Source organism: Aegilops tauschii, chromosome 3 (assembly GCF_002575655.3).
Source record: "Aegilops tauschii subsp. strangulata cultivar AL8/78 chromosome 3, Aet v6.0, whole genome shotgun sequence".
NCBI lineage: Eukaryota > Viridiplantae > Streptophyta > Magnoliopsida > Poales > Poaceae > Aegilops > Aegilops tauschii.
This window is the reverse complement of record NC_053037.3, coordinates 39930790-40002878: the sequence shown is the minus strand read 5'-3', so window position 1 is coordinate 40002878 and position 72089 is coordinate 39930790. Positions and strand designations below refer to the sequence as shown.

General features: G+C 45.5%; 2 protein-coding genes across 7 annotated transcripts; one reads left to right on the top strand and one right to left on the bottom strand.

Annotated features, from left to right (window-relative positions):
* The first annotated feature begins 20706 nt into the window (after positions 1-20706).
* Positions 20707-26122, top strand: LOC109778899 (uncharacterized). 2 transcript variants are annotated; one of them, XR_012204130.1, is made up of 5 exons: positions 20707-21976; positions 22070-22282; positions 22480-22764; positions 24865-24924; positions 25916-26122. XR_012204130.1 is itself a non-coding variant. In XM_020337488.4 (3 exons), exons 1-3 carry the CDS (start codon positions 20795-20797, stop codon positions 22708-22710), a joined length of 1626 nt encoding a protein of 541 aa, XP_020193077.2. In that variant the 5' UTR covers positions 20707-20794; the 3' UTR covers positions 22711-23094. The 2 variants fall into 2 exon arrangements, 1 of the variants encoding a protein (XP_020193077.2); XM_020337488.4 differs by lacking the exons at positions 24865-24924; positions 25916-26122 and having other exon boundaries at positions 22480-23094.
* An 8460-nt stretch (positions 26123-34582) lies between these two features.
* LOC109787118 (short-chain dehydrogenase TIC 32 B, chloroplastic) lies at positions 34583-39023 on the bottom strand. Of its 5 annotated transcripts, none has more exons than XM_020345679.4 (9): positions 38642-39023; positions 38424-38566; positions 36294-36522; positions 36054-36133; positions 35803-35956; positions 35646-35724; positions 35257-35341; positions 35103-35149; positions 34583-35010 (listed from the first exon to the last, which is right to left on the bottom strand). In XM_020345679.4, the coding sequence occupies exons 2-9, from the start codon at positions 38539-38541 to the stop codon at positions 34843-34845; spliced, it is 960 nt and encodes a 319-aa protein (XP_020201268.1). In that variant the 5' UTR covers positions 38542-38566; positions 38642-39023; the 3' UTR covers positions 34583-34842. The 5 variants fall into 5 exon arrangements, with proteins under 5 accessions (XP_020201268.1, XP_073366054.1, XP_020201265.1 ...); XM_073509953.1 differs by having other exon boundaries at positions 38652-38901; XM_020345676.4 differs by having other exon boundaries at positions 35646-35956; positions 38642-38922.
* Between the last annotated feature and the right edge of the window lie 33066 nt (positions 39024-72089).

Genomic DNA, 72089 nt, shown 5'->3' with positions numbered 1-72089 from the left:
GACAAGATATTGAAGAAGTTCAATATGGATCAGTCCAAGAAGGGGTTCTTGCCTGTATTGCAAGGTGTGCAATTGAGCACGGCTCAATGCCCGACCACGGCAGAAGATAGAGAAAAGATGAGTGTCATCCCCTATGCCTCGGCCATAGGGTCTATTATGTATGCCATGCTGTGTACCAGACCTAATGTAAACCTTGCCGTAAGTTTGGTAGGAAGGTACCGAAGTAATCCCGGCATGGAACACTGGACAGCAGTCAAGAATATCCTGAAGTACCTGAAGAGGACTAAGGATATGTTTCTCGTTTATGGAGGTGACGAAGAGCTCGTCGTAAAGGGTTACGTCGACGCTAGCTTCGACACAGATCTGGATGACTCGAAGTCACAAATCGGATACGTGTATATTTTGAATGGAGGGGTAGTAAGCTGGTGCAGTTGCAAGCAAAGCGTCGTGGCAGTATCTACATGTGAAGCGGAGTACATGGCAGCCTCAGAGGCAGCGCAAGAAGCAATCTGGATGAAGGAGTTCATTACCGACCTAGGGGTGATTCCCAATGCGTCGGGCCCGATGACTCTCTTCTGTGACAACACTGGAGCTATTGCCCTTGCCAAGGAGCCCAGGTTTCACAAGAAGACCAGGCATATCAAGCGTCGCTTCAACTCCATTCGTGAAAGTGTTCAAAATGGAGACATAGATATTTGTAAAGTACATACGGACCTGAATGTAGCAGATCCGTTGACTAAACCTCTCCCTAGAGCAAAACATGATCAGCACCAGAACTCTATGGGTGTTCGATTCATCACAATGTAACTAGATTATTGACTCTAGTACAAGTGGGAAACTGTTGGAAATATGCCCTAGAGGCAATAATAAATGGTTATTATTATATTTCCTTGTTCATGATAATTGTCTATTGTTCATGCTATAATTGTGTTATCCGGAAATCGTAATACATGTGTGAATACATAGACCACAACGTGTCCCTAGTAAGCCTCTAGTTGACTAGCTCGTTGATCAACAGATAGTCATGGTTTCCTGACTATGGACATTGGATGTCATTGATAACGGGATCACATCATTAGGAGAATGATGTGATGGACAAGACCCAATCCTAAGCATAGCACTAAAGATCGTGTAGTTCGTTTGCTAGAGCTTTTCCAATGTCGAGTATCATTTCCTTAGACCATGAGATCGTGCAACTCCCGGATACCGTAGGAGTGCTTTGGGTGTACCAAACGTCACAACGTAACTGGGTGACTATAAAGGTGCACTACGGGTATCTCCGAAAGTATCTATTGAGTTGGCACGGATCGAGACTGGGATTTGTCACTCCGTATGACGGAGAGGTATCTCTGGGCCCACTCAGTAATGCATCATCATAATGAGCTCAGTGTGACTAAGGAGTTAGCCATGGGATCATGCATTACGGTACGAGTAAAGTGACTTGCCGGTAACGAGATTGAACAAGGTATTGGGATACCGACGATCGAATCTCGGGCAAGTAACGTACCGATTGACAAAGGGAATTGTATACGGGATTGATTGAATCCTCGACATCGTGGTTCATCTGATGAGATCATCTTGGAACATGTGGGAGCCAACATGGGTATCCAGATCCCACTGTTGGTTATTGACCGGAGAGGCGTCTCGGTCATGTCTGCATGTCTCCCGAACCCGTAGGGTCTACACACTTAAGGTTCGGTGACGCTAGGGTTGTAGAGATATTAGTATGCGGAAACCCGAAAGTTTTTCGGAGTCCCGTATGAGATCCCGGACGTCACGAGGAGTTCCGGAATGGTCCGGAGGTGAAGAATTATATATAGGAAGTCCAGTTTCGGCCACCGGGAAAGTTTCGGGGGTTATCGGTATTGTACCGGGACCACCGGAAGGGTCCCGGGGGTCCACCGGGTGGGGCCACCTGTCCCGGAGGGCCCCATGGGCTGAAGTGGGAAGGGAACCAGCCCTTAGTGGGCTGGGGCGCCCCCCCTTGGGCCTCCCCCTGCGCCTAGGGTTGGAAACCCTAGGGGTGGGGGCGCCCCACTTGCCTTGGGGGGCAAGCCACCCCCTTTGGCCGCCGCCCCCCTCAGATGGGATCTCCAGGGTGGCCGGCGCCCCCCCCCCCCCACCCCCAGGACCCCTATAAATAGTGGGGGGGAGGGAGGGCAGTAGCACCACAGCCCCTGGCGCCTCCCTCCCCCCTGCAACACCTCTCCCTCCCGCTTGTGCTTGGCGAAGCCCTGCCGGGATCCCCGCTACTTCCACCACCACGCCGTCGTGCTGCTGGATCTCCATCAACCTCTCCTTCCCCCTTGCTGGATCAAGAAGGAGGAGACGTTGCTGCTCCGTACGTGTGTTGAACGCGGAGGTGCCGTCCGTTCGGCACTCGGTCATCGGTGATTTGGATCATGGCGAGTACGACTCCATCAACCCCGTTCACTTGAACGCTTCCGCTCGCGATCTACAAGGGTATGTAGATGCAGTCCTTTAATTTCCCCTCGTTGCTAGTATACTCCATAGATGGATCTTGGTGATGCGTAGGAAATTTTAAAATTCTACTACGATCCCCAACACATACGAGGGAGAGTTCTTTCAAGAAGCAGACACTGACGAAGACGAAGATGATGTAAAGGAAGATGATGGCATGCATCACGAACATGATACTATGGAACATGGGGCCATGGATGACGTGGAAGTAGATAATGTAGAGGACGAATACGAGGATGTTTCTGACCCTCGAGATTTGTCATTACTTATGCGATGGCACATGGGGCTAGATGAGGATGAGGGCCCCCCCTGAAGACTTCGAGGATGAATGTATGAACGGGCGTGATAGCGATGATGAATGACCCTTATTTCTAACAACTCCATGTAATCGTGTGAGAACTCTATGTATGTGTGTCACAACTCTATGTATTCGTGTGTGTAACAACTCTATGTATTCGTGTGTGCAACAAATCTATGTATTCGTGTGTGCAACAACTCTATGTATTTGTGTGTGTAACAACTATATGTATTATTGTGACAATTCCATTTATTCTTCATATGTGATATATTTATTGTATTTACATCAAGTTGTATCATCTGTACTAACTAGTTTGTTCTTCTTCGTATCAGGTGATTGAAACATGACAGGTAGCAAGAAGATTCCAAAGGAAAGTTTGAAAAAAGTGAATGATCTGTACAATGATCAACCTGCTCGACCGGTGAAAGCGGTGGCCGCTCCTTCATCGGTTGCCACAACCGCCAAGAAGGCCAAAGGATTGCCGGGTCTAGACACCCGTCTGGCAAAACGTGCGAAACAAGGTCGAGTACCACGCGGGGGAGGAGTAGGAGGCGGACGAGGAGGGGGAGTAGGTGAGGCAGGAGGAGGAGGCGGACGAGGAGGCGGACGAGGAGGGGGAGTAGGTGATGCAGGAGGAGGAGGCAGACGAGGAGGCGGGCGAGGAGGGGGAGTAGGTGAGGCGGGAGGAGGAGGCGGACGAGGAGGGGGAGTAGGTGAGGCAGGAGGAGGAGGTGGACGAGGAGGCGGACCAGGAGGGGGAGTAGGTGAGGCGGGAGGAGGAGGCGGACGAGGAGGCGGACGAGGAGGGGGAGTAGGTGAGGCAGGAGGAGGAGGCGGACGAGGAGGGGGTATGTGAGGCAGGAGGAGGAGTACGTAAAGCAGCCCGGAGTAGAGCACCTCTTTCTTCTCCTCGACCCTATGATGCAGTGCTTCACCGTGCTCAGGAGGAGGAAACAGAGGATGGGGATGAGGCATGTGAGGAGGAGGACAACGAGGATTTTGCGGAGGAGGTGGTGGAGGATGAGGAGGAGGAGGTGGTGGAGGACGACACCGCCGAGAGGAGGCTGGTTGTTCGTCAGGTTTCTGAGGGTGGGGATGGACCCTCACGGGTGACAGAGCACCACGAGGTGAGTGGTTTGCAACCGAGGGGTTCGACTATCAGCACTACTTCCAGAGGGAAAGTGTGGCTGCGTGGTCCTTCAAAGCTTCCAAGACGTCCATATGTGCATAGAGACGTGTTGATTAAACCAATGGGAGAGAAGTAAGTGGTTATCTCGACTCATCCCATATAAATTGTACCTTTTGTCATTTCCTCGCATATAATATGACTTCACTCTTCGAAATGCAGAAGCTTAGTAAAAGGTGGTGAGAGGAGTCTGCCACGGTCGCCGAGTGGCATCATTGGGGGTCTTTGTAGGTTAAATTATCCTGGACTGGTCACTTTGCCGAACGGTATCATTGAGCCAGCTTGGTCATGGGATCACTACAAACTTGCACCGGATTTCTTGGATATGTGTCAGAGGGTTCATGATAACAGAGCCATGTGAGTGGTCAACGATTTCTAGGTAAGTCCTTTCAAACACCTAAATGTCAATACCAAAAGGTTTAAATTTGCCATAGTCATGATTTAACCCTTCTCACATGTATGCATGTTTCTAGGATTTCTATACATGCGTTGAGGGTCAGAAGGATCGTGCAAATGTGGTGGTTGAGAATATTGCCAAGAAACTAGTCCATGACATGCACTATGAGGAGCGCGTCCGGTTAGTGGTCAAGTATCACGCGGACTATCTCAACCATAGGATTTCCAAACAGGAGGCTCGAGAGACGCATCTTTCACGGGACAATTACTTCAAGGCAAGTGACAATGGATGCTTGCTATTCCCTACCTTATTGCAAAATTAGAATCCTTACTATGATGTATTTGTTTAATTTACAGGTGATTCCTCGGTGGTGCGCTGACAAACGTCCGTGGTGGGAGAAGATCGTCGAACGGTGGACAGATCCAGGGTGGCAGGATGAACACAAAGTAATACCTGAACGGCATAAGTTGATGGGGGGTCGAGGACACCGTCAAGGCAACCTCCCCATCCCATGTGTCGTCTCAAAACATGTAGGCAACCACATCCTTTTCTTTTCAGCATGTTCTCTTTCATTTGTGAGCATTCCCTTGATTGTTTGGATCGCTTTCTTTTGCAGAAAGAAGACACTGGCAAGGATATCACTTACTTCAAGGCATGGACCATCAGACGTACCAAATACGACAAGGACAAGGACCCTCTCCACCCGGAGAGGGACTGGATCAGCTCTAAAGCCCGGTCAGATGGAGAGAACTACACCAAAAAATTGAAGGAGACGTACGGGCCTGACGCTGATCCTCACGTGCTACCGTTTGACCCTCTTGTGGCCATTGCCACGGCAGGCGGTAGACCGAATGGCCGGATGGCGGTTCACCTTGATTCTGTCATAACCTCCTCCCTTCCGAGAGTCAACACGCTCCGTGCTATGAGTACTGGCTCTACTCCTACCGTAGAGCGTCACGTACCACATTCCGTGAGCACTATTGAGGATATTCAGGTCAGTGCTTCTTCATTGATCCTTCATGGTCCTGCATATTTGCATTTCAACATGAATGACATTTGCATTGCCATATTGTAGACTCGACTGATTGACACCGAGAAAGAACGAGATGAAAATCGGGCCAAGCTGAAGGCACAAGATGATCTAGTGAAGTCTTTACAACATATGGTGGCCAATCTTTATTCCATGCAAGGCCAACCAGTGCCAGAGATGCCACCGACGTGAGAGTGGAACATTGTGAGTTTCATTCAAACTATTTCTATCACCATTTTCGGCATTACCATATGCATTCATCTCACTATTGGGTCAATCCATCACAGCTCAACCCATCACAAGGGTCGAACAATGTTCCGGTAGTTCCACCTCAAGTTGGTGGAGTTGGGGCAGCAAAGGGAATGATGCCTTCTAATGTTGATGTTATCACTCCGGTTGATGGAGTTGGGGCCGCAAACGGAATGATGCCTTCTAATGTTGATGTTATCACTCCGATCTCCAAAATCGCGTGAACTTCATGTTATATTATGTTTGAAATTGTTCCTTGTATGTTGAGAACTCTTGCACCTTGAGCCTTATAAACTTGTGGTCTATTGCTTTTATGCACTATTGCTTTTATGTGGAATGTTTTTCAGAATCAATCATTGCTTCTTTTGTTCAATGATGCCTATATGTGACATGTTCTATGTGTGATGAACTATATGCTGATGTATATGTTTCGCTGCAGGAAAGAAACAGAAACAGGGAAAAAAGGCTCCTGGGCACACCATTGCCGAGGGCGGCTCTCGGCAATGACTGTGAAACTGGACCAGAATGCACCCTTTACCGAGAGGCCTCTCGGTAAACGTATACCAAACAGTATACCCTGACACCTTTACCGAGAGGCCTCTCGGTAAAGGATAATAACCTGTAGCCCTCCTGGCAACTTTACCGAGAGGCCTCTCGGTTAAAGAAAAAGGATTGCCGACGGTGGCTCTCGGCAAAGTATTTTCACGGCTTTTAGGAGAAGTGACTGCTACCTCTTGAGCACTGCGTTGGTTTTCCCTTGAAGAGGAAAGGGTGATGCAGCAAAGTAGCGTAAGTATTTCCCTCAGTTTTTTAGAACCAAGGTATCAATCTAGTAGGAGGCCACGCACGAGTCCCTCGCACCTACACAAATAAATAAATCCTCGCAACCAACGCGATAAGGGGTTGTCAATCCCTACACGGTCACTTACGAGAGTGAGATCTGATAGATATGATAAGATAATATTTTTGGTATTTTTATGATAAAGATGCAAAGTAAAGAAAGTAAAATAGAAACGACGCTAGAAATAACTTGTTGACGGGAAATTAATATGATGGAAAATAGACCCGGGGGCCATAGGTTTCACTAGTGGCTTCTCTCACACTACTAGGAAAAGGGCTATAGCTGATATGGACATTAATGGCGCACCATGTATGTGGTGCGCCACTGCTATATAGCAGTGGCGCACTAGATACAGGTGCGCCATTATTGACATATTACTAATGGCGCACCTACTGTGTGGTGCGCCATTAGTAGTTTTGAAAAAAAAATATTAGCAGTGGCGCACCAGGGGATAGTGCGCCATTACTAGTTGACATAGTAATGGCCCACCACACCCACCGTGCGCCATTAGTAGTTTTGAAAAAAAATAAAAAAATTGTTAGTAGTGGCGCACCATGGGATAGTTCGCCATTACTTTGAAAAAAATAAAAAAAAATTTAGTAGTGGCGCACCATGGGATAGTTCGCCATTACTAGTTAAAACTAGTAATGGCGCACTATCCCATGGTTTACCAGTACTAACAATTTTTTTATTATTTTTTTCAAAACTACTAATGGACTAGTAATGGCAAACTATCCCATGGTGCGCCACTACTAACAAATTTTTTTAAATTTTTTTTCAAAACTACTAATGGCGCATCACACACCAGGTGCGCCATTAGTAACCCTGGTGCTAAATGCACCCCCCTCCCTTGGACCGCCTTTTCAGTTTTTAAAAAATAAAAGAAAATGATGGAAATGTCAAAAAAATAAAAGAAAATAAGTTTCCCATGTGATATGTGGTCTAGTTGTTGGGAAAATTTACAAATATGAATTTCGACTTTATATGCAAAATCTCTCTGGAATTTAGTAAAATGGGCATAACTTTTGCATACGAACTCGGATTAAAAAGTTTTTTATATTGCACTACTAACGAATTGGACCGGGAGAACCTCGTTCAACATTTTCAAAATCCCCAAAAACCTAACAGAACGAAAGATACGGGGCTTTTAAGATCTAGAGGGGGGAAATGAAAAAAAATTCAAACTTACTAGTGGCGCACCATTTGCTAGGTGCGCCACTAGTAACAGAAAAAAATTCAAAAAACTTTTTTTTGGAATTTTTTTCAAAATATGATACGTAATATGACCGGGAAGTTTGAAATATTTTTTCAAAATTTCATCACACTCATGAATGAACAAAGTCCTAGACATCAATAAGGTTTAATAGGATTGATATGATAGATATATCAACAAGTGCCTGTGAAGTGAGCTGGTGCTGGGGTTGGGTAGAACTGCAAAGTTAAGCGTGCTCGGGCTGGAGTAGTGTGAGGATGGGTGACCTTTCGGGAAGTTTGACCACGGAGTTTGATTTGACTTGAGATTAAGCATATTAACCTGAGATTAAGCCATAGTGACCTGAGATTAAGGAAAAAAACAAAATTTGAATTAAAAAAACGATTGAAAAAAATTCTGAATTTTTTTTGGAAAAAAAAATGTTAGTAATGACGCACTTCTATGTGGTGCGCCATTACTAAGTCAGATAGTAATGGCGCACGAGATAGGCATAGTAATGGCGCACTATAGGTGCGCCATTACTATCTGGGATACTAATGACTTGAGATTAAGCATATTAACCTGAGATTAAGCCATAGTGACCTGAGATTAAGGGAAAAAACAAAATTTGAATTAAAAAAAACGATTGAAAAAAATTCTGAATTTTTTTTGGAAAAAAAAATGTTAGTAATGACGCACTTCTATGTGGTGCGCCATTACTAAGTCAGATAGTAATGGCGCACGAGATAAGCATAGTAATGCGCCATTACTATCTGGGATACTAATGGCGCACCAGAGGTGCGCCATTACTATTTTGTTACTAATGGCGTGATAATAGTGGCGCACCTGTAGTGCGCCATTAATGGCAAAAACAGGTGCGCCACTAATTAGCCTTTTCCTAGTACTGTCAACAGCATAAGTATTACGGTGGGTGAACAAATTACTGTTGAGCAATTGACAGAATTGAGCATAGTTATGAGAATATCTAGGTATGATCATGTGTATAGGCATCACGTCCGAGACAAGTAGACCGACTCCTGCCTGCATCTACTACTATTACTCCACACATCGACCGCTATACAGCATGCATCTAGAGTATTAAGTTCATAAGAACAGAGTAACGCTTTAAGCAAGATGACATGATATAGAGGGATAAACTCATGCAATATGATATAAACCCCATCTTGTTATTCTCGATGGCAACAATACAATACGTGCGTTGCTGCCCCTACTATCACTGGGAAAGGACACCGCAAGATTGAACCCAAAGCTAAGCACTTCTCCCATTGCAAGAAAGATCAATCTAGTAGGTCAAACCAAACTGATAATTCGAAGAGACTTGCAAAGATAACCAATCATACATAAAAGAATTCCGAGAAGATTCAAATATTGTTCATAGATAAACTTGATCATAAACCCACAATTCATCGGTCTCAACAAACACACCGCAAAAGAAGATTGCATCGAATAGATCTCCACGAGAGAGGGGGAGAACATTGTATTGAGATCCAAAAAAAGAGAAGAAGCCATCTAGCTAATAACTATGGACCTGAAGGTCTGAGGTAAACTACTCACACATCATCGGAGAGGCTATGGTGTTGATGTAGAAGCCCTCCGTGATCGATGCCCCTTCCGGCGGAGCTCCGGAACAGGCCCCAAGATGGGATCTCACGGGTACAGAAGGTTGCGGCGGTGGAATTAGGTTTTTGGCTCCGTATCTGGTAGTTTGGGGGTACGTAGGTATATATAGGAGGAAGGAGTATGTCGGTGGAGCAACAGGGGGCCCACGAGGTTAGAGGGCGCGCCCCCCTACCTCGTGCCCTCCTGGATGATGTCTTGACGTAGGGTCCAAGTCCTCTGGATCACGTTCGTTCCGAAAATCACGTTCCCGAAGGTTTCATTCCGTTTGGACTCCGTTTGATATTCTTTTTCTGCGAAACTCTAAAATCGGCAAAAACAGCAATTCTGGGCTGGCCTCCGGCTAATAGGTTAGTCCCAAAAATAATATAAAAGTGTATAATAAAGCCCAATAATGTCCAAAACAGAATATAATATAGCATGGACCAATCAAAAATTATAGATACGTTGGAGACGTATCAAGCATCCCCAAGCTTAATTCCTGCTCGTCCTCGAGTAGGTAAATGATAAAAAACAGAATTATTGATGTGGAATGCTACTTGGCATAATTTCAATGTAATTCTTCTTAATTGTGGTATGAATATTCATATCCGAAAGATTCAAGAAAAAACTTTAATATTGGCATAAAAATAATAATACTTCAAGCATACTAACTAAGCAATTATGTCTTCTCAAAATAACATGGCCAAAGAAAGTTATCTCTACAAAATCATATAGTCTAGCTATGCTCCATCTTCACCACACAAAATATTTAAATCATGCACAACTCTGATGACAAGCCAAGCAATTGTTTCATACTTTTAACGTTCTCAAACTTTTTCAATCTTCACGCAATACATGAGCGTGAGCCATGGACATAGCACTATATGTGGAATAGAATGGTGGTTGTGGAGAAGACAAAAAAGGAGAAGATAGTCTCACATCAACTAGGCATATCAACGGGCTATGGAGATGCCCATCAATAGATATTAATGTGAGTGAGTAGGGATTGCCATGCAACGGATGCACTAGAGCTATAGGTATATGAAAGCTCAACAAAAGAAACTAAGTGGGTGTGCATCCAACTCGCTTGCTCACGAAGACCTAGGGCATTTTGAGGAAGCCCATCATTGGAATATACAAGCCAAGTTCTATAATGAAAAATTCCCACTAGTATATGAAAGTGATATCATAGGAGACTCTCTATCATGAAGATCATGGTGCTACTTTGAAGCACAAGTGTGGTAAAAGGATAGTAACATTGTCCCTTCTCTCTTTTTCTCTCATTTTTTTATTTTTTTATTTAGGCCTTTTCTTCTCTCTCTTTTATGGCCTCTTTTTTTTCGTCCGGAGTCTCATCCCGACTTGTGGGGGAATCATAGTCTCCATCATCCTTTCCTCACTTGGGACAATGCTCTAAAAATGATGATCATCACACTTTTATTTACTTACAATTCAATACTTAGAACAAAATGACTATATGTGAATGCCTCCGGCGGTGTACCGGGATATGCAATGAATCAAGAGTGACATGTATGAAAGAATTATGAACGGTGGCTTTGCCACAAATACAATGTCAACTACATGATCATGCAAAGCAATATGACAATGATGGAGCGTGTCATAGTAAATGGAACGGTGGTAAGTTGCATGGCAATATATCTCGGAATGGCTATGGAAATGCCATGATAGGTAGGTATGGTGGCTGTTTTGAGGATGGTATATGGTGGGTATATGATATCGGCGAAAAGTGCACGGTATTAGAGAGGCTAGCAATGGTGGAAGGAAGAAAAGTGCGTATAATCCATAGACTCAACATTAGTCATAAAGAACTCATATACTTATTGCAAAAATCTACAAGTTATCAAAGCAAAGTATTACGCGCATGCTCCTTGGGGGATAGATTGGTAGGGAAAGACCATCGCTCGTCCCCGACCGCCACTCATAAGGAAGACAATCAATAAATAAATTATGCTCCGACTTGATCACATAACGGTTCACCATACGTGCATGCTACGGGAATCACAAACTTTAACACAAGTATTCCTCAAATTCACAACTACTCAACTAGCATGACTCTAATATCATCATCTCCATATCTCAAAACAATTATCAAGCATCAAACTTCTCATAGTATTCAACACACTCATAAGAATTTTTCTTTTTTCTTTACTAATCTTGAATGCCTATTATTGTTAAAGCAAACTACCATGCTTTTTGTTAGGAATCTCAAAATAATCTAAGTGAAGAATGAGAGAACAATAGTTTCTATAAAACAAATCCACCACCATGCTCTAAAAGATATAAGTGAAGCACTAGAGCAAAAACTATATAACTCAAAAGATATAAGTGAAGCACATAGAGTATTCTAATAATTTCCGAATCATGTGTGTCTCTCTCAAAAGGTGTGTACAGCAAGGATAATTGTGGTAAACTAAAAATCAAAGACTCAAATCATACAAGACGCTCCAAACAAAACACATATCATGTGGTGAATAAAAATATAGCTCCAAGTAAAGTTACCGATGGAAGTAGACGAAAGAGGGGATGCCTTCCGGGGCATCCCCAAGATTTGGCTTTTGGGTGTCCTTAGATTATCTTGGGGTGCCATGGGCATCCCCAATCTTAGGCTCTTTCCACTCCTTGTTCCATAATCCATCAAATCTTTCACCCAAAACTTGAAAACTTCACAACACAAAACTCAGCAGAAAATCTCGTGAGCTCCGTTAGCGAAAGAAAACAAAAGACCACTTCAAGGTACCGTAATGAACTCATTCTTTATTTATATTTGTGTTAAAACTACTGTATTCCAACTTCTCTATGGTTTATAAACTATTTTACTAGCCATAGATTCATCAAAATAAGCAAACAACACACGAAAAACAGAATCTGTCAAAAACAGAACAGCCTGTATTAATCTGTAACTAACGCAAATTTCTGGAACTCCAAAAACTTCAGCCAAAATAGGACGACCTAGACAATTTGTTTATTGATCAGAAGCAATTGGAATCAATATTTTATCACGTTCTGGTGATTTTTAACAATTATTTTCGTGAACAGAAAGTTTCTGGAATTTTCTGCAAGATCAAATAACTATCATCCAAGAAGATCCTATAGGTTTAACTTGGCACAAACACTAATTAAAACATAAAAGGACATCTAACCAGAGGCTAGATCAAATATTTATTCCTAAACAGAAGCAAAAAGCTGAAAAAACTAAAAATGAAATTGGGTTGCCTCCCAACAAGCGCTATCGTTTAACGCCCCTAGCTAGGCATAAAAGCAAGGATAGATCTAGGTATTGCCATCTTTGGTAGGGAATCCATAAGTGGCTCTAATGATAGATTCATATGGTAATTTTATTTTCTTTCTAGGGAAGTGTTCCATGCCTTTCCTTAACGGAAATTGGAATATAATATTCTCTTCCTACATATCAATAATTGCACCAATCGTTCTAAGGAAAGGTCTACCAAGAATAATAGGACATGAAAGATTGCAATCTATATCAAGAACGATAAAATCTACGGGCACATAGTTCCTATTTGCAACAATAAGAACATCATTAATTCTTCCCATAGGTTTCTTAATAGTGGAATCCGCAAGGTGCAAGTTTAGAGAGCAATCATCAAAATCACGGAAACCTAGCAAATCGCACAAAGTCTTTGGAATCGTGGAAACACTAGCACCCAAATCACACAAAGCATAGCATTCATGATCTTTAATTTTAATATTAATAGTAGGTTCCCATTCATCATAAAGTTTTCTAGGGATAGAAACTTCCAACTCAAGTTTTTCTTCATAAGATTGCATCAAAGCATCAACGATATGTTTGGTAAAGGCTTTATTCTGACTATAAGCATGAGGAGAATTTAGCACGGATTGCAACAAGGAAAGACAATCTATCAAAGAGCAATTATCATAATTAAATTCCTTGAAATCCAAAATAGTAGGTTCATTAATATCTAATGTTTTGATCTCTTCAATCCCACTTTTATCAATTTTAGCATCAAGATCTAAAAACTCTGAATTTCTGGAACGCCTTCTAGGTAAAGGTGGATCATATTCAGTCCCATAATTATCAAGATTCATATTGAAAAACAAAAATTTAATAGGGGACACATCAATAACTTTTAGATCTTCATCTTTATTTTCAAAGAAATTTGAAGAACACGCTTTCACAAAGCAATCTTTCTTAGCACGCATCCTAGTGGTTCTTTCTTTGCACTCATCAATGGAAATTATCATGGCTTTGAGAGACTCATTGATATCATGCTTAGGTGGAATAGATCTAAGTTTTAAAGAACCAACATCAAGGGAAATTCTATCAACGTTCCTAGCCAATTCATCAACTTTAAGCAATTTTTCTTCAAGCAAAGCATTGAAATTCTTTTGCGAAATCATAAATTCCTTAACACTAGTCTCAAATTCAGAAGGTATCTTATTAAAGTTTCCATAAGAATTGTTGTAGGAATTACCATAATTATTAGAGGAATTACTAGGATAAGGCCTAGGATTAAAGTTTCCTCTATACGCGTTGTTACCAAAATTATTCTACCAACAAAATTCACATCCATAGATTCATTATTATTCTCAATCAAAGTAGACAAAGGCATATCATTAGGAACAGAAGAAACACTCTTAGTAGCAAATAATTTCATAAGTTCATCCATCTTTCCACTCAAAACATTAATTTCTTCTATCGCATGCACTTTTTTATTAGTAGATCTTTCAGTGTGCCATTGAGAATAATTAACCATAATATTATCTAGGAGTTTAGTAGCTTCTCCTAAAGTGATTTCCATAAAAGTGCCTCCCGCGGCCGAATCTAAAAGATTTCTAGAAGCAAAATTCAATCCGGCATAAAAAATTTGTATAATCATCCACAAATTCAAACCATGCGTAGGGCAATTACGTATCATTAATTTCATCCTCTCCCAAGCTTGTGCAACATGTTCATGATCAAGTTGCTTAAAATTCATAATATCATTTCTAAGAGAGATGATCTTAGCGGGAGGAAAATATTTAGAGATAAAAGCATCTTTGCACTTATTCCAAGAATCAATACTATTTTTAGGCAAAGACGAAAACCAAGCTTTAGCACGATCTCTAAGCGAAAAAGTAAATAGCTTCAATTTAACAATATCATTGTCTACATCTTTCTTCTTTTGCATATCACACAAATCAACGAAGCTATTTAGATGGGTAGCGGCATCTTCACTAGGAAGGCCGGCGAATTGATCTTTCATGACAAGATTCAACAAAGCAGCATTGATTTCACAAGATTCAGTATCGGTAAGAGGAGCAATCGGAGTGCTAAGGAAATCATTATTGTTGGTATTGGTAAAGTCACATAATTTGGTATTATCTTGAGCCATCGTGACAAGCAAGCAATCCAACACACGAGCAAACAAGAAGCAAGCGAAAAAGAAGCGAACGAAAAAGAGAGGGCGAATAAAACGGCAAGGGTGAAGTGGGGGGAGAGGAAAACGAGAGGCAAATGGCAAATAATATAATGCGGGAGATAAGGGTTTGTGATGGGTACTTGGTATGTTGACTTTTGCGTAGACTCCCCGGCAACGGCGCCAGAAATCCTTCTTGCTACCTCTTGAGCACTGCGTTGGTTTTCCCTAGAAGAGGAAAGGGTGATGCAGCAAAGTAGCGTAAGTATTTCCCTCAGTTTTTGAGAACCAAGGTATCAATCCAGTAGGAGGCCACGCACGTGAAGGAAATATGCCCTAGAGGCAATAATAAAGTATTATATATTTCCTTATATCATGATAAATGTTTATTATTCATGCTAGAATGGTATTAACCGGAAACATAATACATGTGTGAATACATAGACAAACAGAGTGTCACTAGTATGCCTCTACTCGACTAGCTCGTTAATCAAAGATGGTTATGTTTCCTAGCCATAGACATGAGTTGTCATTTGATTAACGAGATCACCTCATTAGGAGAATGACGTGATTGACTTGACCCATTCCGTTAGCTTAGCACCCGATCGTTTAGTATGTTGCTATTGCTTTCTTCATGACTTATACATGTTCCTATGACTATGAGATTATGCAACTCCCGTTTACCAGAGGAACACTTTGTGTGCTACCAAACGTCACAACGTAAATGGGTGATTATAAAGGTGCTCTACAGGTGTCTCCAAAGGTACTTGTTGGGTTGGCGTATTTCGAGATTAGGAATTGTCACTCCAATTGTCGGAGAGGTATCTCTGGGCCCACTCGGTAATGCACATCACTATAAGCCTTGCAAGCATTGTGACTAATGAGTTAGTTGCGGGATGATGTGTTACGGAACGAGTAAAGAGACTTGCCGGTAACGAGATTGAACTAGGTATCGAGATACCGACGATCAAATCTCGGGCAAGTAACATACCGGTGACAAAGGGAACAACGTATGTTGTTATGCGGTCTGACCGATAAAGATCTACGTAGAATATGTGGGAGCCAATATGGGCATCCAGGTCCCGCTATTGGTTATTGACCGGAGACGTGTCTCGGTCATGTCTACATAGTTCTCGAACCCGTAGGGTCCGCACGCTTAACGTTATGATGACAGTTTTATTGAGTTTTGATGTACCGAAGGAGTTCGGAGTCCCGGATGAGATCGGGGATATGACGAGGAGTCTCGAAATGGTCGAGACGTAAAGATCGATATATTGGACGACTATATTCGAACTTCGGAAAGGTTCCGAGTGATTCGGGTATTTTTCGGAGTACCGGAGAGTTACGGGAATTCGTATTGGACCTTAATGGGCCATACGGGAAAGGAGAGAAAGGCCTCAAAAGGTGGCCGCACCCCTCCCCATGGTCTGGTCCGAATTGGACTAGGGAAGGGGGGCGCACCCTTCCTTCTTTCTCCTTCCCCCTTCCCTTCTCCTACTCCCGGTGGGAGTAGGACTCCCCCCTATGGCGCGCCTCTCCCCTTGGCCGGCTGCCTCCCCCTTGCTCCTTTATATACGGGGGCAGGGGGCACCCCATAGACACAACAATTGATCCTTGAGATCTCTTAGCCGTGTGCGGTGCCCCCCTCCACCATATTACACCTCGATAATACTGTTGCGGAGCTTAGGCGAAGCCCTGCGTTGGTGAAACATCATCATCGTCACCACGCCGTCGTGCTGACGAAACTCTCCCTCAACACTCGGCTGGATCGGAGTTCGAGGGACGTCATCGAGCTGAACGTGTGTAGAACTCCGAGGTGCCGTACGTTCGGTACTTGATCGGTCGGATCGTGAAGACGTACCACTACATCAACCGCGTTGTGATAATGCTTCCGCTGTCGGTCTACGAGGGTACGTGGACAACACTCTCCCCTCTCGTTGCTATGCATCACCATGATCTTGCGTCTGCGTAGGAAATTTTTTGAAATTACTACGTTCCCCAACAGCACGAGTCCCTCGCACCTACACAAACAAATAAATCCTCGCAACCAACGCGATAAGGGGTTGTCAATCCCTACACGGTCACTTACGAGAGTGAGATCTGATAGATATGATAAGATAATATTTTTGGTATTTTTATGATAAAGATGCAAAGTAAAGAAAGTAAAGTAGAAACGGCGCTGGAAATAACTTGTTGACGGGAAATTAATATGATGGAAAATAGACCCGGTGGCCATAGGTTTCACTAGTGGCTTCTCTCAAGAGCATACATATTACGATGGGTGAACAAATTACTGTTGAGCAATTGACAGAATTGAGCATAGTTATGAGAATATCTAGGTATGATCATGTGTATAGGCATCACGTCCGAGACAAGTAGACCGACTCCTGCCTGCATCTACTACTATTACTCCACACATCGACTGCTATCCAGCATGCATCTAGAGTATTAAGTTCATAAGAACAGAGTAACGCTTTAAGCAAGATGACATGATGTAGAGGGATAAACTCATGCAATATGATATAAACCCCATCTTGTTATTCTCGATGGCAACAATACAATATGTGCGTTGCTACCCCTACTGTCACTGGGAAAGGACACCGCAAGATTGAACCCAAAGCTAAGCACTTCTCCCATTGCAAGAAAGATCAATCTAGTAGGCCAAACCAAACTGATAATTCGAAGAGACTTGCAAAGATAACCAATCATACATAAAAGAATTCAGAGAAGATTCAAATATTGTTCATAGATAAACTTGATCATAAACCCACAATTCATCGGTCTCAACAAACACACCGCAAAAGAAGATTACATCGAATAGATCTCCACGAGAGAGGGGGAGAACATTGTATTGAGATCCAAAAAGAGAGAAGAAGCCATCTACCTAATAACTATGGACCTGAAGGTCTGAGGTAAACTACTCACACATCATCGAAGAGGCTATGGTGTTGATGTAGAAGCCCTTCGTGATCGATGCCCCCTCCGGCGGAGCTCTGGAACAGGCCCCAAGATGGGATCTCACGGGTACAGAAGGTTGCGGCGGTGGAATTAGGTTTTTGGCTCCGTATCTGGTAGGTTGGGGGTACGTAGGTATATATAGGAGGAAGGAGTACGTCGGTGGAGCAACAGGGGGCCCACGAGGGTGGAGGGCGCGCCCAGGGGGTAGGCGCGCCCCCTACCTCGTGCCCTCCTGGTTGATGTCTCGACGTAGGGTCCAAGTCCTCTGGATCACGTTCGTTCCGAAAATCACGTTCCCGAAGGTTTCATTCCGTTTGGACTCCGTTTGATATTCTTTTTCTGCGAAACTCTGAAATAGGCAAAAAACAGCAATTCTGGGTTGGGCCTCCGGTTAATAGGTTACTCCCAAAAATAATATAGAAGTGTATAATAAAGCCCAATAATGTCCAAAACAGAATATAATATAGCGTGGAACAATCAAAAATTATAGATACGTTGGAGACGTATCAGTGACGTGGCCCTCCCCTATTGGCTCAGTTTGCCGAGAGCCACACTCGGCAAAGATAGAGTAAGGATGGCCCTCGGCCTATTTCTCCTGGCCCCACGTGTCGAAAGCTGACACGTGTCAGCCTGCTACTGGCTCCCTTTGCCGAGAGCGACACTCGGCAAAGTTGGCACTCGGCCTGTTCGCCTGGTCCCACATGTCAGGAGCTGACACGTGTCAGCCACCTACTGGGTGGCTTTGCTGAGAGTGGCTCTCGGCAAAGTTGGCACTCGACCTGTTCGCTTGGTCCCACATGTCAGGAGCTGACACGTGTCAGCCACCTATTGTGTGGCTTTGCCGAGAGTGGCTCTCGGCAAAGTTGGCACTCGGCTTGTTCGCCTGGTCCCACATGTTAGGAGCTGACACGTGTCAGCCACCTATTGGCTGGCTTTGCCGAGAGTGGCTCTCGGCAAAGTTGGCACTCGGCCTGTTCGCCTGATCCCACATGTCAGGAGCTGACACATGTCAGCCACCTACTGGGTGGCTCTGCCGAGAGTGGCTCTCGGCAAAGTTGGCACTCGGCCTGTTCGCCTGGTCCCACATGTCAGGAGCTGACATGTGTCAGCCACCTACTGGGTGGCTTTCCCGAGTGTGGCTCTCGGCAAAGTTGGCCCTCGGCCTGTTCGCCTGGTCCCACGTGTCAGGAACCGCCGTCACCGTCTGCTATCCGTTAGCTACTTTATTTTGCCGAGTGGTACTGTTTGGCTCTCGGCACAGTCTTTGCCGAGTGCCCGTGTTCTGGCTCTCGGCAAACTCCTGTTTGCCGAAGAGGTGTACGCCGGGTGGCTTTTGCCGAGGGTGACACTCGGCAAAGGCTTTGCCGGCGGATTTCGGCCCTTTGCCGAGTTTCCGTGGCACTCGGCGTAGCGCAGAATTCCAGTAGTGGGATGGGGCGGAGCGGTGACAGGTGGTCAATCTGACCGCTCGTGAGGTCGGGGATGCTGCTCGGTGATAAAGTGGCCGAGCCACTGATACGATGCATGAGCAGTTGGCGCGTGCACGCAGCCCACGCCCTAGCGAGGCGAAGGCACATAGCACAACGCAGCCGGTGAACGTATCACGTGTGTGGCGGCGTCAGGGCCGACGAACCGATGCAGCTGAGCGGGGTGGAGGTGTGGTTGGTGCAGAATCCTGATCGGATGAAGATGATGTCGGGCGGAGCAGAACAACAGACGGAAGGATGCGTGGACGACGGCCGTCAGGCCGGCTAGTCGGTGAAGAGGCTGGGTAGTCGCATCGGTGTCGAACTAGAGGCGCACGAGGAGAACGAGCAGCGGTGGATGACGCATACCGATCTTAGACTGGAAAATAAAAAAGAAACGCCGATCAAGATGACCGGCATAAGGGAAAAATCTGGATCAAAGGATCAGGAAAAAACTCTCTAGGACATCCGATCAACACGATCTGCGGACAAACCCTAGGTACGGGCGGCACGGCCCTAGTGGCGATCATGGAGATTGACCATCTTGGGGGCGGCGTGGTGCGGAAGCGGCGGCAACTAGGTTTTTGGATCGGAGTTAGGCTCATACCATGTACTCCCTCCATCCTTGAAAGAGTGTACTTCCTACTTTGTTGAAATGTCAAAAAAAAATATGTTTGACTGTATTTATACGATAATAGACCAACATTTATGCCATCAAATTAGTAGCATTAGATTCATGGTAAAATATATTTTTGTTATATATCTATTCAGTTTCACAAGCATTGGCATATTTTTGCAAAAACTCGGTCAAATTTTGAGATAGTTTGACCCTTTAACAAAGTTGGAAGTACACCCTTTCAAGAACAAGGGAGTACTCTTTATATCGGTGCATTAGGCATCTTAGGTGGTGCACCGCGATCAAGACGAAGAGAGAAATGAGAAACTTGATGTTTATTAGGTAATTAATACCACTGCTTGTAAAGAATTGACCATTATTATTGTGCGTGGTACTCTCAATTCATTGAAGGCACAAATACGTCCCACATCTCCTATTGGTCTTTTTCTTTTTCTGTGGCAAGAAATAGGAAACGAGGTGGATAGTTAATACATCACGCCTAAGTGTTCTATGATGATTTGGTTTTCATAATGTATCTAATGCACCGGTACGAGGGAGTAGAAGAATAAAGGAGTTGATGAAATCGGTATTCATTGCTTGAGCCTCGTGGTATATATAGGAGTACATTATCATGTTAGAGTACAAGATAAACTAAAACGAATCCAAGTCTATCGTATGTTTTCTAAATAATCAAGATACTCAACAAATGGATTAGTCGATTTTGGAAGAACACAATGGGGGCAGCCCGAGGTCATAGACGGCGCCTAAAATGCTATCAGTTCTGATGTTTGTGTACACGCACGCTCAGGTCCACGGCTCCACGCATGAACGTCCACGGCTCCAAGTGTCTCACCCGCAACAAGAAAAAGCAATAGACCACAGAGTACTCCCGCCACGCGTCGCTGCCTGGCCTGGGCTGGGCACCGCCCAACACCACCAAAGGCAAAGCGGGCACACGAACACAGAGCACTCGAGTATGGTGGACTAGCCCCCTCTCCTCCTCCTCAATCAGAGCGGCGGCGCACCCAGCCCCTTCCCCTCCACCTTGCTCACAAGCTCCTCCAATGGCCGCGAACCAGACACCCAGAGCTCCCACCCACGCTGATCCACTGCAGGCGCCATCCACAGGCTCGGAATCAATCCACAACGAGAGCAGTGAGGCGCGCCTCCGCCGGATCCACGCCAACCTACGCCTGCTTGACCCGCCCGTGGCCCCGTCCGCCCGCGCCCTCGGCCTCCTCGACTTCGTCCGCCTCGACCTGTCCTCCTCCGGCGCCCCGCGCCCTGACCTAGTCGCCGAGCTCATCGCCAACTACGAGCCAGAGTACTCGAAGCCCGGATGGAGCTCCGTCCGTGGCCAAAAAATCGAGGACTCCCTTGATTCATTCGCCCAGGCGCTCTGCCTCCCAGGAAGACCTAGACGGTCTGGTCCTGCTAACACCGTCGTGGCCTCCGCTGCCAAAGAGTTCATGAATATTTACATTCTGGCGCCAATAAAGGCTTCCACTGACAGGAAGCGCAGGCTGCCTATTGTGTTAGATTGCAACTCGAGCTGTGTGCAGTATCGTCGGGCGCATCGTGTTTACTGGACGGGGCTACTCTGGGACCGAGTGGACGATGAAATGGAACACCTGATTAAGAAGAGCACCAACAGGGCATGCTACTACGGTGCATACCTGCAGAGGCTAATCTGGGTGCAGAGGCCAGATCTCTTCCAGCTGCCACCGCAACCATTCGTGGCAGATGCGCCATCTGAGCCAGTGCCATTGGAGTCCCATAAGGAACGAGGAATCAATCGATCAACAATCAATGACAATCAGAATCGTGGCTCTGAAGCGATGTCTGAGAATATTGAAGCAAGGTCTGAGAAGGTGAAGGTTGATGCGGCTTTAGAGAAGATCAATGCGGCATCCAAGGTGATGATAGATACGGCGTTAGAGAAGATCGATGCAGCATCCAAGGTGATGATAGATGCGGCGTTGGAGAAGATAGATGCAGCATCCAAGGTGGTGATAGATGCGGCGTTGGAGAAGATAGATGCAGCATCCAAGGTGGTGATAGATGCGGCGTTGGAGAAGATCGATGCGGCGTCCAAGATGATTGAAGCCACATCCAAGCAGCATGACGCTAGAGCTGGCGAGCAAGATGCTAACATGCAGGAGATGCAGTCACTCGTCCAGATGCTGGTTACCAAGGAACGACAAAGCAATGTCGAGTTGCAACGTGCTCGGAAAATTCTCATAGATGTAAGTGAGCACCTGACACCTTTTTCTTCCGCAGTGATATCATCATATCTATCACTAATTCTTCTTGTCTACAATACTCCTATATTTTGGCAGGAACTGCAGAAGTTTACAAATGTGCAGGCACATATAGGGATCAAAAGGATGGGTGAGCTGGATCTGAAAGTATTTGCCAATGCTTGCAGCAAAAATGCAACACAAGAAGATGCACAAATTAACTCTGCTATTCTTTGTTCAAAATGGGAAGCTGAAATCGCAAACCCAGGCTGGCATCCTTTTAGGATAGTTATGGTTGATGGTAAAGAGACGGTATGTAGACAGTACAACCTCTACTATTGTTCCCTGTAGCTCTGTTTAGCCTATACTCATCATATTATTGGAGACTAATAGCATTCTATAACATTCTAATTAGATCTGCTTTTGCAAACATTATCTTCCTTTTGTGAACTTGCAAATATTTATACGATTCCATCTGATGGCGCATACCTTCTTTCCTTTGGTTTTAGGAAATTCTTTGGGAGGAGGATGACAAGCTTCGCCGCTTAAAAGAGGAGCATGGTGAGGAAATCTACAGCTTAGTGACCAAGGCGCTGCTTGAGATGAACGAGTACAACCCCAGCGGACGCTATGCCGCACCGGAGCTGTGGAACTGTAAGGATGACAGGAAAGCAACGCTGGAGGAAGCCATCCAGTTCCTCCTGAGACAGCTGCAGTCACATAAGAGGAAGCGCCGGTGAGGCTCTGCAATACTGATGTGCAGGAGGCCCTCCTACTTTTGCTTCCGTAAAATTGTACGTGCGCGCTGAACTTGACTCTAATGTAGTCGTAGTGCTGGTGGATTAGTTGGAGGCTTTGTAGTGGTCCACCAGTCTTGACGATCATGCAAACTAGATTAGCCATGATCGCCTTTTGATCGCAACCTACATAGCTTAGCTAGATGATGCTCCTGTTGGATATATCATGTATGGAGCCTTTGGCATGATGGATGCTAGCACTAATCTCAGAATGTAGATTGTACGTAGCCCTGGCCTGGATGCTAGTACTAATCTCAGAATGTCCAATTAGGTTTCCTACTATTGTCTGAGTTTCTATGGCAAGAAACCTTACTGTGTTACAGCGAATTTGGGGGTTATAACTCCATCATGGAATGTCCAATATTTGGTATTGGAAACTGCATGAGTGGAGTAGTTCAAACTTGACAATCCGACTGCCACTTGTTCTGTTCTGCTCCTGCTAAATCCTGTTCACCCAGAGCTACAGGGTCCACCGTCGCGGCCATGTCTGTGGCCATGGCTGCTCTCGCGCCCGAGCTCGCCTATGTCTGGGGTGTCGCACCAGGGGCGCCGCACACCAAGGCATGCCCCGGCAGCACATTCACTGGAGGCAGCATCCGGCTGCCGCTCAGCAGGCCACCGTGGGATGTCGTCTGCCTATTTGGCCTGACCATCCCCGACGTGCCTGTAACATCCCAAATTTTCAATTTGGTATGTTATACATAGATCATCTTTGCATATCATGTTTTATTGCATTTTGACAAATCCTCGATAAATCCTAAGCAACTCAAGGACCCTCGGAGAGAGTTGGGGATTTTTCTCGAATTTTCATATTTGATTTTCATCAAATAATAAGACGAGGATTTTGGTTTTAATTATTTTCTCTCCGGAAATATATTTCATTCAAAAAAATAAACGAGAGGAGAAAATATGACTTCTCCAAAATAATTGAAATACTGGAGGAAAAATGTTAAAATCATTTATTGGAATTTATTTGGATTTTATTTGCAATTTTTATTGCATTAAAAATATTGCATGTTTTCAAAATATTTATTTTGTGTTAAAAAAATGTTCACCCTATTCTAGATTTTCTAACTAGACGGGGAAAATTTATTTTATATTTTTCTGTGAATTATTTTCTGCGGAACGTATTAAAAAAAACAGCGCGCGCCCGCTGGGCCGAGCCCAGCCGAGCGCCAGGCCGCCGGCCCACCCCGTCGCCCTCTCCTTCCTCCGCACGGGAGAGCGCCGCCGCCGTGTCCTCCATGGACACGGGACCGAGCCGCCGCCGGAGCTTGCCCCCTCCTCCAAGCTTGCTCCCCCCTCTTTATAAACCCCCGCACCCCCCTCTCTCTCTCCTCTCATCTCGCTCGCCGCCGCCGCCCGCCTTGCCCGCCGTCGCCGCCGCACTCGGAGCCGCCGCCGCCCGCCTTGCCCGCCGTCGCCGCCGCACTCGGAGCCGCCGCCGCCGCCGTTGGCCGCCGCCGGAGCCGCCCTTGCACCCCCCCGAGCCCGCACCCCGCGCCCCTCGCCCGGAGCCCCGCCGGAACCCCCGCCCCGACGAGGTACTGCCTCGCTGCCCGTTCGTCGTTGACGGTTTTTGTTAAAAAAAACCCTTCGTTTAAAAAAAAACCCTAGATCGGTTTTTATTCGGTTTTATTATTTTGCGAGCGTTTACCGAACCGTTCGTTTTAACGAACGCGTTCGTCGGTTTTTCTCTGTTAATGAACGTCCGTTCTTTAACCGTTCGTCCGTTTTTCTTTTTCGTCGGATTTTTCTGCGATTATCTCGGATTCGATTTCTGATCGAATCTTCGATTCTGTTTAACTTCTCGCTCGTTTATCGGAATCAGGCGATTCAAGCGCCTAGAGTTTCGTCTCGAAATTCTCTTTCCGTTTAACCTACTCAAACATGTTTTTGCTACAGTAAAATTTGACCTAGATCCAGATTAGTAAACGAAGCTTCTTTCTTTCGCCGTTTTGACTTTCGTTGCTTCGTTCGAGTTGATTCTTTTTGCAAACCGAAGTTCTTAAGTTGAACTTTCTGGTTGGATCTTTCATTCGAGTTTTACCTGTGCATTAGATGAGTACTGATTGTATGCTTGTTTGTTTGCGATAGAATACCCGGAGTGTGCTGCTTGTTACTTCGACTCGTTAGGTTTTGCGGATCATCAGCAAGGCAAGTAACACTTTGATCATACTTTTCATACCCAGTTTTATTGCATTAGATCTATTCCTCAAACAATTGCATGATTAGGATCTAATTAAATTGTGGGATTCTGGGAAGTAGTTGAGGTAGTACCTATTACCTGTTTTCTATTCAAACCCTTGGGAGTTACTTCTATGTTGCTATTATTACTGTCATGCTATGCTCGTAGACGTGGATGGGTTTGAGAGATATTCATGACAGATGTGAGATGTTTATTAATGGTTCAACTTAAGGTGGCAACTAAAACTCACATCTGGGTGGATTGAGGCACCTGGAGAACCCAGTGTTGTCTGATTTTATAAGGTCCGCCACCCAGGCTCAAAGGGATCATAAGAATATTGATGCTAGAAACTTCCGTGTGCAGCCACAAGCTATTATGGGCTCTAGCATAGTTGAGTAGGTTACAAGATCTCTTGAAGAGGTGGGCTAGCAGATGTAGGGGAAAGTAGGTGTACCGGTCCATCCAGAGTAAAGAGTGATTGTTTCTGAAAGACTGTGTCTCGGTCATCCGTTTCTCAAACATCAAGCAGTGCGAGAATCAAGCGGAGGCGATCGAGTCTTGTGGGGGAAAGTGCACAAACCTCTGCAGAGTGTACAAACTAATCATGGTTAGCCGTGTCGCCGGTTATGGACAACTTGAGTATCTAGTACCTGGATTATCATTTGAATCTCATCACTATGTTACTTTTAATTAATATTGTTGGGTTAATGATGACACCTAATTGGGATTGAGTTGGAGGTACCTTCTCAATGTTTCACAACCACCATGATAGTTAAATAAAATTTATTCCTTTGAAGTAGGATAAAATTGGCTTTTCGCAAAACTGTAACCGTAGAGCTTTCCACCAGCCATATATGCATGTAGTATAGCATTATTATTGTTCATTACTCTCTATGTGTTACTTTGCCAGCATATCCTATGTGCTGACCCGTTTTCGGGCTGCAACGTTTCATGTTGCAGACTTTTCAGACGACGAGTAAGGTGCCTTAGGTCGTGGTCTTATACTCAGTGATGCCGCTGGAGTTGATGGACTCACTTATCTTCCAAGTCTTCCGCTGTTATCGTTATTAGATGGCCTTAAGCCATGTTTATCAAACTTAATCTCTTTGGAGATATTCGATGTAATAAGTGTGTGATTGCTACTCTGTTATAAATCCTCCATTTGTACTGTGCGTGTCAGCATTACTGATCCAGGGATGACACTGGTGCACAGCAGTACAGACCATTTGAGGTCTGGTCGCTACAAAGTTGGTATCAGAGCACACGTTGACTGTAGGACACGACCACTAAGCTTAAGCCCTAGAAAGCTTCTCTCTTCTCATTTCTGACCCCTCTCATTTTTCTACTCTTTTAGGAATGGCGAATGCAAGGAGCAAGTTCATGCAACCAGATGAAGACACGCCGTTTGGACGACACTTGCAGGAAGTCACCAAGTACTTGAACATAGGAATACCAAGCATCACCGGAACCTACAACGCCACATTACCTGAAGAGGAGAGCTGGAAGATTCAAGTTATCATTCCAGGAAGGATGTTTAGTGCCATAAGATTGGTTTTCGAAGCACCAACTTGGAATTTAGGGAAGAGCATGGCCGCACACATCGCCATGGGACGCATTGGAGAAGTCTATCACCAGGAGATTAAGGATACAATTTACCAAATTTGTGGACGCCGAGACGCGCAATGGGAGATGATCAGAACCAAGAAGGATGGATCAATTGCAGCTTTCATCCAGGAGCAGAACCAACATATTCGTCGCCAGGAGAACCAGATGTGCACGGACAAGGAAGAACTGAAGAAGGTATTAACTAAGATCAAGGAGCTCCAAGAAGAACTCAAGGCTACACGCGAAGATTATTTGGAGGAAATCAACGCACTAGTAGGGAAGAATGACGACCTGGAGAAGAAGATTGGAGTATTCATGGGAAATCCAGTGCCAAAAGCAGAAGTCGACGAATGCACTTGTCCGGATAACTACATTATCATCGACGACACCGACTCGGAACCAAGTGAAGACGACTGGGTTGATGAAGCTGGAGCAGACATCATGGAGTCTTCAACGGATCAGAATTTCTAGTAGACCACCATATCCGTAGTAGTTTTCCCCCATTTAATAGTATAGTTCATGCACTTTGTAACGCTAGTTAGATCGATTGTTTTGCCTTGTTTGAATTGATTGAGTGATATTGATTGTATTTGTCTCATGAGCATATGGGTAGTGTTTTCCCTCTAGACCTCATTCTCTTCTTAACTCTCATCTTTTCTAAACCTATCAGATGCCTCCGAGACGCGACACCGGATTTGTTTTCCCGCCAGAGATCACCCAGTTGATTCAGCAACAGAATGCCCTGATGCAAGTGTTAGTGCAGAACCAAGGCAACAACAACAACAATCCACCGCCACCACCACCTGTTGATCACTTAGCCCGTTTCTTAAGGCTAAACCCGCCGGTGTTTTCCAGTAGCACCGAGCCGATTGTTGCAGATGATTGGCTCCGCAAAGTTGGAAGGGAGTTGACCACTGCAGGATGCACAGATGCGGAAAGAGTGCGTTTTGCCGCACATCAGCTTGATGGACCCGCAGCATCATGGTGGGAGAATTATACAGCCACGCACCCTATTGACACTGTCACATGGGACCAGTTTCAGCAAGCTTTTCGTACAGCTCATGTTTCAGCAGGAGCTATGGCTAGGAAGAAGCCTGAGTTTCGCAACCTACGCCAAGGAGGACGCACCGTAGGCCAGTATGTGGAGGATTTCAGTAAGCTAGCACGTTATGCACCAGATGACGTTGCTACAGATGCTGCCAAGCAGGAGAAATTTTTGGAAGGGCTGAATGATGAACTGAGTATGCAGTTGATGGTAGCAACCTTCAACAACTACTAGGAGCTGGTAGATAGAGCTCTCATGATTGAAGGGAAGCAACAGCAGATTGAAAACCACAAGAGGAAGTATGGACAAGGGAAGTACAATTCTGGAGCCCAGCAGAAGCCACGATTTACCCCGAAGCCGGGAGGACAGTTTCATCATACCCATGGAGGAGGTAGTTCGCACAACCATAATGGCTCCAAGATTGGTAATGGGAATGGAGGAGGCAACGGACAGAACCGCACCAACCCATCTACCCCAACCAAGAGGGATCTAAGTCACATTACTTGCTTCAAGTGCCAGAAGACTGGACATTATGCAACTGATTGTCCTGAAGCCCAAAATGGAAATGGCAACGGAAGCTCTGGGAAGAAGCCGAACCCGTTCAACAAAGGGCATGTGAACCACGTGAGCGTGGAGGAAGTTGAAGCTCAGCCTGATGCAGTAATAGGTAAGTTTTTGGTTAAGTCATTTACTGCAACCGTTCTTTTTGATACTGGTGCATCGCATTCATACATATCAAGGGGATTCGTGAATAAGTTTAAGATGTCCACCCAAGTTCTCAAAAACCCTATGTTAGTAACCTCGCCAGGAGCAGAATATATGGCAACCCAAGGATGTTTTCAGATACCATTGGCCATTGGAAGGCATGTTTTCCCCTGAGACCTCATTGTTTTGGAATCGCAAGGTTTGGATGTGATTTTGGGAATGGATTGGCTATCGTTGTATGGAGGAAACATCGATTGTGCCAGCAAGACGATTTTGCTTACCACCCCGGAAGGAAAAAGGATCAAGTATGTATCCCGGCATATGCCGAAGAGGACTCAAGTAAATTCTTTATCAGGAGTTGTACAGGAGGAAGTACCAGTGGTGAAGGATTATCCGGATGTGTTCCCAGAAGAGTTGCCAGGCATGCCACCGGATAGAGACATTGAGTTCTTGATTGAAATTTTGCCAGGCACAGGGCCAATATCTAAGAGACCGTACAGGATGCCCGCAAAGGATTTGGAGGAAATTAAGAAGCAGATCAAGGAGTTACTGGATAAAGGATATATTCTCCCAAGTTCGTCACCTTGGGGATCACCAGTACTTCTAGTGGAGAAGAAAGATGGATCGCTGAGGATGGTTGTTGATTAACGAGGATTGAATGAAGTGACCATCAAAAACAACTACCCACTGCCGATGATCAATGATTTGTTTGACCGCCTACAAGGAGCTAAAGTATTTTCCAAGATCGATCTACGATCAGGATACCATCAGTTAAAGATTCGAGAGCAGGATATACCAAAGATGGCTTTTACCACCAGATATGGATTGTATGAGTATACCGTTATGTCATTTGGACTGACTAACGCACCTGCCTATTTCATGAACCTGATGAACAAAGTGTTTATGGAGTTTATGGATAAGTTCGTCGTGGTGTTCATTGATGATATTTTAATCTTTTCCAAGGATGAAGAAGAGCATGAGGAGCATTTACGATTGGTACTTGAGAAGCTCAGAGAACATCAGTTATACGCCAAGTTCAGCAAGTGTGAATTTTGGCTGAAGGAAGTTGGATTCCTTGGACATGTTATTTCTGGAGAAGGAATAGCAGTGGACCCTGCCAAGGTTGACACAGTGACAAGTTGGGAATCACCCACGACAGTTGGAGAAATCCGGAGTTTTCTTGGACTTGCAGGATACTACCGAAGATTCATCGAGAATTTCTCAAAGATTGCTAAGCCCATGACTGAGCTATTAAAGAAGGACACCAAATTCAATTGGACTGAGGAATGTGAAGCTAGTTTCCAAGAGTTGAAGAAACGATTGGTTACATCACCAGTGTTGATTCTGCCCGATCAACGCAAAGACTATGAAGTTTATTGCGACGCTTTTCGTCGAGGACTTGGAGCAGTGCTTATGCAGGAAGGAAGAGTTGTGTCATATGCTTCACGACAACTTAAACCCCATGAGAAGAATTATGCTACGCATGATTTGGAATTAGCAGCCGTGGTGCATGCATTGAAGACATGGAGACATTTTCTCATCGGAAACCATTGTGAGGTGTACACGGATCACAAGAGTTTGAAGTATATTTTCACGCAGAAGGAGTTAAATCTCAGACAGAGGAGATGGTTGGAGCTCATTAAAGATTATGATATGAGATTGCATTATCACCCTGGAAAGGCTAACGTAGTAGCAGACGCGTTGAGCCGCAAGAGTCATGTCAACACCCTCATGACAGGAGAGTTACCTCAGGAGTTAGCCGAGGACCTTCGCGAGCTATGTTTGGAGATAGTCCCAAGAGGCTATTTAGCGGCATTGGAGATTCAGTCTACCTTGATGGAAAATATCAGAGAAGCTCAGAAGACAGACAAGGAGATTGAAGAGATAAAGGAGAAGATGAGCAAAGGAAAAGCCAAGGGATTTCGTGAGGATGAGCACGATACCTTATGGTTTGAGGACCGCGTATATGTGCCAAATGATCCGGAGATCAGGAAGTTGATTTTGCAGGAAGCCCATGATTCACCGTACTCGATACACCCAGGGAATACCAAGATGTATTTGGATTTGAAGAATACTTTCTGGTGGACCGGAATGAAGAAGGATATTGCGGAATACGTAGCAGTTTGTGATGTATGTCAGAGAGTGAAGGCAGAGCATCAGAAGCCAGCAGGATTGCTACAACCATTGCCGATACCCGAATGGAAGTGGGATAAAATAGGCATGGATTTTATCACAGGATTACCCAGGACTCGTTCAGGCTATGACTCAATATGGGTTGTAGTCGACCGATTGACGAAAGTGGCTCATTTCATTCCAGTGAAGACCACTTACACCAGTGCTAAGTTGGCAAAGATATATATGACCAGGATCGTATGTTTGCATGGAGTTCCGAGGACCATTGTATCAGACAGAGGAACCCAATTTACCTCGAAGTTTTGGAAGCAGTTACATGAAATACTGGGAACCAGGCTGGAATTTAGTACAGCTTTCCACCCACAGACAGATGGACAGACCGAGAGAGTCAACCAGATTTTGGAGGACATGTTGAGAGCATGTGCACTAGATTACGGATCCAGTTGGGACGACAATTTGCCATATGCGGAGTTTTCTTATAACAACAGTTATCAAACCAGTTTGAAGATGGCCCCTTTCGAAGCTTTGTACGGAAGGAGGTGTAGAACACCGTTGTTATGGGACGAAGTTGGAGACCGTCAGTTGTTTGGACCAGATTTGATTAAGGAGTCTGAACAGAAAGTGAGGTTGATTCGCGATAGGCTCAAGGTAGCCCAGCCCAGGCAGAAGAGTTATGCTGATTCTAAACGAAAGGAGACAGTTCACGGAGTCAGAGACAGAGTGTATCTTCGAGTATCACCACTTCGAGGAGTGAAGCGCTTTGGAGTTAAGGGAAAGTTAGCGCCCCGTTTTATCGGACCATACAGAGTGTTGGAACGTATGGGAGAGGTTGCTTACAAGCTGGAATTGCCCGAAGGATTGTCCGGAGTACATGATGTATTTCATGTTTCTCAGTTGAAGAAGTGCCACGCAGAAATGGCTGAGATACCGCTAAGAGATACTGTGCCACTGGAAGCGATTCAGCTGGAAAGTGATTTGACCTATGAGGAGAAACCAGTTAAGATTCTTGAGTATGCCAGCCGAGTTACCCGCAACAAGGTTATCAAGTTTTGCAAAGTCCAATGGAGTCACCACACGGAGGATGAAGCCACCTGGGAGCGAGAGGAAGATCTACGGAAAGACCACTCCCACCTGTTTTCTAGCCAACCCGAATCTCGAGGGCGAGATTCATCTTAAGGGGGGTAGGTTTGTAACATCCCAAATTTTCAATTTGGTATGTTATACATAGATCATCTTTGCATATCATGTTTTATTGCATTTTGACAAATCCTCGATAAATCCTAAGCAACTCAAGGACCCTCGGAGAGAGTTGGGGATTTTTCTCGAATTTTCATATTTGATTTTCATCAAATAATAAGACGAGGATTTTGGTTTTAATTATTTTCTCTCCGGAAAAATATTTCATTCAAAAAAATAAACGAGAGGAGAAAATATGACTTCTCCAAAATAATTGAAATACTGGAGGAAAAATGTTAAAATCATTTATTGGAATTTATTTGGATTTTATTTGCAATTTTTATTGCATTAAAAATATTGCATGTTTTCAAAATATTTATTTTGTGTTAAAAAAATGTTCACCCTATTCTAGATTTTCTAACTAGACGGGGAAAATTTATTTTATATTTTTCTGTGAATTATTTTCTGCGGAACGTATTAAAAAAAACAGCGCGCGCCCGCTGGGCCGAGCCCAGCCGAGCGCCAGGCCGCCGGCCCACCCCGTCGCCCTCTCCTTCCTCCGCACGGGAGAGCGCCGCCGCCGTGTCCTCCATGGACACGGGACCGAGCCGCCGCCGGAGCTTGCCCCCTCCTCCAAGCTTGCTCCCCCCTCTTTATAAACCCCCGCACCCCCCTCTCTCTCTCTCCTCTCATCTCGCTCGCCGCCGCCGCCCGCCTTGCCCGCCGTCGCCGCCGCACTCGGAGCCGCCGCCGCCCGCCTTGCCCGCCGTCGCCGCCGCACTCGGAGCCGCCGCCGCCGCCGGAGCCGCCCTTGCACCCCCCCGAGCCCGCACCCCGCGCCCCTCGCCCGGAGCCCCGCCGGAACCCCCGCCCCGACGAGGTACTGCCTCGCTGCCCGTTCGTCGTTGTCGGTTTTTGTTAAAAAAAACCCTTCGTTTAAAAAAAACCCTAGATCGGTTTTTATTCGGTTTTATTATTTTGCGAGCGTTTACCGAACCGTTCGTTTTAACGAACGCGTTCGTCGGTTTTTCTCTGTTAACGAACGTCCGTTCTTTAACCGTTCGTCCGTTTTTCTTTTTCGTCGGATTTTTCTGCGATTATCTCGGATTCGATTTCTGATCGAATCTTCGATTCTGTTTAACTTCTCGCTCGTTTATCGGAATCAGGCGATTCAAGCGCCTAGAGTTTCGTCTCGAAATTCTCTTTCCGTTTAACCTACTCAAACAAGTTTTTGCTACAGTAAAATTTGACCTAGATCCAGATTAGTAAACGAAGCTTCTTTCTTTCGCCGTTTTGACTTTCATTGCTTCGTTCGAGTTGATTCTTTTTGCAAACCGGAGTTCTTAAGTTGAACTTTCTGGTTGGATCTTTCATTCGAGTTTTACCTGTGCATTAGATGAGTACTGATTGTATGCTTGTTTGTTTGCGATAGAATACCCGGAGTGTGCCGCTTGTTACTTCGACTCGTTAGGTTTTGCGGATCATCAGCAAGGCAAGTAACACTTTGATCATACTTTTCATACCCAGTTTTATTGCATTAGATCTATTCCTCAAACAATTGCATGATTAGGATCTAATTAAATTGTGGGATTCTGGGAAGTAGTTGAGGTAGTACCTATTACCTGTTTTCTATTCAAACCCTTGGGAGTTACTTCTATGTTGCTATTATTACTGTCATGCTATGCTCGTAGACGTGGATGGGTTTGAGAGATATTCATGACAGATGTGAGATGTTTATTAATGGTTCAACTTAAGGTGGCAACTAAAACTCACATCTGGGTGGATTGAGGCACCTGGAGAACCCAGTGTTGTCTGATTTTATAAGGTCCGCCACCCAGGCTCAAAGGGATCATAAGAATATTGATGCTAGAAACTTCCGTGTGCAGCCACAAGCTATTATGGGCTCTAGCATAGTTGAGTAGGTTACAAGATCTCTTGAAGAGGTGGGCTAGCAGATGTAGGGGAAAGTAGGTGTACCGGTCCATCCAGAGTAAAGAGTGATTGTTTCTGAAAGACTGTGTCTCGGTCATCCGTTTCTCAAACATCAAGCAGTGCGAGAATCAAGCGGAGGCGATCGAGTCTTGTGGGGAAAAGTGCACAAACCTCTGCAGAGTGTACAAACTAATCATGGTTAGCCGTGTCGCCGGTTATGGACAACTTGAGTATCTAGTACCTGGATTATCATTTGAATCTCATCACTATGTTACTTTTAATTAATATTGTTGGATTAATGATGACACCTAATTGGGATTGAGTTGGAGGTACCTTCTCAATGTTTCACAACCACCATGATAGTTAAATAAAATTTATTCCTTTGAAGTAGGATAAAATTGGCTTTTCGCAAAACTGTAACCGTAGAGCTTTCCACCAGCCATATATGCATGTAGTATAGCATTATTATTGTTCATTACTCTCTATGTGTTACTTTGCCAGCATATCCTATGTGCTGACCCGTTTTCGGGCTGCAACGTTTCATGTTGCAGACTTTTCAGACGACGAGTAAGGTGCCTTAGGTCGTGGTCTTATACTCAGTGATGCCGCTGGAGTTGATGGACTCACTTATCTTCCAAGTCTTCCGCTGTTATCGTTATTAGATGGCCTTAAGCCATGTTTATCAAACTTATTCTCTTTGGAGATATTCGATGTAATAAGTGTGTGATTGCTACTCTGTTATAAATCCTCCATTTGTACTGTGCGTGTCAGCATTACTGATCCAGGGACGACACTGGTGCACAGCAGCACAGACCATTTGAGGTCTGGTCGCTACAGTGCCTCGCGTGTGTTCGCCATCCTGACGTGGTTGTCCCGCGTGTGTTCGCCATTCACCACTCAAGATCTACTGTCCAGTTTCTGAAATTTGTTAGTCGCAACAAATCAAAGCAGAGGAAATTCTTCTAAACTTCTCCAACTGTCTGTATATAGTAGTATGTGACACTGAGAAAGTTTCAGGAAAAACAGAAATCTGAAAATAAGCGAGATGATTAACTAGATTCATTAATCAAATCCAAAACGACCGGCAAATATACTGGACACGAATATATTAACAAGAACACGATTCGATGACACCGAACAAGCACGATAATTTATTCGTGAACAATATTGGTTCACTTCACCAAGTGACAGGTTTCCTACTTGTAGCCACTGCTTGTGCTGCTGCTACACACTAACCAACCATCTGTACCATGAGCTTGACAACATCGCGAAAGACGCCTTTTCTGAGCACTCATTTTGCGGATCTGATGAGCTCCTCGCTGAACTCCCAGAGTTGCTTCGCCAAGACGTCGCTCTTCGCATGCTTGCTCGTCTTCTCCTCGTTGCAGTCGGCAAAGTATTTGCCTGTCACACCCTTCAGCTGAGGGTTGAGCCCTACGTAGCAAGTAGTTGCCGCTCCCTGCAAGGTAAAAACACAAAGTTCTTTGTAAGGAAGATGCCGTGTCATTCTTAGGATTAGGAATTTTTTCAAAGCCAGGAATAGATAAGAACCTGGGGTACATTCTTCCAGAACAAGTAGGTGACAACTTGAATTGCCTCTGCAAATGAAAACAGAATAAATAAATTATAACGCCGTGGGGACATATAAAGCTTGACATTTAAGAATCATATTCATTCACAAGGAAAAATGAGCATGAGAGCTTACTCATGAGAGCAAAGGAATGCCTCATCAAATTGGTCATGATCAATCCAGGATGAACGCAATTAACTGTGATGTTAGCTCCTTCCTCCTGTGTAAGTACAGCACATTATTCATGGTGCATCAGAATTTAATACCTACTACAACTTAGGTCAATAAGTCTAATAAAAAAATCAGTGTCCTAGCTGAGAGCTACTAAAAGGCTAAACCGTTGCGTTATTATGGTGATGATAACTGATAACAGTTTTAGCAATACAAATCAAGATAAGCAAGGGTATGAGAACCTAGGTAATATCTAGGCAGTTCATGAAGATCTTAAGTTATTATTTCGAAGTTTGCTCCTGATGATGAATAAAATGAAGAGAAAAGACCACAAAATTGGAGAAAAATGATACCTTGAGCCGCCTGGAGAGCTCTTTCGCGTGCAGTATGTTTGCAAGCTTAGATTGTCCATAGGCCATTTTATCATTGTATCTGCCAATGAAAAAAAATACATTATTAGCAGTTGAATCGATATTAGATTTTCTTCTAAATAACCATAAGAACACATACATTTTCTTGTCATTGAGCTGATCAAACAGAATCCCCTTTGGATATGTATGGAGGTGGGCAACTGATGACAAGTTCACAATGCGACCCTCAATACCCGTAGACTTGGCAGTAGTTTTCATGTTATCAAGGAGAAGGTTGGTCAGTAGGAAGTGACCTAATTGATCATTGGAGTGAAAGGGAAAACTATTAGTATCAGGATATCCACCATTGATTCCGTCTATTTCAAGTATTGCTGGCAGTTAGAGACTAACCAAGATGATTTGTGGCAAACTGCATCTCCACTTCGTCTTCAGACAGTTGGAAAGGACAGAACATCACACCTGCATTATTTCTGCAGAACAGAAAGAATTTGGACGGCTTGGTTCAGTGAAGCGAGGGCAGTGCTGGAATAGACTAGCAGTGATATACAGCTACCCTAAATTGAAATTTGATGTGACGCAGCAATGTATATATCAAAGGTAAGCAGGAATGATAAGAGATGAAGGGATTACATCAAGATGTTTAGAGGAAGATTCATGGAGTTGAACTGGTCAGCGAAGGCCCTGACAGACTTGAGGGAGCTAAGGTCAAGCTTCAGAACATCGACACGGGCTAGTGGGTGTATCTCCATGATGCGCTTCCTTGCCTCTGATGCCTCTGTGTTTCTCGCAGCAATGATGACATGGGCTCCTCTCAGGGCAAAGACTCTCGAGGTCTCTAGACCAATGCCACTAGATCCACCTGAAAGATATCAGAATTGCGGTTTTCAGTAAAAGACATGAATAGATCTTGGAGACACGATATAAAAAGGGATTGACTATGTGAAAACTCAAAAAGATTGAGTTTATCACAGGCTTGGTTGCAATATACTGACTGCATTAGTAAATACCCATAACAAATTATCGCAAGTGTGCATAAGCATAACCCACACCCATGCTTTACGAATAAGCAATATTGACACGACCCAAAACGGTTCCTCTAATTGTTCCAACACATACTAATGGAAGCTCTTGCATTCCTTAGAAGTCCCTATGTCCTGAACTTATTATTGTTGTAAAAAACTTCTAGAAAAAGTAGCTGTAAAAACAATAGCAGAAAAGCTCCCATCAATATTACCAGACTTAGTTTTCAATGAATGTGAAAACTGTAGTCTAACAACCAACCTTAGAGATGTTGATAATTTTGACTTTTTCAAGTAAACACTGGAGCTTCAAAATCCTAGTGCGATGAAAAGGATAGAAGAAGATTGTCATCTAACTGGAAAGATCTTGTCACCACAGCATATAATAACTCCTGCTGTAGTCTAACAACCAACCAGATTTTTTTTAGTGTTTTTGATAATTTGACTTTTCAAGTAAACATCGGAGCATCAAAATAGTAGTGCAGTGAAAAGGATAGAAGAAGATTGTCAGCTAACTGAAAGGATCGTGTCACTGCAGCATATAATCACTCTTGCTGTAGACTTGTAACAACCAACTAGCAAAAGGGACAAAAATGACCCGTTTCTGCTAATTTCTACTTTTCAAGTAAACATCGGAGCTTGAAAACCATAATGCAAGAATAGGATAGAAGGAGATTGCCATCTAACTGAAAGGATCTTTGTCACTGCAGCACAACATCACTCTTACGATTAACTAAAGCACATAAAAGAGAGATAAAAATAACAAAAAGTACTGCGTTCCTTCCTAATCACTATCTGTAAATTTGGTCACATCATGATTGTCTGCACTACTACTTAAGGCAAGAGAAAGCTTGGATCCATGGTGTGGTTTACCATGTGAAAACAAAATATTCATCTGAACAAAAGCAGCTAGGGATATTTGATTGGTTCTAGTGAAGAGGAGAGCTGGCAGAAAACACCAACCAATTCAGGATTCATTCAAGGCCACACAAAACAGTCCCCAAAAGACAGGACCCAGAAATCCAGGCTCCATGCTCTCATGCTCCACATAAAAAGGAGGAACTATCCAACTTGTTCATATCAAGAGTTTGGAGAAATATAAGCAACAGCGCCCTTGCAATTGTTTGAAGAACAGATCACCGTAACGTAAGCCACAGTTCAGATTAAGAACAGAGCATAAATCTGAACAAAGGCTAGTGCTGGTGTACGAAAAACAGTTGTGACAACAGATGTTCAGAAGTTTAGTACTTCAGTACATACCCCCAAACAAAAAAATCCCGGTCATAAACCCACTTCCCAACTGCTTGTCTACAGAGCACAAAGAAGAGAGCAAGTATAAAATATTCAGAAAGGTTGCACACGAATCTAACCGACAGCATCACAGAGACCATCTGAGCATTGCACCATGAACAAAGCCAGCTAATTTGATTCACTGGTGCACAGTTAGCACACCCGTCAGGCTTCTAGCTGGTACCAGTAGCGATGCTCCTGTTCTTGTGCTGACAGCGACGCATAACCAGCAGTCAGATTCAGGGCGCGTGTGCCCGAACAGGAAAGAGATCGTGACCACATATGAGTGCATGATATGGCGGCCAATAAGGTGGTGTCCCCATCGCACAGCCAAGAAGATGAGAGCGAACATGTCAGGTGGCACTGCGAGCGCCATTGGTGATCTGGCGGCGCAGGAGCTAGCAGAGGAGGAATCTGGCCGGTTGGGTGGGGGTGGGGTTGTGGTGGGTACCTGTGACGAGGACGGTGAGGCCGGCGGCGGAGATGCCCTCGGTGACCTGCTCCGCCGTGGAGCCCGACCCGAACCCGCTGGCGCCCGGCTTGCCGGTGATGAGGGACAGGATGCCCATCTTGTTCTTGGGCCGACTCCTGAAACTGCGGAACAGAATGTGAGCCCCCAATCAAGAAGAAGAAGAAGGAGAAGAAGCAGAGGAATCTTGGCGAACTCACCTGGACGGACCTGGACGGATTAGGCGATGGCGAGATTGGTTCCGGTGATGCGCGACGGAAGGGAGGAGGGAGGGAGGAGGCAGGCGTGCAGGAGCGGGCGCAGGGGAGGAGGTTATTTATGGCCGCGGGGAGCGGTAGCAGCAGTTTGGTTGGGGAGTAGGCGGTCGGGCAGGCTACCGGCCGGAACGCAAACTCTCGAGTGAATCCGGCCGGGCCGGGACTCTACTATTCCGATGGAACAGGTTTCCTCTCTGGATTCCTTCTTCTTGCACGGGAAGAATATGCATGTGTGTGGTCTCTGGCACTGGACAAAAAATCGCATCTTCTTTTCCTAGGAGGAATCTGAAATCCAGAGGAGAAGAGTCCACAGTCCACACGTGTTGATCAACTGCTGCATTTTTGCTTTGACATGAATAAGACTCTATTCTCAGATAGTTGACATATACTCCCTCCGTTCCTAAATATAAGTCTTTGCAGAGATTCCACTATGAACCACATACGGATGTATATAGATGCGTTTTAAGTATAGATTCATCCATTTTGCTCCGTATGTAGTCCACATTTAGGAATGGAGGGAGTAGTTTACAAATAATCGGGAAATAAAGTCAGGGATCGAGCTCTCTCAAAAATCAAAGGATTTGTTGGTGTAAGAATAGTGTACTGTGTTTGCCTCTCAACAGCTACCGTGCAACGGTGTTGATCTACTGATGTAGTTGCATCTTGCGACTAGATATCACTGTTCTCGCGTAGAAGAATCATAGGATGCAGGACATGTTTGCGTGCGCTCTGTCTAATAGTGATTGCTGAAAATGTCGGCTGCGAGACATAGAGGGATACACAATGTATGCGTTGAACTGCCTCCAGGGCCTTTCTTGATGGAAGCCGCCACCCGCAACCAGTGAAAGACTAGATGGTGCACACTATCTCCATGGCAATAAGGTGGCACACATATTACTGTGTGTGTGCTTTGCTTATGTGGCGAATTGATCATGGATTGCATGAGTTGGAGATGGTGCCCTAACATGTAGGGGCATCCAAATAGACTGCTTTCCGGTGCCACTCATTCCCAATAATTATTCTAGACCAACCTATGTAGAAGGTATTTGGTTTCTCTTGCAATGCAAGCCATGAGAATGCTTGGTCGGTTGTAACTTTCTAACTATATGTTAGTTTGCATCGTGCGCGCATCTCTAGTTATATATAGGTGAGAAGAGATGTGACAAATAAATGCATAAAGGCTTATATATTCTCTCCTTCCTGTCTTTGAATGAGGAGTAGGTGAGCACAAACTAAGATATGATCTTCTGACAACAATGAATATGGGAGCAGTGCATGACACATCCCATGTTATATATCTTATTAATCAAAGAAAAAGCACTACCCACAATCACCATTCTCATATCAAGGATTTGCATTGTTCTTCACCTCCCTTGCCTCATGACGAAGCTAGTTGTGCTAATGACTGAAACACGCATGCTTGCATGTTTCCAAAAATCATGTAAACCAGATGGGTCCTAAGTGGATGGAAACTTTTCTCCAAAATAGAGTAAATATGATTCCTTAGGGAGTTAGGGACAATTCCTATGATCCAAGTGTGCATTAGTCCAGGTACAAATGATTCCATAAGCATTTAGTGGCCAGGATCCTATGATTCAAATGGTTATATAGGAAAAGTTCCTACACAATGAAATCCTCTAAGAAAATTATAAAGTTCCTTCAATCCAAATAGGTCATGAGAATTCCGTTTCTATGAATCAAACGATCCACATAGAATAATTCCCATGGATTCAAATTCTTCAAATATCATGCACTATTCCTTTGAATCAAAACATGCCACAAATCGAACGTATTAGGAGTACTGCAAAATGGGTAATCAAATGTAGTTGTACTACAAAAAAGAAGGGACCACGACAGGTCATGTGCGATCATTGTCGCTTCATGTTAAACAAGATTTTAACACACGGGAATAAGGAAACATACGATTTCTCAACATGCCAGAGTGGATGAAAATTTTCCTTGAAATCTAGCACAAATGACAAAAAATCTCCTGTACCTTATGATCATATAATTTAAACTACCGACATGTATTTTTTTCTTAAGGATGAAAATTCTCAAAAAAAACCTTGAAAAGTTATTTGAATCGAAGAGGGCCCGTATCCGATGATCCCACAAGCTAGGTGTCATTTCTCATTGACAACCCACATACAACAATTCTCCGTGGAGCTTCCATATGCAATGAGTACTTGGATGTAGTCAGGCCAATGCATTTGTAACAACATACATGAGAGCACCGTCCTTGCATGTACACCGGAAGAATATGTATGTGGTCTCTACTGGATAAAGAATCACATCTTCTTTTCCTTTTGGAATGATAGAGAAAAAAAATCTTAATTCATGAAAGAATCGGAGATCGAGAGGAGAGGAGTCCAGAGTCCACACACGTTGATCAACCTTTGTAATCAGAGCTTGCGACCAGGTACTACTATTTTTTCATACAATAATCAGGCACATATAAATTAGCCAAAAAATAATTGTTTGATACACCGCGTGGAAGACAAATGATGCAGGATATGTGTGTGCGCATGTTGAGTGCGAAACATAGAAGGATCCACAATGGATGCGCAGAACAACATCCAGTGTCTTTCTTGATGGCACCTGTCACTCGCAACCAGTGAAAACCTTGATGATCCACATGAACTGCATGGTAGTAAGGTATCATGGATAATGCAATGAAGATGCTTGGCATATATCATGAGTTGATTATGGATTCCTGGATATGGAGCTTTTGCACTACAAGTTAGCCGCATCCTAAGACCTAAGAGACTATTTTCTGACGCCGCTTATTCTCAACATTTATTCTAGACCAACCTATGTAGAATGTCTTCGGTTTATCTTGCAATGTAAACCATGAAAATGCTGGTCGGTTGTAAATTTCTCCCTAACTATATGTTTTCTTTCACCGTGCTCACATCTCTAGTTATATATAGGTGAGAAGAGATGTGCTCAACAAAAGGCATATGTATTTTCTTCCTCTTGTCTCTGAAGAGGAGTAGGTGAGCACAAATTAATATATGATCTTCTGACAATGATGAATACGAGAGCGGCACATGAGACATTACATGTGATCTTAATTGAAGAAAAATCAGTACCCTGATACTTTCATAATAACATCACTGTTTTCAGTTCAAGGGCTTGTGTTGTTCATCACCTTTCTTGCCTCGCGACCAAGCTTGTTGCACTAATAACTAAAACATGCATGCACATTTCCAAAAATCTTCCAAATCGAATGAGTCATGAGTGGACGGAAACTTTCCTCCAAAATAGAATACAAATGATTCCTTAGAGACAATTCCTGATATCCAAATGTGCATTAGTTTGGGTACAAATGATTGTATAAGAATGTAGTGACCCGGATGCTATGATCCGCATGGTTATATAGGAGAAATTCCTACAGAATGAAATCCTCCAAATCAGATCCATCCTCAAGCACTAGTAGAAAACTAGTCGTCAACCCGTGCACCTGCACGGGCTAGCGATTTTGAAAACAAACTAATTTGAGTTTCGCAATATTTGTTCAAATCCAACTCCATGTAAACAAACATCAAAACACGGTGTCCAGTTTTCCTTTGGAGCCAAGTGACATTCAAAGCATACCCTTGGATAGTACTGAACAAACAAAGAGGCATCTCAGTATATGATGAAGTACACCTATCCATGAACAACCTCCCATCAGACATTGCAATGGATATTATTATTATGGGCTGCTGGGGTATTTGGATGAGTAGAAATGATAAAATCTTCAGAATGGCAACACCCACTCTTGATACATGGAAATATTATCTGAAAGAGGGACTCCAAATTACAGAGCTCAGAGCCAAAGCATCCAAGGCAGAAAAGATCAAACTTTGGAGAGAACAGAACACCTACTTTAATCATGTTGTTCCCTAGAGCAGGAATTGGCTGAATAATTTTACATTCTTTTGTATGTGTACTGTTTTAATTAATGAAAATATACCGTAGAACAATTGTTCTACGGTTTCGGTTCAAAATAAATAAATAGTAACAATGCTTGTCACATGGATCAAAACACATACATACAAATGTTAATCTATGGCTTGACAGGTTTTAAGTGGAACCCACTTGTACTTCCATTACATAATGTGTAACAATATAATCAATTTCCGAGGTATGCCATATTATTAAATTATATATTCATAAACATGTACAGAATCCTCACGTTTTTTAGTGGAGTACTGAATCTACTTGATGGAAGATGATCGACCTAGCTAACAGACGACTTTCCCCTTATTATTATTTCTTTCCAACCAAGCCAATATGGAATGGCGTATAGAAAGAGGAAACACCCACTTGATTTCAAGAAATCTGAAAATGGTTGCTCTAGTTTTATGAGAACATATTTTTAATGATTTAATAGAGGATTGAATAATAATAATTGGTTTATCCTGCAAGTGCGCAAAGGCTTTGTTTGTACATAAATGAAACCCCAAGGCCCAATCAATACACATATTTACAACTCGGAAAAAATACACATATTTGGAAGCTTCACGGGAAATGGTGTGCAACTTTTTTGGTGAAAATTATATATTCATAAGTTTGTTGTAGAATGAAGTACAATGCCATAAGTGTTTTTGGTATCTTTCACGGCATTGTACTTCTCTGAAAATATATCAATTTGAGAATATACCGTTCAGTAGTCTCTTTGGTAAAAGTAAGAACATTATTGTAATTTTGGTGGCACTAAATTTTCAAAATCCCTATAGGCCCCATTGTGCTTCTTTTGATTGGTTATCTACTTATATGTGATGTGTACATGCCAACAGTGAAGTACAGATTTCATTACCATTTTATAAGGGCTTCTAGTTGCAGCATTTACTTATATACTGGATAGAGTGATAGGGGCACGGTATGCACATATGTTTTATGTCTCCTTTTTCCCTTCGACGTAAGATCCTGGTTTAAGCAAAAAGTAACATACAACAATGTGCTAATTAGTTGTGTGTTCATAAGCATAATTTATAAATTTAGGGACACATGTTTAGTTCAGGGGTTATGCTTTTTAGCACAACATTCTAACATGTGTATTTGTGACTGAAGAAAAGTATAAAACTGGCAAAATGGTTGCTCAGCACTTACAATGCGGAGAGCCAGAAGGAGCGGCGGATCTAAATATTTTAAGAATAGATGTAGAGACCTGTTCATAGTTTCTGAAGCTGGAGAAATTGTATTGAGAAAGGTATGCACTGACCTTGGTTATAGCAGCGTATGAATTCTTCAGTTAAGTATCAATACTTTTAAGTAATATACAAAAACATGGAATTGACACATGCGTGAGCTTTGAAAAGGTACATCTTCTATGCCACATATAATTACGCAACCTGGGCCACATATAATTATGCCACATCTTCTATGCCACATATTATTACGCAACCTAGGTTTTCCACAGTATCTAGACATGTCTGAAATCAAAGAACGCACATAATCAAAATCCCCCAAAACGAAACCCTAGGCTGCACTTGCTTATTAGGGACCAAGTCTCAAATTCCAGGAGACACAACATAACAATGCCAAAAAACGAAAACCTACTCTGTCGTTGCTCCTTGCATACCTGCAATTAGTGACGTAGTTCCTCAACTCTGCAGCTTCACAAACATTGGCGGATGTCCGATCTAGTAAAAACTTGATCTGATTGTCTTCTCCTACTATGTCCTTGCTCCGTGCATATCTGTAATTAGCCTGACGTAGTTCCTCAACTCTGCAGCTTCACGAACATTGGCGGTTGTCGGATCTAATACCGACTTGATCCGATGCATCGTCTTCTCCACCACATGTCCCCATTGTCTATGGTGGATTGATGTTTGGTCGGGCCATGCACTAAAAAAAAAGACACACCCGTGACATTTTGGGCTGAAAGAAATTTTTTTCCGTCATACATATGACACTTCTATGACGATAATTGTGACAAAACTCGGTATCATCATAGATGTGATGGGCTCCTACTTTTATGACAAAAAATCATGACAGAAAATGGGCTTTTCGTCCTGGGCGGGCCGGAGACGCAGCTGCATGACATTCTTTGGGCCGTCCATGACTGAAAAAACCGTGGTAGAAGCGAGGGCGAGGAAAATTTCGGGGAGTTCCCGGTTACGGTGGGAGGTCGGGGGCCGAGCGATGCGCGTTTCTCTCGTACACGTACACGCGTGTGTGCGAGGCGTTGGCTCTAACTGAACCCGAGCGAGGCGTTGGGCTCTAACTGAACCCGAGTGATTGCACTACAGGCTACGCGTTACTGAACCCGGGCGATCGATCGATGACTGTTAACGGAATCCGATCGAGCGATTCCTTCGCTACTACTGCTAACTTAAGCCGATCGATGCTGCATCTGGATGAATAGTGAGCGTTGCTGGGGGGGTTTGGATGAACAGTTCCCGGTGGGGGTGGATGAACAGGACCCCGTGGTGTTGCCTCTGGATGAACAGGACCCCGATCGATCGAGCCGGTTGGGGCTGGATGAACAGGACCCCGTGGAGGGCAGGATGAACAGGACCACCCCGTGGAGGGCAAAATGAACTGTAGACGGTGGAGGGCTGGATGAACAGTAGCCCGTGGAGGGGTGGTTGAACAGGAGCCCGTGGAGAGGGCTGGTTGAACAGTAGCCGGTGGAGTAGCGCGTGGTGGAGGCTGGATGAATAGGAGCCCGTGGATGAACAGTCGCAGGTGGAGGCTGGAGGAGGTCGACGGTGGATGAACAGTAGCCCGTGGAGGCGGGAGGGGGTCGACGGTGGAGATGAACAGTGTCCTGTGGAGTCCCGTTTTGCGGTACGCCACACCCCTCCCGATGAACAGGACCCCCGTTTCGACCGTAGCGCTCCAACACAAGTCCGTTTCCTCCGTTTTGTGGTACGCCACACCCCTCCCGATCAACATGACCCCCGTTTCGACCGTAGGAGGTCCGTTTCCTCCGTTTTGCGGTACGCCAGACCCCTCCCAATGAACAGGATCCCGTTTCAAACGTGGCCGGTCGAACACAAGGCCGTTTCCTCCGTTCTACGGTACGCCAGGCCTCGTTTCCATCGGCTGTTCCGTCCAAGCCCTCCCGATGAACACGACGACGCATTCCGTTCTGACCCAGCCGGTCGGCTCCCCATGAACACGACGATGACGCTGTTTCTCCGTTCTGACCCAGCCATGTACACGAGCCCTGGTCGTACGTATGCGCGAGTAGGCGTTCGAGACCCTGCCCGTATGTACGTACGTGGCCGTATTTTCTTTCTTGCACACTGGCCGCTGTACGTACATGTACATGCTACGTGCGCGCCTCTACATCGACCAATATGTACGTACACGTTCGCGACCAGAATGACAATGCTACGTACGCTTCGACCAGGTGGGTCCCGACTGTCAGGCACTTCCTTGCCTCTGAAGATGTAGCTGGTGGGTCCCAGCAGTCAGGGGGGAGAATCGTTTTTTTTGCCCGGACGCACTTCCTTGCGTGCGAAGATGTAGCTGGTGGGTCCCAGCAGTCAGGGGGAAACGTTTTTTTCGCGAAATACAGTGGCCCGTACGGTGGGTCCCAGCTGTCAGGTGGAGGAATCATTATTTTCCGCGTAATAAGAAGGCACTTCCTTGCTGCGGCCGTGGACCCAGCTGTCAGCCTCTTCACGTACAGTCCACGTCCGATGGAAGTCGTTCCTTGACCACGTTGACCACGCCGCGCCGAGAGCACCAGGGCGGTGGACGACGGCGAGGCCTAGGAAGGGGACGACGGGGAGCCGCGGAAGACGCGGCAGTGGAAGCCCGCGCGGAGAGGAGTACGAGGGTTCACTGGTTCGGCTGCGGTGTGAGGCTGCAGTCGCCACAGGGCCTGGCCAGCGGTGGGAATAGTAGGAGGCGGTGAGGCCTCCGCGACAGCACAGCCGGCCACGGGAGGCAGGAGCATGCGGCACGACCGGCGCTGCTTTGGGCGGCTGGATCAAGAAGACCAGAGGTTGAAGAAGCACTACGGCCGTTGGATGGACATCGTATGGTCACTGGAGCTAGAATCGTTCATATTGACTAAAGTTGACAAAGTTCCCCGTCCCAGTCAACTTAGTAGGCCCACAAGTCAGCCTCCCACCATGGTGGGTCCCAGCTAGCAGGGGGAGTATTCATTTTTTTATGCGTAATAAGGAGGCACTTCCTTGTGTGCGAAGATATAGCTGGTGGGTCCGAGCTGTCAGCGGCGGTAATTTTTTTTCGCGAAATACAGAGGCCCTTTCGGTGGGTCCCTGATGTCAGGTGGAGGAATAATTATTTTGCGCGTAATAAGGAGGCATTTCCTTGCGTGCGGCCGTGGACCCAGCTGTCGGCCTCTCCACGTACAGTCCACTTCAGATGCATGTCGGTCGTTGACCACGTTGACCAGGCCGCGCCGAGAGCACCAGAGCGGTGGACGACGGCGAGGCCTAGGAAGGGAACGACATGGAGGCAGGGAAGACTCGGCAGTTGTTTCCCATGCGGAGGGGAGTACGACTGTACGAGGGTTTACTAGTACGTCTATCATCGCCGGAGAATAACAGCAGGTGTGGGTGAGTAGAGGGATGGCTAGGCCAGCGATGGGAGTACGGTGGGGCGATGAGGCCTGCGCGGCAGCAGAGCCGGCCGTGGGGAGGAGGGAGCAGGCAGTCCCGCCGGCACTTGTTTGAGCGGCTGGAGCAGGAAGAGCAGAGATTGAAGAAGCACGACGGCCGTTGGATGGCCATCCAACAGTCACTGCTTGTGCGCAAACTTTTTTTTAGGAAAGCCTCAAATCTGTGGAAAATAGCATACAACCCATCTACCATTATTTCTAATAATTTACAGCCCATTTGCTAATTATTAAGTTTTTTTTGGGAGCCCATATTCTTTTTGTTAGCATTACAGCCCATATTGTGGCCAAGGTTAAAAAATTATACGAAAATTTGCATATTTCGGTGCGGTCCGAACTGTTTTTAATCCCGAAATTTTGACTCACATTCAAACTGATTTTAAAACTAAATGTATATCAATATAAAATCCAACAAATTCTTCGCGCATAAAAATTAATGTAATTTAAAATCTCGAAATGAAAAAAAAGATATTTGAAACTAATTGCCGGTTTGATGTGTTTTAAAAATGTACAACCCATTTCTCATTACTGATGGGCCATTTTCTTGGCCAGCCGAATGAAAGCTCTCCTTGTCTTGAAAGATTTGCAGCCCAACAGGCCTGACAAAGCGACTTACTTGGCAAATCACAAAAAAACTGGGCTGTGGCCATGGACCCAGCTGTCAGCCTCTCTACGTACAGTACTCTTCCGATGGAAGTCGTTCCTTGACCACGTTGACCACACCGCGTGGAGAGCACCACGGCGGTGGACGACGGCGAGGCCTAAGAAGGGGACGACGCGGAGCCGGGGAAGACGCGGGAGTGGAAGCCAGCACGGAGAGGAGTACGAGGGTTCACTGGTTCGGCTGCGGTGTGAGGCTGCCGTCGCCGCAGGGCCTGGCCAGCGGTGGGAATAGTAGGGGGCGGTGAGGCCTCCGCGGCAGCACAGCCGACCACGGGAGGCAGGAGTATGCGACACGACCGGCGCTGCTTTGGGCGGCTGGAGCAAGAAGACCAGAGGTTGAAGAAGCACTACAGTAGTTGGATGTACATCGTACGGTCACTTGAGCTAGAATCGTTCATATTGATTAAAGTTGACAAAGGCCCCCGTCCCAGTCAACTTAGTAGGCCCACAAGTCAGCCTCCCACCATGGTGGGTCCCAGCTAGCAGGGGGAGTATTCATTTTTTTGTGCGTAATAAGGAGGCACTTCCTTGCGTGCGAAGATATAGCTGGTGGGTCCGAGCTGTCAGCGGCGGTAACATTTTTTTCGCGAAATACAGAGGCCCTTTCGGTGGGTCCCTGATGTCAGGTGGAGGAATCATTATTTTGCACGTAATAAGGAGGAATTTCCTTGCGTGCGGCCGTGGACCCAGCTGTCGGCCTCCTCACGTACTGTCCACTTCAGATGCATGTCGGTCGTTGGCCACGTTGACCAGGCCACGCCGAGAGCACCAGGGCGGTGGACGACAACGAGGCCTAGGAAGGGAACGACACGAAGGCAGGGAAGACTCGGCAGTTGTTTCCCACGCGGAGGGGAGTACGACTGTACGAGGGTTTACTGGTTCGTCTGCCGTCGCCGGAGAATAACAGCAGGTTTGGGTGAGTAGAGGGATGGCTAGGCCAGCGATGGGAGTATGGTGGGGCGGTGAGGCCTGCGGGGCAGCAGAGCCGGCCGCGGAGAGGAGGGAGCAGGCAGTCCAGCTGGCGCTTGTTTGAGCGGCTGGAGCAGGAAGAGCAGAGATTGAAGAAGCACGACGGCCGTTGGATGGCCATCCAACAGTCACTGCTTGTGTGTCTACCTTTTTTTTAGAAAAGCCTCAAATCTGTGGAAAACAACATACAGCCCATCTGCCATTATTTCTAATAATTTACAGCCCATTTGCTAATTATTAAGGTTTTTTTGGAGCCCATATTCTTTTTGTTAGCATTACAGCCCATATTGTGGCCACGGTTAAAAAATTATACGAAATTTTGCATATTTCGGTGCGGTCCGAACTGTTTTTAATCCCGAAATTTCGACTCATATTCAAACTGATTTTAAAAATAAATGTATATCAATATAAAATCCAACAAATTCTCCACACATAAAAATTTTAAAATCTCGAAATGAAAAAAAGATATTTGAAACTAATTGCCGGTTTGATGTGTTTAAAAAATGTACAGCCCATTTCTCATTACTGATGGGCCATTTTCTCGGCCAGCCGAATAAAAGCTCTCCTCGTCTTGAAAGATTTGCAGCCCAACAGGCCTGACAAAGCGACTTACTTGGCAAATCACATAAAAAACCGGGCTGTGGCCGTGGACCCAGCTGTCAGCCTCTCCACGTACAGTACTCTTCCGATGGAAGTCGTTCCTTGACCACGTTGACCACGCCGCGCGGAGAGCACCACGGCGGTGGATGACGGCAAGGCCTAGGAAGGGGACGACCCGGAGCCGGGGAAGACGCGGCAGTGGAAGCCCGCGCGGAGAGGAGTACGAGGGTTCACTGGTTCTGCTGTGGTGTGAGGCTGCCGTCGCCGTAGGGCCTGGCCAGCGGTGGGAATAGTAGGGGGCGGTGAGGCCTCCGCGGCAGCACAGCCGGCCACGGAAGGCAGGAGCATGCGGCACGATCGGCGCTGCTTTGGGCGGCTGGAGCAAGAAGATCAGAGGTTGAAGAAGCACTACGACCGTTGGATGGACATCGTACGGTCACTGGAGCTAGAATCGTTCATATTGACTAAGTTAACAAAGCCCTTCGTCCCCGTCAATTTAGTAGGCCCACAAGTCAGCCTCCCACCAAGGTGGGTCCCAGCTAGCCGGGGGAGTATTCATTTTTTTGTGCCTAATAAGGAGGCACTTCCGGTGGGTCCGAGCTGACAGCGGGGGGAACGTTTTTTCACGAAATACGGTGGCCCGTCAGGTGGGTCCCAGCAGTTAGGGGGCAAACGTTTTTTCGCAAAATACGGTGGCCCGTCCAGTGGGTCCCTGTGGTCAGTTGGAGGAATCATTATTTTCCACGTAATAAGGAGGCACTTACTTGCTGCGGCCGTGGACCCAGCTGAGACTCTCCACGTATAGTATACTTCCGATGGAAGTCGTTCCTTGACCACGTTGACCTCGCCGCGTTCCGTTGCATGCATGCATCCATGGGCGTGGTGCGTCCCCACTGTCAGCCTCTCACGTGTAGTCATCTTCCGATGACTCTCGGTTGTTGACCACGTTGACCACACTGTGCCGAGCGCACCCAGACTGGAACGACCCGGAGATGGGGAAGACGGGGCAGTGGAGTCGCAGATGGAGAGGAGTGGGAAACTTCACTGGTTCGGGTGCGCGGCAGCACAGCCGCGGTGCCGCCCACGGGAGACAGGAGCAAGAACAGAGGTTGAAGAAGGAGCATGGCTGTTGGGTTAACATCCAACGATTCAGCTGCTAGAATCATTTGTTGATTAAGTTGACAAAGCCGTGCGTACACGTCCGCTTAGTAGGCCCACAAGTCAGTCAACAAATCTGACGGGTCCCAGCTGTCAACGGGATGATTTTTTTTTTTCGCAAAACAAGGAGGCACTTCCTTCCGTGCGAAGATACAGCCGGTGGGTCCCAGCTGTCAGGTGGAGGAAATATTATTTTCAACTTAATAAGGAGGAACTTTCCTTGCGTGCGACCATGGACCTCGTGGGTCCCAGCCGTCAGGCTCTCCACGTACAGTCCTCTTCCGATGACTCTCGTTTGTTGACCACGCCGCACCGAACGCCGCGAGTCAGTGGACGACGGCGAGGCCCCGGACGGGAACGACTCGGAGATGGGAAAACGCGGCAGTGGAGTCGCAGATTGAGAGGAGGAGAAGGGTTATAACTGGTTCTATTGCGGCGTGGGGCTGTAGTCTGTGGAGAATAACAGGAGGTGTCGAGGGGTGGAGGGATAGCCTGGCCGGCGGTGGGGTAGCGCTTCGCAGCGATGCGTGCTAAGCAGAGCCGCTAGCCGCCGGAGGCCGGACCAGGCGGTCCTGGCGACGCTGGAGGAAGAAGACGAGAGATTGAAGGTGCATGCCGGCCGTTGGATATAAATCCAATGGCTGTGGATGACACAATCATTTGTTGACCAAGTTGACAACGCCCTGCGTAGGCTTCGACCTATTGGCCCACATCTCAGCCTGCAAAAATGTGGCATATATTTAACCCATGTTTTCTAGAATATACAGTCCTTTTGCTGGGCTGGGTGAACAAACAATTTCGTGTCAATCAGGCCCATTTATATTTTCTAAGAAAACCCGGCCCATTTGCACTTCCTTGAAATACACGTATTAGGTGGGCTCGTTATATATATAATGTTATGTTAGAAGGAGCAATTAATATCAAAGAATAAACCGGAGAGGCACATTATATATATATATATAATTAAGAAATTAGCGAGTTATTGCTCAAAATAAAAATGAGCGCGTTATATTAAATTGGTCCTTAAAATTTTCGCAAGCTTTTGTACGCAATCACCAGGATTTTCCTTGCCTGTGAGTCAAAAACAACCAGGATTTTCCTTGCCAACTTTCGTTAAACATTTACTTTTATAAGTTAATAACACGTGGGATGTTTTTATAATGTATATATAAGTCTCTATAAAATATGCGATAATAGTAATAATATAAATATATATAATGTGGTTAGAAGGGAAAACATAAATCGGACACATCATTACTTTTATAAGAGACCTGCGTTTTATACCCCATAGTAGGCATACTAACAAGTTCACACACAAATACAACAGAAAAGGTAAACATTCATATCAAACTCAAGTTCACAGGACACGTTCATATTCATAGCCAACATTCACTGTCAACAACTCAAAAGATTCATATATACACAAGCTCAGCATATCTATGCATCCAAATGATTGATAGATCACACGACAATATTCATACATAATTCACAAAAAGATTCAGATATACACATGTTCAGTATGTTTATGCATCCAAATGATTGAGATCACAGCCAATATGATCCATGGACGAACTTTAATTACCTAGGGTACAGACTGGTAAATGGTGTTCAATCGGAGGTACTTCTTGCTAAAATTAGTTCTTGTACGAGTAAACTTTCGAGTACATAAGAGGCAGCACAGACAATCTGAACTTTGCTTGTAGGTTTATCCTCAAATAGTGGCCTCGTGCCGAGGGAGGTTTGAGCAACTTGGCCACTACTTTCATCCAACTAGTTTACTGGCTCATCTTGGTCCTGTATCTCGCCAAAATTCTACATTGCAGACGAGAAAGGAGGCGGTGGAGAAAATGAACCACCCAAATTTTGTGTGCAGTTCAACTGAAATGGAGCATCCTTGGCGTGCATACTGATTAAGTGCCAGATGAATATACGCGTCAACCAACTTGTCTGGAATCTTTAGACTCCATGCCATATAGTTCGCTACCATATGTGCCGATAACCAAAAGGCACAAGTTGGGACCAAAGACTGGACTGCGTTTTTCTGGGCTGCACCAAGCAATATTTTTGGCGTTCACTCTCCTAATACTTGGAGTTTGACAATTGGTTGACGCCGGTTGATACTCGAATGAATATAGGCACTTCTTGTCAATACAGATGCTTGTTTGAGTGAACTTTGGAGTACATAGCAGCAACATAAGTACCTGTCCATCTGATCATTTTGTGCAGTTCTACTGAAATCACCCGATGTAATGATTTGCCTGCGAGTTCAGGCTCCAAATTACTCCTTTATGAAATCGGCAAACAGTAGCAGAATACGAAATTACCAATACATATGACAGGCACAATGATCAGGATAAAGACCAGTACCAACCTGTGTGAGGTAGCATATCAATTACTATTTCCTTTGACTGGAAGCCGAGATAAGCCAAGCGACTGACAGCAAAGGAAGAAAGTAAGCAGAGATTAGCGACTGACAGGAAAGGACGGAAGCTGTCGAGGCAATGAAGCACCCAAAGTTTTTGTGCAGTTCCACCAAAATCGAGCATCCCTGTTGGCACATATATTGAGAGAGTGAGATTACTGTAATAGTGAGACTAGTTGATGAAACATACACTAAAAAATAGAAGCACCCTCATTATCTTAATGGGTAAAGTTAGCAACATAGTAGTCTTGCTTAAAGAGAGGTATTAGTTTATTTAATCAGTGCCAATTAGCTCAACTCAACACTCAAAGCATTTCCATTTATCATAGGTTGCAAAACTTTAACATGCAAAGATAAAGGAGTTTCTCATGACAGTAGCACCATACAAATAGAGATGACAACAAACTAATATGGATGAAGGCCTTAGGCCCGTACCAACCTGAGAAAAAAAGCTTATTCATGTAGTCCCATAAGAGATGATAAAGCACTCACTGGAATCACACAATAGTACATATTTTTGTGCACTTCAAATGTATGGTTGAAATCACTCTTGTTTACCAGTGCTGAGATTATATCGAAAGATCTCAAGAACTTCCAGCAGAGTTAAAGCACTGGCTGGGATACAGTTCATTGTATTGTCTTGTGTAGTTCCACTAAAATGTATGATTGGCACAACATGATCCCTGTTTGCACAAGTAGGAACAAGGTGAAACCTTCATTAGCTTAGTGAGAAAGGATAGGAAGACATTAGCATATTACTCAAACAGTAGCATCAAATTCATGATGGACAATACGCAAAACATTGCCTCATTGAACTAATGGCAATAAATTGACATGCAAAACAATAGCACTATTATGTCATGACACTAATTATATTCCCTCCCTGCTCCACCACATGATTCACCTCCATAGACAAACATACACACATACATGATTCAGCATAGGGTCCTACTAAAGATTTGTTTAACTCCAACAGGAAAATTAGGCAGTAATAAATTAGTGGTACTTAAGTACTCCTAATTAATTAAGTGAGACAGCAGAAGTGGAAGGGCTCCCTGGAGGATCGTCTCACATGTAAGGTAGTCGTTGCCGGAGCCCTTGAATGGCCTCGACTGAGGCCTCTGGCTTCAGCAAGATCGCCTTGGCACTGTTTATTCTTCTTCTTCTTCTTCTTCTTCTTCTTCTTCCTCTTCATGCTCTGTTTCTCTTTCTCCTCACCAGTTGGTGAACCAAGTACATGATTGGCCTTCTAATTCAGAATTGGTTTTGTCAGTGAGGGAGTACAAGTGTACTAGTAAAAAACAGCATTATTTTCTCATGGCAGTCGGAAAATAGAGATGGACACATGCATTAAATATCATTCTTACCTAAAGGAAGGTTATGGCGCCAATATGGATGATGAGGATTGGAACACAGATCTCCCTTTGTGCAGTTCCACCAAAATGAACCAACTGTTCCATTCTGACATTCCACTTAAACAACACAAAATTCACTTCTTTTAAGAAGAGTTTTGTGCAGTGCACCAAAAGGTCACAACAGCAACCAGGTGAATTGGATATCCCTGTTTGCACAAAAAGGCACAGAGGAAACAGTCAGAGTCTCAAACAATTACAGGCAAATTTTTTTGGTTAAACTTGTCATGGCTTCATTTTTACCAGGGACATTAGATTAAGAACAGCTAAGGCTGCGTTCAGTTCATAGGTTTGGTGCGGGATTTTCGTAGGAACACAATTCCTACGGTATTCTTTCCCTTCCAACCGTTCGGAACACGGAAGGCGAATAGTGTTTCATAGGAAAGCTGGTCTGGTAGTACTGATTCCATAGGATTAGAAACATCCACGCGCTGCTCATTTTTTGGGCGGAAGCCCGAGGCAGGCGCTCGCTGCCATGCGTTAGACAGGTTGCTCTGCTGTGTTGCTGGAATAAAAAAAATCAACCTATGTGTGGTACGTGAGGTGAGGACAAGAGTAGTCACTGTGCAGCTGAATAAACAAATAGCATCTCATACTACCAAGCATGCTACTCTAAAAAAACAAATCTGTACATTTCATAGTCCATCCGAACACATTCCCTTGAGAGTTTCCTCCGGTTCGCTGTTCCATAGTTTTATACCTACATTCCTTTCCTATTCCTCTATTTTCATCAAGACCTATGTTTTCTGCCCCTTTATTCCGAACGGAGCCTAAATATTTGGTATAAGGGCATGGGACAGTGGGTGCACCAGCAGTGCAGCACCATGTACGTAAACACGGGCATAAAGTGGTGATTCATAGTTTGTTGCCCCGAGAAACAAACATCCAAGAAACATATCTGGGTTGGTCCCATTTTTGTTCACTCTAGCCACCTACTCCTATGTGTGGATAGCAAATCTAGTCCTGGTCATACCACTGTGTACAGCGTTATCCCTATATTTCCCTTTTCGACCAAGAGACCGGTTGGATGACCAGTCTGTACTACATTCACTCCCTTTCCTTCCTGTTTGTACCAAGTCCGATATACTCCCTCCATTCGGAATTACTTGTCGCAGAAATGGATGTATCTAGATGTATTTTAGTACTAGATACATCCATTTCCGAGACAAGTAATTCTGAACGGAGGGAGTACATACTAAATTCCCCCACCCCCACTTTATTTCTTGTTTGAAGCAAGTACTCCCTCCGTCCGGAATTACTTGTCATCAAAATGGATGTCTAGAACTAAAATACATCTAGATACATCCATTTCAATGACAAGTATTTTCGGACGGAGGGAGTACAAGATTCGACTCCATGAAGTAGCTTTACCTCTAACAATAGAAGAAAAAAAATGTGACGTTGGACCATCCGATCGAGAGGGGCTGAGAGGTAGAAAATGATGCACATGCAGCGATGTAGTGAGCTGGGGAAGTAGAGCTAAGGCGGTTTCGAACGAAGATATACCTGAAGGTCGTCGGGATGTGGATAGGTGGGCGGCGGGAGGCCGGATCCGCCCACAGGCAACTACGAAGGGATCGGAGGACCTCCTGCGCCGGCGCTCGGCCAGAGATAACGGTGCGGCCGGCAGTGGGTCTCCTCCCTCGCTGTCAACGACGGCCTAAACGCTGCCCCTCCCCCCCTTCACCGGCAGAGGGGGATACGTCCGGATCTGTAACCAGCGGTGAGGATAGAAAGCCAGTGTTTTTTGATGGGAGAAAGACAGTGTTACTACCCCTATCTTCTTTAGATCTAGAGAGGATGAGAGTGTGTGAATAGAGCAACCCTAGCAAGCAAGCGCGGAGGCTCCGGCCTATATATACGTAGTGGGGTAGTTTTCCGTTTTCACTCCATCAAAACAATCGTTTAAAATTGTGTACTACTACATGCCAGGTCGCGATTTTTTTAGTTGTTGATTGTTTTTTGAGATAGCTACTCGCTTGTTCCAAGTGGTGTTACGGTGTGCCAGGTCGAACTTTGTATCGTTCATGTCTGGTACTACAAGTCCCTCCATTAAATGAACAACCAACCCCTCGTAAAAATTGTGAACAAGCCCACGACTAAAATTAGCGGAAATGTGGGTTGCCCCAACATGCATTATTATTTATATTTTCTACTCCCTCCGTTCCTAAATATAAGTCTTTTTTATAAGCCACACCTAAGACAAGATTTTTTTATTAGCAGTGAACCCCACATGTCATAGACACAAAAATTGTGGCAAGATTCCCTTAGGCAAGCCAAAGTGTGTCTAACAATTTGAGCAACTCAGGTTAGGCAAGTGTGCGAAAAATAATGTGGCAACATAAGACAAACATAGTCACAATCCAAACATCCCCGTAATTTTTTGTGACATGCATGAAAATTTGGTTAGTTAAATTTATAGTCAAAATTTGGCAAGGTGCATCAAATCAACACATGCAAATATCAAAAGGAAAGTCACGGCATGCATGCATGCGTTGTACTCCCTCCGTTTCCAAATATAAGTCTTTTTAGAGATTGCAACAAGTGACTACATACGAAGCAGAATATGTCTACTCCTACATACGAAGTAGCCCATTTTAAATGTGTAAAAAGACTTATATCGAGTGCAGTGCTTTGATGTGTCGCGTCAACTTGTACAAGACCGAGAAATTTGATTACTACAACGCCCTCTCCCTCGCGGACTGAGCTCCGGTGCCTTAACTGCACCTGCCTTTGGCTGCATGATAGGAGGGCCAACCACCTGTTGGGCCCACCTGTCATAGACGCAAAGGCAGGAGCAGTAAGTAGAAGCTTTCGCTACAGGCTATCCCTCCCGCACAAGGTGGACGGACATGCAGCAGTGGATTCAATACTGTAGAAGTAGGAGTAACATCATTGTTCGTCTTCTCAAAGAGGCGAAGAGCCAAGCGCAACCCGAACGTGGCAGTTGCGAACGCTCGCGTGGTGCGGTTCCTTGGAGTACTAGTCAGGCTCTTGCATGAGACAAAATTGCTATTGTTTAACAATTAAACTCCATTAGCCATTGGTTGATACTCATTCTGCATAGGTCCACGCGCTTAGCACCGTTTCCTCCTGGGGTCACCAATGTTTATTTGCTAATTAATAGCATTGCATGCAATGAACTAGCCATTGCAAGTCATTAAAAGCATGCACACCTCTCATCTCTTATTGGTTGATATGTCAAGAAACAAGAAACAAGGTAGAAGTTAATGCACCGCGCCTAAGTGTTTTGGGACTATTTGGTTTTCGTAAGATGACTTACACACCTAGACGGAGGGAGTAGTATAGCCCTGTAAACCGGAAAGGAGTATTTGCCTTTCTAGAGATTTCAACAAGTGACTAGACTACACCGTGTGCAGTACTCCCTCCCTTCCGGTTTATAGGGCTCAAATCTCATGAACCAAGGCATTTTGCGATTGGAGGAATGTATCTCGTACTTTACAAAACTACCCTAATTAAACTCATGCATTAATTACGTAGTTCTCTCGTTTTCCTCTCGGCCTTGGTCGCGGTGCACAATATTGAGCACTCCTATATGACTAGCCGCTCTATCTACATGCGGGGCATTTCAAAGCATCCGGGCCCGCGTGCCATCCACCAAATCACAGCGAGGTGCTACAGTCGAGACTCACCTGTCACCCCGGTGTGGCCGTCATGACCCGTCATATCACAAAACCCACACCTTTACCAGCAGTGGTAAGGTGGCCTCCAAGTTGGATTGGATGAAGCAACCATCATTTCACTGGAACGCTCGTTCAAGCCCTTTCTTCCCTTTCTTGAAGAAAACCTCACTCCAGGCTACTCACTTCTGCCATTTTTCTTCTGTACCGACGAAGGAAAGGTGGGCGAATCAGTTATGCTGCTATATTTTCATTCCAAGAATCTTCTTTTTGCGAAGCACCCACCGATTCTCACATCCTATTCTTTTCCCGTTTTCATTGCGATTGTGGTTTCCTTTCGATTGCTTTTTGTTTGTTAGTTCATTGATGGATCCTGGAGCACTAAGCAAAGAGTTGCCGGCAGACAACCCACTGGAGACAGCGATCTCCAGGAAGCGAGCACCGACCAACGAGTTGACCATGTTGGCGGGCCAACCCATGGAGACGAAGAACTCCAAGAAACAAGCACTGGCCAAAGAGTTGAGGACGTTGGCGGACGAACTCCTCAAAGAAAGTTAGAAGAACAACAAGGGCCCCATCGTGCCTACCCCAGGAACTCTGATTGCAACCTATGTGAGGCTCAAGACCGAGTTTGAGGAGATAGTCGCCGTTGAGAAGCAGTATTCCCCTAGCAAGGTGATGGCCCCCATCGAGGACGAGGAGATGGCCCCCGGAGGGATGAGATCCCCCGGTGAGCTGCACAAGGTAAAGAATAATGGCTTATTACCATAGTTGTGGTTTTTGATTATTTGCAATGTGCTTGCTAATATGTTAGGGTTGTGCAGGTGCCGGTGGACATCCTTGATGATTCCGATGTCGTGGCCCGTCCTGTTGGCCGCCCCGGAGATCGATTCCGATGCCGCTGTCCATCCTGTGGACATCACCCCAGAGATTGATTCCGATGTCGCAGTCAGTCCTGTGGACATCACCCCAGAAATCGATTCCCATGCCGCTGTTCGTGCTGTGGTCATTGCCCGAGAGATCGATGACAAGAAATAGTTGGTCGCGCTAATCCTTCAGGGTAGTTTGCATTGCCCTGTGTTTAATTACCAGAATGATGCATGTTATCAAACCATCTTAGGGCTAGTGCACTGTCTTGTGTGGGCGGATCTTGCTACTTTTGTTTGATAGTGAATCATGCGATGAATCATGCGAACCCTCTCCGAGTTATGGAAACAGATGTATCCTGACCAACTTTTGATGTAATATATGGCATGCTTAGATGTAAGTTTGAACTGTTTATCATATCAGCAGGGCTTGTTTGATGATTCTTGGTGTTAGTAGGCTAGCTACTGTGCGAGCTATAGTACTTGCAAAACACTCACCGAAGAGAAACGTTGGGGCTGATGAGCTCGTGGTACGCTTATACTTATCCCTCGTCGATCGACCAATAGCCCTAGCTCCTAAAATTGTAGGCTTAGCGATCGATCAGACAATAGTCGACATACATTCAGGACTCATTTGGTTCATAGGGTAGGAAAATCGTAGCAAAAGTAACGAGAACGTGCAACACAAAATCATAGCAGTGCAGAGACGTACTCCCTCCGTTCCAAAATAGATGACCTAGGCGGGCTAGTTTGGCCTAGTGGGTTTCAGTGATATGACGTGGTACAATGCCGTCCAGTCTTCGCGTGTGGTAGCAGTATTGCGGGTACAGTAAGTTTTCTTGAAGAAGTGGAATTCAACGAAGTCATGATGGTTCCTTCGTCCGAACAACTTACAGTGGGAAAGGTTGGGCCTGCGATACGACCGGGGTAGACCAGGATAATTTTGTGCATGGCAGGTGGACCAGGATGGTCGACATCCCACATGTCAGCGAATGAAAGTATTCTTTCCGATATAGAGGACGAGCAACGCGTATTCATTGTTTATTTTTGATGAAAGCTATTGTCTCCACTGTTACGACGGAGGAGTGTGAAACACGGCAGCCCAGTGAACTTGGCATGTGCACCACTCCCTCCTTCCTCATGTAATTGCCCAGGTTACAGCTTTTTCTCACTTTCTCTCTATCTATTTCCTCTCAAATGTTTTTTACCTTTCTTTTTTAAGACACAATTGTTTTTTATGCCTTTTTAGAATTATTTTTTATACCTAGGAGCACGTGTAGAGACGGGCTCTTGCAGAGCCCACTCCTTGACTTTGTCAATGCCTCTCTCTCCTCCACATAAGGAGTACTACTCCCTCCATTCCTAAATATAAGTCTTTCTAGAGGTTACACTATTGACTACATACGGAGCAAAATAAATGAATCTACACTCTAAAATATGTCTATATACATCTGTATGTAGTTTGTAGTGGAATATCCAAAAAGACTTATATTTAGGAACGGAGGGAGTACTTGCTATGCATGCATGCGGCTGGCAGCTGGCGTCTTGAGGGGCCAGGGCGGTGAGAGCGGGCTCCGGAAGCGGTCTGGACTCCAGCATGGCCCACCTCACATTATCACCATATATTTCTTGGAGTCCGTGCGCGGCGGGCAGGCGATCTCTTCTCCCTCCCCCGTTTCTCTCTTCTCAGCCGACGCCTGCCGAGCGATTAGATTTTGGCTATCGACGGTTTATTCAATTATGGTCTCACATGTCAGTGAAATTGCAAGACAACGCGTGTCCCCTCTAGTGAGCGGCGTGCGAGCTGGACTATCGGGGTTGCGACGCGTACGAGTCGTAAGTGTGCCGCCTTTTCCTTTAGAACTTACGAAGCGTAACATTTTCGCGCGATCGATCGATAGAAATCCAGAACAAAATGACAAGGGCGGTGCTTTCCCGCTCGTTAGGCGGGGTAGTTCGAGTGATATGACGTGCTACAGTGCCGTCCACTTGCTCCATTTTTATGTAAGTAAGAGTTTACACTCTTACGCGGGAGGAGTGCGAAACACCGAGGATCTGATTTTGATCGAGGGATAACTGTTCCCTGCCAAATAATGGAGGATTGTTAGCGATTATAGCAAGATAGTTAGGGCATCTCCAGCACTGGCACACAAATTTACACCGGCATCTGTCCGAGGACACTGATGGATTCCATCCGATGCTGCCCGCATACCTTTCGACAACTATATGAACTAACCGGACGAAATTCGTGCAAACAAAGCAAATTTCAAATGAACCGGATGAAATTCATTACATTTCGAAAACTTTTCCTACAAACTGGACGAAATTCATTACATATTTCACACAAACCGTACTAAAACCTACTGTAAACCTAATCTACACGATCGCCGGCGCCCGACCACCATGTCCGGCCATGAACCCGAGAAAGCCGGCCATTGCCTTTGCCTCTTCCTCATCCGCCTCGATAACCTCCTCCTCCAGAGCGGCGGCGACCTACCGTGTACTACTCTTCCTCGCTGCCGGCTGCGCCGGCGCACGCGTGCCGGCTTCCTGGTCATGGCGGCGGAGGGCGGCCGGGGGAGGGGGTGCCGGCGATCTCCTTCATTTGCTCCTGCGACAGTACGTCGAAGAGAGCTTTGGAGCGCGCCTGGAGCGGAGCCGCCGATGTCCCTCGTCTGCTCCTGCGACAGTACGTCCAAGAGAGCTTCGGAGCGCCAGGAGGCCATGGTTGAAGTGGTGCCGACAGAAGGAAGGGACCGGAGGAGAATAAGTGTGGGTCTTTGGCTATGGCTGGGAGCTGGGGCTCAAGTTAATATAGCGGGTGAATGGCAATGAGCCGCGGCAGACGGATGGACAACTGGCGCCGGAGTAGGTTCGTCGGGCGTGAATGTGGATGCTGCTTCAGTGACTTAACTACATATGCGTTTGGGTTACTGACATGTGGGCCCAACGGGCATCTGGCCCGCATGTCAGTGACACACCAATTGCACCTGTAGTTAAGTCTGGTGAATGCGGCATTGACATTCTGGAGAGACGGTGACCGTTTCAGGTGGGAAGCGTGCGCTAGCGATGGAAGGGGTTTCGGTGTGCAGTGGCACTAAGATCGGTCGCTCACGATAGTACATACTCCATACCATACTACCATAGTACCCTCTCTATCTTAGGCTGTTTTATAGATTGTCGTTGTGATGGACGATATACATGAGCAAGGCGGTCCGAGTATGACCGTTGGTGTTGAGCCAGGTGGATACATGCTCGGCGTTCGCGTAGGCCTCCATCAAACGTCTAAACAGTAATGTCAGGCACCGCCGGGGCGCGCAAGTGATGGGCTCGCCGTTTGCGTTGCGCCATGAGCAGGACTTTGATTTAGAGGGCGACGTGCATGCATTAGCATGCTTTGACAGCGTGAGCATGAGTGTCTGACGCGAAGTATTTCATTTTCATTTGGCTGACGAGGGTGTGTTGCAGCGACGAGTCCGTGGTTTGATTCCCCACATACGCATAATTTTGGTTTTTACAGTATTTCTTTCTCCATTGACAGGTAGGCCCGCGTAGATAGATAAAGAACACGAGTTGATGAGGCGCATGCGGACCGTTTGACTGGTCAACCAGACAAATACGGAGCTATACGCTGAGCCAGTGACCATATAATCACCATATCTCGTATACAATGATCAAAGTGAGCTATCAAGACAAGTTCGATGACCGCCAATGCATTTTGCTTGGTAATAAATGACCAGGATTGAAGGGGAATCCAAATTTGCTTCGTCTTCTGTCCTTGAGCTCTTGACAAACCAATGCACTATACGGTTGTCCGGCCACCCCACCCCAGAGCTCTCACCAAGGGTCGTTCATGCCACCGCGCAGCACACTAACCGGTAAGGCAGCGATGGCATCCCGCCGCGCCGAGTTCCTCGCCGCCCACGACCGCACACAAAATGGTAGGGAAGCGATGGCATCCCGCCGTGCCGAGTTCATCGCCGCTCGCGACCTCACAACTATGTGGGAGGAATTTGAAGATGCCAAGGCCGAATGGGCGGTAGAGCAAGAGGCGGCCAAAGCCGCACAGAGGGAGCGGAAAAGTCAAAAAGCACTCAAGAAAAGAGAGGCCCGCCGCCGCAAGAAAGAAAAGGATGCACGTGCTGCTGCGGAGAGGTCGGCGGAGATCCAAGCACGGTGGGGTGTCGCCGACAAAGCCGGGAAGGAGAACGACGACGTCTGGCCAGCATGTGAGAATTAGTAGTACTAGTAGTTAGTGTGTGTATGTGTTTGAGTAAGAGCATGTACGAATACTACTAGTTACTACTGTAGTTTTTAGAGCAAATTGCCAGTACATTAGCCTAGACTAAATGGAAAAATTCCTATCCTAAGCATCAAATGGCATCTCTTTGTCTATAGCAATTGAGATGCATGTCATCTCACTTCCTATGATTTTCATATTCCTATCCTATGAACGAAAGGAGGCCTCTGTTGGAGTAACTACTGTAGCTAGCAGTACTGCTGGTATAGTAGTTTTCTTCAAGAAGCGGAATTCAACGAAGTCATGATGGTTCCTTCGTCCGAGCAACTTCAAAGTGGGAAGTGGGCCTGTGATTTGACGGCTCATTAGTCATTGTTACTGCGGCGCGACGACCTGGGTGACTCTCCCTTGGAGTTCCGCATGCATGGCAAGTGGACCAGGATGGTCGACGTCCCACACGTTGGCGAACGGAAGTATTCTTTCCAAAATCAAGGAGCAAGGAAACCGCGTGGTATAGTATCACTGCTGATTGGTTCACAAAAAAATAGTATCACTGCCGATTTATAATTATTTTTTATTTCTGATGAATGCTAGCGTCTCAACTCTTACGACGAAGGGTGCCAAACACGGCACGTACTGGATGTCCCACACGTCAGCGAAAGGAGTGGGACATGAACAACGTGGTAGAGCCCAGCGTAAAAAAACAGCGTGGTAGAGTGTCTCCACTTCTTCCACTTCTGGGTCGGAGACCACACGTAGTAGTACTTTGTGGTATGAACGATACAAAGTGCGACCTGGAGAGAAAGACACGTCTAGTTGGAAGGTCTCGGGGCATACACGTAAACAAATATAAAAGTTAATATGTGCCTCCAACTAATATAGTAGTAGTAGAGTACTTAGGCACGTACTCCATAACATCACTGTGCATTGCACGTATAACATTTAGTGGTAGTACGTAGTAAGATTCAAATGCCGCCCAAGAGTTCCCTTCTCGACCTACTTTTGGGTGTTTGGTAGAGTGTATGGAGGGTGCATGAGTCCACACTAGTTTAGCACAAATACACTAGAAGCATGCATGAAGAGGGGTGTTGAGTTGAGCATGCATGAAGAGGGAACAACTATGCTGAGACGAGAACGCAACCAAACACACCCTATATGCCACGCATGTTCATACCATTTGTGCCTTTCTACTTCACTTACTGCGCTACATTACTCAGGTTCGTACGTCCACTCCTGGGTACATGTCCGTCTCGTAGTTCCAGTCCCACGTGTTCTTCATATAGATGGAACGATCCTTGCATAACACGTGCACCTTGATGCTAGATGTCTCGCGTGTTGGCAAAAGAATGAACAAAGCTCACGTAAAAAAAATAGAGTGGAAGAACATAGATTCCGGACGACCGAGAAGGAGCAACGAACCTCGTGGTGGAGCGTCTGCACTCATAATATTTAATATTATTCAGCGATATAAAATTAACCAATCATCTCCATAGTGGACTGGAAGAGTACGAAACATGGCAGCCCAGTGTAGTTACATCATACTAGTACATGGCTAACCCACGCTATCACCATATTTCTTGGCTTTCGTGCGACACCTATATCTAGTAATCCAGCAGCCTGTATCGCTTCTCCCTCCTCGTCTTTATCAAAGTGCGGCGGGCTGACGTTTTTGCCGTCTATTGAGGTCGGTTAACTATCACATGTTAGCGACATGCCAAGAGCATTCTAAAAAAAATTCCTTTCATGTTCCGTTTTCAAAAACAAAGAAATCCTTTCACGTACGTATTTGCCTGTATGCTTTGAGCAACTTGCATGTCCTATACTGCTCCTGTTTGATACTCTAACTTAGCTAGAGGTTAGACTAACTCATGACTAACCCTGAACTAACTGAAGCCAAAGAGGTGTTTGGGTGACAGGGTTAGATTGACAATAAATGCACTTCATGGAGAGAGAAAAGTGATTTTTCAGTGGTCCCAATGAGAACTATCTCCAGTTAGCACCTCTTGGGTGGGATAGTTTTTTTTGGTGGGTTCGGTGCAACTTGCTCCAATTTAAACCCTCATGCTTGGATACTTTAGGGCTATTTAAGCCCCAACTAGCTCAAACTAACTCTAACCCATGGATCCAAACAGGGCCTATGGCCAGTCTCGACGCGGAGCAGTCGCGTGCACCGGGAAGCGGTGCTCTCTCGGCCGTCGCGCCACTTCAAAGACGGCGCCAGTGAGAGGTCGCCTCCGCTCTGGCCGGGCATTAATGCGGCACTGACGCTCCAGGGCGACGCTGACCGTTTCATGCGGGAAGCGCGCGCTGGCAAGGGAGTATAGGTTTTGAACCGTTTCAGGTGCAGTACTGGTAGTTTGCAAAACTACTCAATTATTGCACTCAGTTTCCTAAGAAATTGTGGTAAAAAACGTTACTCCACAGCCCGCTTCCCTTCTCCTTCCTCTTCCACCGCCCACGCACGTCCGCGGGAAGCGACCGGTCAACCCTTATATAGGAGTGCTAGCACAAAAAGATGCATGCATGACCACCAAAATTTCCATATTAAAGCGCCGCTCCGGCGGGAGTATGGCGTATGTTGTTACCTTCGGCCGGCCCATGGCTACCGGGCGACGGCGACCAGAGAAGAGGCGGCGGGAGGGGAATGAATGCAGCTACTGTTTGGGTTCGCCTTCCGGCTTAAATAAATGCGCAGAATCACGTGTACCCGCGGGTGCACAAATTGTAAGATACGTGTCTGCTTAAGTGGGCGTCATGTAACTGGTGTGTGTGTGTGAGAGATTCTGAGAGACAGAGTGCGTGTGTGCGACTCTACTCTTCGGACATGTACTCAACCTTTTGCATCGGGATATAAGTATAATGGTATTTACTTTAGCTAGTGATTTACGTGGCCATGTTAACGTGGTTGTGTCAAAAAAATGTCACTTCCTGCTCGTGATTTGCGTTATATAATTACAAGCAAGATTCTCGTGCATTGCACGGAACATCAATATGCATTTTTTTTACAGAACACCTGTTGTGACTGACCCATGCAGGAGTAATCCCATGTGTAAAAACTAATGATATCTCGAGAATTTTATCGGAAAACTGGTATCTCGAGAATGTCATCGAAAAAATGAAAGATGAGAGATAAGGCGAGGAGGAGTGGAGCGTGGTGGTGACTGGTGGTCGGAATGGGCGGAGGCATGGGGATGGACGGCGCCGGCAGGCGGCAGCGGCCACCATGCATGCTAGATTGTTCCAGAGACTTATTCCTTTTTTAATTGCTGAGCAATGAGGTTGCGGGAGATAATGGTGTGGAGAGAGGTGCGGGTATCTTTTGTAAAATTATCATAGTTTGCTTTCTATCCTCAGATATAGATCATACGGTCTGTATTACAAGATGGCAGGCACACCATCACCGCCAACTCATTTTTTATAAGGGTACAGATGATAAGTTTGCTGACTACTAAAGTAAAGTGGAATTTGTCCATGTTATGCAAGTAAATAAAGGTGATTGTTTATCATACGGGTAAGGTTGGATGAAGGGTGGTAGGAACAAATGCTCCGCCTAGAGCATGTGTGTGTGAGATGGAGACTTAGTGTGTGTGTGGGATGTGTGTGTGTGTGTGTGGGGTGTGTGTGTGTGTGTGAGAGAGAAGGAGTCTTAGTTTGTGTGTGTGTGTGAGAGAGAGAGAGATGGAGTCTTAGTGTGTGTGTGGGGGGGGGTGTGCGTGCGTGTGTGTGTGTTTGTGTGTGTGTGTGTGTGTGAGAGAGAGAGATGGAGTCTTAGTGTGTGTGTGTGTGGGGGGGGGTGCGTGCGTGCGTGCGTGTGTGTGTGTGTGCGTGTGTGTGTGTCGCGGGGTCCTCTGTGGTGGATGTAATTTAAGTGTGCATGGCTTCATCATAGAGAGGTGATGTGTATGGCAGAGGCCACCAACGATGGGGTGCGAGAGAGAAAATGCCCGTAGAGAGGGAAGAGAAGGTGTGTGCGCGTGAGAGGAGTCGACATCGAGAGAACGTGTTTGTTCGAGAGACACCGAGGAAGACTACTATATATCGATGGTGCATGTAGGAGGGAATTAAACAAAGGGATGGTCTTATTGGTTTCGGGGATATAGGGGAAGAGTGAGAGGCGTGGGGGGGGGGGGGTAGCTAGAAGGAGATTGTTAAGTGTGAGTGTGTGTTTTACCCATCCAGGCGGAAGTTATGTGCACAAAAGAGGAGAACGATTCGATGTGGCGTTAGGATTGAGGGTAATTAACTACGTATGGAGACATAGAGACCTTGAACGTGCATGTGTGAGAGGTATACATGTATACGTGGGATGCGTGTGTGTGTGCGCGCGCGCATGATCGAGATAAAAGAAAGAAGACATAAGTCATAAGATCAACGACATGGGAGAGACGGATCGGTATGACAATACGCATACATGTGAGAATGCAGGGAAGAAGGCCCGACAATTGAGCATGTGTTTTTGTCTTTAAGAGATAGTGGCGTGGGCTGGAGCATGCATCTATGGCGAGCAGAGGGAGTGAGGCACAACAATTGCGCAAAAGAGACCAACCTATAAATGCATATGTATGGAGAGACATATATAGTGTGGGTGATAAGGAAGAAAGACTCCGTGCGAGAAAGAAATGTTGACGGAGAAACTACAGATAGATATAGAGATGGAGATGCTAGCTAGAGGGACATCCGCTAGTTTGGGTGTTGGAGATGACCGTCGGGTGGTTCAAAGGGTGAAGTTATATATGTGTGTGAGAGGGCACTTGACTGCATGTAGAGAGAAACATATGTAGTGTGCGTGATAGGAATCAAGAGTGAGGGCGAGAAAGAAGGTTGATGGAGAAACAGATAAATAGAAATATAAAGATGCTAGCTAGTGTGCGTTAGAGATAGGAGTCGAGTGGATCAGAAGGCTGGGTTATGTGTGTGGGTGTGAGAGAGATAGAGAGAGGGTGCATGTGAGTCACATACAAACAGATATCAGAGAGAAATGAGATCCAGAGAGACGGAGTTTTGTGTCTGCGAGAGAGAAAGATATTTCACAACGAGAGTGATAGCTAGAGAGACATACGAGGGAACGCAAGATATCTCTAGGGAGAGAGGGTCTGTGTGAGCGACATACAAGAGAACAATGGAGAAATATGAGACCCTGGGAGACAGAGTCTGTGTTTGTGTGTGAGAAAGAGACATTGAAGAGGAAGAGTCGTAGGTTCTCATATCTAAGGAGCGAAAGACATCTCTGTATGAGGGGTGTGCGAGTGGCACACATGGGAATAGTAGAGAGAAATGAGACCCCGGGAGACAAAGTTTTGTGTTTGTGTGAGAGAAAGAGATTCCACATGGAGAATCATAGTTAGAGACACATAGCAGGGAGCGAGATATACTTAGAGAGAGATAGAGTGATGAAGGTCGAGGGAGAGAGTACCGTCAGTGTGTTACGAAGATAAAAGATCATTGTCGACATACAGGTAGCACGAGAGATACCTGAGAGACGATGAACGCGTATAGGTCCAGAGAGATAGTCCTATATAAGCATGAGTGATAGCTATATGAGACGAATATCTGGATTAAAGGGGATTCAAATATTTAAACTGGAGATCACGACATCGATAATATCATAACGCAAATTGGTGTATCAAACATGCATATTCATTTGAATTTGGGCACACGTGTAATGTTATATAGTTTATCAATATTGGTGATCCATAGATTCTTCAATTACAAACAATGCATGGTTTAAATGCAATTAATGTCTAAACGGGATTACACTATATGTTGCGTGTGTGAAACACATTATACATGTTTGAGAAGTGTAAAAAAAAACCCGCATGAAACACACATTAATTGGAGACAGTTTGCGAGGAATGCATACATTGGATTTCAACATAAAGTTGTTTCAAATATTTGAAAATCCAAATTGATGGATACAACCTTATGAATCTGAGATCATGCCATTTGTAAACCATATTTATGTATAAATGGTGTTGTGCTTTTGAAAGTATATATAAAAAATGATGTATATAGAATGTAATTCCAATTGAAAATGGATCCCGCCCGAAAAAAAAGAATAGAAACGGGATTCGAATTGAGTTGGCATGGTAAACGTGCACTCTGCAAAATTTGAACGAAGCGGGGAAAGTCGCCGTAACCGCCCGAAACCAAAATCTGCGAGATGGAAATCACTACTGCCTATCCCTGCCACGCAAAGCCTATCTGCTGGATTTCTATAGGTTTTGATAGGGGTAGGTTTGTAATTTCACCCAAACGTGATGTAACCGCCTCTCACCCGGATTCATACACGGTGGGCGCCAAAACACAGTGTGTCCTCGGCCGAAATCGACTCCCTCCCCGATTCATATTCATACACGGTGGGCGCCAAAAACAAACTCTCGTCAGCAAATATTCGGTGTATGCGAGATTACCGTCCTATCCCCAACCGACTAATGTTGTTGTGATGTAGTAGAAATTTGAAACGGGGGCTAAGTTTATAAATTTCCTCGCATTTGAGACAAGCGCGCCTTGAATACATGGTTCCTCCCTTCCTATCTACCTCCCTTTTCCCCATTCGTACCTCGTGGGCGCCAAAACACCCTCTCCACCCCACCCTCCTCCGTCCGCCGCCGTCCGCCACCCCATCCACCGCCGTCCTCCTCCACCATGCCGGAGCTGATACCCCGACGCCGCCGTCCATTACAAGAGATCGACCTCTCTCATCCACGGCTTCGGACCGGGATCCTTGCATCCCGTCCTCTCGCTTCATCCCCGCCGTCGTCCACCTTGCCGGCGCCGCTCCTACGACCGTCTCGTCCACCGCGCCCCGCCGCCACCGTCTACCCTCCTAGATCTGCTTCCACGCCGCCGATAGCCATCGCTACCGCAGCACCGTCAAATTCTCAGCAGATGCGTACACGGCGCCGCACCAGAGGCGGTACTCTTTCGTATCTGCTCAACTTATTTATTGCAGCAAGAAAATAGATCGCCACTGCTTTACTCTGATTTCTTGTCTTGGTTGCGAAGTCGCCTTTGTCTGGTTTGCACCTTCAGATCCGCCATGGCACGCTCAACACTATACTCCCAATGCTTATGGTTTTCCCCTTTTATATTCCACACTAGTTAAATCACAGTAGACTAAATTTCAAAATTGGGTCAGTCGATTTTTCAGGGCTCGCCGGAGTTCGCCGATGCGAATGAAGGGGCTCGGGTGGTTGTGGGGCCTCGCCGAACGAAGAAAACTCGACGCGGGTGGGGGTTGGGGAGGGGGTGGGGGGTGGGGGTGGCGGATGAACACAGGCGGCGGGGGCCGGTGGTCCGGCCGGCAGCCTGTGCGGTGTTCTGTATGGGAAGAATCAGAGACGAGGAAGAAGATGGGTTAGGAGACGTAGGATCTTCATCCAACCACCTGAAATGGTCGAGAGACAGCTGGGAGTTGCATTCTTAATGTGCTCTGGTTCATCATGTGTGGGCACTGCGCAACCAACATTTTATTATCCTAAATCTGCTTGCTCTTCTTTACCATGTTCCTCTTCCGTTCTTCTTTAATATGTACTCTCTCCGTTCCTAAATACAAGTCTTTGTATAGATTCCACCATGGACTACATATGGAGCAAAATGAGTGAATCTACACTCTAAAATGTATCTGGATACATCTGTATGTGATCCATAGTGGAAATTTCTACGAAGACTTATATTTTGGAACGGGGGGAGTATGATAGTGGTACAGTATGTTCCTTGTACTGAAGATGAGCAGGGACTTTTGCAGTGTAGAGGTCTATACGGTCGGTTGTGATGGACACTTTGAGCCTCTTTGATTCGTAGGATCTTGTAAACATAGGAATAGTACTTGTAGTTACCTGCCCACTTGAATCCTATAAGAATAGCAAGGAAATGCGGGGAGCTGTGTCGCCTTTGAGAGTAACACTGATATTAACAGTACCGCACCTTCACTTGAAGAGAGCTGGTATCCGAAGCCTTTCTAGCCGTACCGGCAATACTAGCACATATATTCAAGCAAGTTCCACTTTGCTGATTTTACTCTGATGCTTACGGTTTTCCCCGTTATATCTACACTATGATCTGTGTAGCTGCTTTGTGTCGCACTAGCAGCAGTCCACTCTTGAAGCTAAACACTGCAATGACTTACAAAATTGGCACCAAGGCATTGAGTACCATTCTGGATGCAATGAAACTCATACGCTCCCCACCTGTTCATTCTTGTTCAGAATATGATCCTAATGACTCTTGTTCAAAATTGCCACATATAGAGAGACAATATGGAATTGCATTTCTTTGGGCGCTGTGATTCATCATGAGTGGGCAACCAACATTGTATGCAATGAAGCGGAACCTCAAGAATATGCTTCCTCTTCTGTTCTTTAACATGTTCCTCTTTGTTTATTCTGTATTTAGTACGTATAGTATGTTCCTTGTCAGGAAGGGGCGCAGGGACATCTGCAGTCAACAGCTGATAGAGCTGGCCTGTACGTGATCGATAGGCTTTCAATTACTAGCGGCAATACAACACCGTATTTTCAAGCCAGTTCCACTTTCCCGATTTATATATCATGGTTATGGTGTACCCCTGTTATGTACACTATGATCTGCCTAGTTGTTGTGTGCTCTTGTTATCATGGTTTGGCAATAAACTCTCTCTATAGTATATTATGAACCTATCATCTGCCAGCTATCCTTACTTCTGGAGCCTATTTTTTTGTGTACTTGTGCCAGATTATGTAAATGCACGCACCATATTACAGCACACATGAGCTCTCTCATCAGAATCCAGTGATAGCACACAAGTGTTTACAGGGGCGCCCCTATATTAGAATATCATCTGCATTACAAAGAT

Coding starts and splice junctions, on each gene's coding strand:
- LOC109787118 (XM_020345676.4), bottom strand. CDS start 38,541: ATGGGCATCCTGTCCCTCATCACCGGCAAGCCGGGCGCCAGCGGGTTC. Junction 36,134..36,293: donor CTTCCTCTAAACATCTTGAT/GTAATCCCTTCA, acceptor TCTGTTCTGCAG/AAATAATGCAGGTGTGATGT. Junction 35,011..35,102: donor TCTGGAAGAATGTACCCCAG/GTTCTTATCTAT, acceptor TTTACCTTGCAG/GGAGCGGCAACTACTTGCTA.
- LOC109778899 (XM_020337488.4), top strand. CDS start 20,795: ATGGCCGCGAACCAGACACCCAGAGCTCCCACCCACGCTGATCCACTG. Junction 21,977..22,069: donor CTCGGAAAATTCTCATAGAT/GTAAGTGAGCAC, acceptor ATATTTTGGCAG/GAACTGCAGAAGTTTACAAA. Junction 22,283..22,479: donor TGGTTGATGGTAAAGAGACG/GTATGTAGACAG, acceptor CTTTGGTTTTAG/GAAATTCTTTGGGAGGAGGA.